The sequence below is a fragment of the Lepisosteus platostomus genome, chromosome 16 (assembly GCF_059453375.1).
Source record: "Lepisosteus platostomus isolate fLepPlt1 chromosome 16, fLepPlt1.hap1, whole genome shotgun sequence".
In the NCBI taxonomy this organism is placed as follows: domain Eukaryota; kingdom Metazoa; phylum Chordata; class Actinopteri; order Semionotiformes; family Lepisosteidae; genus Lepisosteus; species Lepisosteus platostomus.
The window spans coordinates 3,906,522-3,977,842 of NC_142626.1; the positions used below are offsets into that span (position 1 = coordinate 3,906,522).

Sequence of the window (71,321 nt, forward strand, 5' to 3'; positions counted from 1 at the left end):
CCACTGTTACTGCTGCTACTGACGCTGCTCCTACTGCTACTGACAGTGTTCCCACTGTTACTGCTGCTACTGACGCTGCTCCTACTGCTACTGACAGTGTTACTACTGTTACTGCTGCTACTGACACTGCTCCTACTGCTACTGACAGTGTTCCCACTGTTACTGCTGCTACTGACGCTGCTCCTACTGCTACTGACAGTGTTCCCACTGTTACTGCTGCTACTGACGCTGCTCCTACTGCTACTGACAGTGTTCCCACTGTTACTGCTGCTACTGACACTGTTACTGCTGCTACTGACAGTGTTCCCACTGTTACTGCTGCTACTGACGCTGCTCCTACTGCTACTGACAGTGTTCCCACTGTTACTGCTGCTACTGACGCTGCTCCTACTGCTACTGACAGTGTTACTACTGTTACTGCTGCTACTGACGCTGCTCCTACTGCTACTGACAGTGTTACTACTGTTACTGCTGCTACTGACACTGCTCCTACTGCTACTGACAGTGTTCCCACTGTTACTGCTGCTACTGACACTGCTCCTACTGCTACTGACAGTGTTCCCACTGTTACTGCTGCTACTGACGCTGCTCCTACTGCTACTGACAGTGTTCCCACTGTTACTGCTGCTACTGACGCTGCTCCTACTGCTACTGACAGTGTTACTACTGTTACTGCTGCTACTGACGCTGCTCCTACTGCTACTGACAGTGTTCCCACTGTTACTGCTGCTACTGACGCTGCTCCTACTGCTACTGACAGTGTTCCCACTGTTACTGCTGCTACTGACGCTGCTCCTACTGCTACTGACAGTGTTCCCGCTGTTACTGCTGCTACTGACGCTGCTCCTACTGCTACTGACAGTGTTCCCGCTGTTACTGCTGCTACTGACGCTGCTCCTACTGCTACTGACAGTGTTCCCGCTGTTACTGCTGCTACTGACGCTGCTCCTACTGCTACTGACAGTGTTCCCGCTGTTACTGCTGCTACTGACGCTGCTCCTACTGCTACTGACAGTGTTCCCGCTGTTACTGCTGCTACTGACGCTGCTCCTACTGCTACTGACAGTGTTCCCACTGTTACTGCTGCTACTGACGCTGCTCCTACTGCTACTGACAGTGTTACTACTGTTACTGCTGCTACTGACGCTGCTCCTACTGCTACTGACAGTGTTACTACTGTTACTGCTGCTACTGACACTGCTCCTACTGCTACTGACAGTGTTCCCACTGTTACTGCTGCTACTGACACTGCTCCTACTGCTACTGACAGTGTTCCCACTGTTACTGCTGCTACTGACGCTGCTCCTACTGCTACTGACAGTGTTACTACTGTTACTGCTGCTACTGACGCTGCTCCTACTGCTACTGACAGTGTTCCCACTGTTACTGCTGCTACTGACGCTGCTCCTACTGCTACTGACAGTGTTCCCGCTGTTACTGCTGCTACTGACGCTGCTCCTACTGCTACTGACAGTGTTCCCGCTGTTACTGCTGCTACTGACGCTGCTCCTACTGCTACTGACAGTGTTCCCGCTGTTACTGCTGCTACTGACGCTGCTCCTACTGCTACTGACAGTGTTCCCGCTGTTACTCCTGCTACTGACGCTGCTCCTACTGCTACTGACAGTGTTCCCGCTGTTACTGCTGCTACTGACGCTGCTCCTACTGCTACTGACAGTGTTCCCGCTGTTACTGCTGCTACTGACGCTGCTCCTACTGCTACTGCTGCTACTGACACTGCTACTGCTACTGACAGTGTTCCCACTGTTACTGCTGCTACTGACGCTGCTCCTGCTGCTACTGACAGTGTTCCCACTGTTACTGCTGCTACTGACGCTGCTCCTACTGCTACTGACAGTGTTCCCACTGTTACTGCTGCTACTGACGCTGCTCCTACTGCTACTGACAGTGTTCCCACTGTTACTGCTGCTACTGACGCTGCTCCTACTGCTACTGACAGTGTTCCCACTGTTACTGCTGCTACTGACGCTGCTCCTACTGCTACTGACAGTGTTCCCACTGTTACTGCTGCTACTGACGCTGCTCCTACTGCTACTGACAGTGTTACTACTGTTACTGCTGCTACTGACGCTGCTCCTACTGCTACTGACAGTGTTCCCACTGTTACTGCTGCTACTGACGCTGCTCCTACTGCTACTGACAGTGTTCCCACTGTTACTGCTGCTACTGACGCTGCTCCTACTGCTACTGACAGTGTTCCCACTGTTACTGCTGCTACTGACGCTGCTCCTACTGCTACTGACAGTGTTCCCGCTGTTACTGCTGCTACTGACGCTGCTCCTACTGCTACTGACAGTGTTCCCGCTGTTACTGCTGCTACTGACGCTGCTCCTACTGCTACTGACAGTGTTCCCGCTGTTACTGCTGCTACTGACGCTGCTCCTACTGCTACTGACAGTGTTCCCGCTGTTACTGCTGCTACTGACGCTGCTCCTACTGCTACTGACAGTGTTCCCGCTGTTACTGCTGCTACTGACGCTGCTCCTACTGCTACTGACAGTGTTCCCACTGTTACTGCTGCTACTGACACTGCTACTGCTACTGACAGTGTTCCCACTGTTACTGCTGCTACTGACGCTGCTCCTACTGCTACTGACAGTGTTCCCGCTGTTACTGCTGCTACTGACGCTGCTCCTACTGCTACTGACAGTGTTCCCACTGTTACTGCTGCTACTGACGCTGCTCCTACTGCTACTGACAGTGTTCCCACTGTTACTGCTGCTACTGACGCTGCTCCTACTGCTACTGACAGTGTTCCCACTGTTACTGCTGCTACTGACGCTGCTCCTACTGCTACTGACAGTGTTCCCACTGTTACTGCTGCTACTGACGCTGCTCCTACTGCTACTGACAGTGTTCCCACTGTTACTGCTGCTACTGACGCTGCTCCTACTGCTACTGACAGTGTTCCCACTGTTACTGCTGCTACTGACGCTGCTCCTACTGCTACTGACAGTGTTACTACTGTTACTGCTGCTACTGACACTGCTCCTACTGCTACTGACAGTGTTCCCACTGTTACTGCTGCTACTGACGCTGCTCCTACTGCTACTGACAGTGTTCCCACTGTTACTGCTGCTACTGACGCTGCTCCTACTGCTACTGACAGTGTTCCCACTGTTACTGCTGCTACTGACGCTGCTCCTACTGCTACTGACAGTGTTCCCGCTGTTACTGCTGCTACTGACGCTGCTCCTACTGCTACTGACAGTGTTCCCGCTGTTACTGCTGCTACTGACGCTGCTCCTACTGCTACTGACAGTGTTCCCGCTGTTACTGCTGCTACTGACGCTGCTCCTACTGCTACTGACAGTGTTCCCGCTGTTACTGCTGCTACTGACACTGCTACTGCTACTGACAGTGTTCCCACTGTTACTGCTGCTACTGACGCTGCTCCTACTGCTACTGACAGTGTTCCCGCTGTTACTGCTGCTACTGACGCTGCTCCTACTGCTACTGACAGTGTTCCCACTGTTACTGCTGCTACTGACGCTGCTCCTACTGCTACTGACAGTGTTCCCACTGTTACTGCTGCTACTGACACTGCTCCTACTGCTACTGACAGTGTTCCCACTGTTACTGCTGCTACTGACGCTGCTCCTACTGCTACTGACAGTGTTCCCACTGTTACTGCTGCTACTGACACTGCTCCTACTGCTACTGACAGTGTTCCCACTGTTACTGCTGCTACTGACGCTGCTCCTACTGCTACTGACAGTGTTACTACTGTTACTGCTGCTACTGACAGTGTTCCCACTGTTACTGCTGCTACTGACGCTGCTCCTACTGCTACTGACAGTGTTCCCACTGTTACTGCTGCTACTGACGCTGCTCCTACTGCTACTGACAGTGTTACTACTGTTACTGCTGCTACTGACGCTGCTCCTACTGCTACTGACAGTGTTCCCACTGTTACTGCTGCTACTGACGCTGCTCCTACTGCTACTGACAGTGTTCCCACTGTTACTGCTGCTACTGACGCTGCTCCTACTGCTACTGACAGTGTTCCCACTGTTACTGCTGCTACTGACGCTGCTCCTACTGCTACTGACAGTGTTACTACTGTTACTGCTGCTACTGACGCTGCTCCTACTGCTACTGACAGTGTTACTACTGTTACTGCTGCTACTGACACTGCTCCTACTGCTACTGACAGTGTTCCCACTGTTACTGCTGCTACTGACGCTGCCCCTACTGCTACTGACAGTGTTACTACTGTTACTGCTGCTACTGACACTGCTCCTACTGCTACTGACAGTGTTCCCACTGTTACTGCTGCTACTGACACTGCTCCTACTGCTACTGACAGTGTTCCCACTGTTACTGCTGCTACTGACGCTGCTCCTACTGCTACTGACAGTGTTACTACTGTTACTGCTGCTACTGACGCTGCTCCTACTGCTACTGACAGTGTTACTACTGTTACTGCTGCTACTGACGCTGCTCCTACTGCTACTGACAGTGTTCCTACTGTTACTGCTGCTACTGACAGTGTTCCCACTGCTACTGCTGCTACTGACGCTGCTCCTACTGCTACTGACAGTGTTACTACTGTTACTGCTGCTACTGACGCTGCTCCTACTGCTACTGACAGTGTTCCCACTGTTACTGCTGCTACTGACGCTGCTCCTACTGCTACTGACAGTGTTACTACTGTTACTGCTGCTACTGACACTGCTCCTACTGCTACTGACAGTGTTCCCACTGTTACTGCTGCTACTGACGCTGCTCCTACTGCTACTGACAGTGTTCCCACTGTTACTGCTGCTACTGACACTGCTCCTACTGCTACTGACAGTGTTCCCACTGTTACTGCTGCTACTGACGCTGCTCCTACTGCTACTGACAGTGTTACTACTGTTACTGCTGCTACTGACGCTGCTCCTACTGCTACTGACAGTGTTCCCGCTGTTACTGCTGCTACTGACGCTGCTCCTACTGCTACTGACAGTGTTCCCACTGTTACTGCTGCTACTGACGCTGCTCCTGCTGCTACTGACAGTGTTACTACTGTTACTGCTGCTACTGACGCTGCTCCTACTGCTACTGACAGTGTTACCACTGTTACTGCTGCTACTGACACTGCTCCTACTGCTACTGACAGTGTTCCCACTGTTACTGCTGCTACTGACGCTGCTCCTACTGCTACTGACAGTGTTACTACTGTTACTGCTGCTACTGACGCTGCTCCTACTGCTACTGACAGTGTTACTACTGTTACTGCTGCTACTGACGCTGCTCCTACTGCTACTGACAGTGTTCCTACTGTTACTGCTGCTACTGACAGTGTTCCCACTGCTACTGCTGCTACTGACGCTGCTCCTACTGCTACTGACAGTGTTACTACTGTTACTGCTGCTACTGACGCTGCTCCTACTGCTACTGACAGTGTTCCCACTGTTACTGCTGCTACTGACGCTGCTCCTACTGCTACTGACAGTGTTACTACTGTTACTGCTGCTACTGACACTGCTCCTACTGCTACTGACAGTGTTCCCACTGTTACTGCTGCTACTGACGCTGCTCCTACTGCTACTGACAGTGTTCCCACTGTTACTGCTGCTACTGACACTGCTCCTACTGCTACTGACAGTGTTCCCACTGTTACTGCTGCTACTGACGCTGCTCCTACTGCTACTGACAGTGTTACTACTGTTACTGCTGCTACTGACGCTGCTCCTACTGCTACTGACAGTGTTCCCGCTGTTACTGCTGCTACTGACGCTGCTCCTACTGCTACTGACAGTGTTCCCACTGTTACTGCTGCTACTGACGCTGCTCCTGCTGCTACTGACAGTGTTACTACTGTTACTGCTGCTACTGACGCTGCTCCTACTGCTACTGACAGTGTTACCACTGTTACTGCTGCTACTGACGCTGCTCCTACTGCTACTGACAGTGTTACCACTGTTACTGCTGCTACTGACGCTGCTCCTACTGCTACTGACAGTGTTACCACTGTTACTGCTGCTACTGACGCTGCTCCTACTGCTACTGACAGTGTTACTACTGTTACTGCTGCTACTGACGCTGCTCCTACTGCTACTGACAGTGTTCCCACTGTTACTGCTGCTACTGACGCTGCTCCTACTGCTACTGACAGTGTTCCCACTGTTACTGCTGCTACTGACGCTGCTCCTACTGCAACTGACAGTGTTCCCGCTGTTACTGCTGCTACTGACGCTGCTCCTACTGCTACTGACAGTGTTCCCGCTGTTACTGCTGCTACTGACGCTGCTCCTACTGCTACTGACAGTGTTCCCGCTGTTACTGCTGCTACTGACGCTGCTCCTACTGCTACTGACAGTGTTACTACTGTTACTGCTGCTACTGACACTGCTCCTACTGCTACTGACAGTGTTCCCACTGTTACTGCTGCTACTGACACTGCTCCTACTGCTACTGACAGTGTTCCCACTGTTACTGCTGCTACTGACGCTGCTCCTACTGCTACTGACAGTGTTACTACTGTTACTGCTGCTACTGACGCTGCTCCTACTGCTACTGACAGTGTTCCCACTGTTACTGCTGCTACTGACAGTGTTCCCACTGTTACTGCTGCTACTGACGCTGCTCCTACTGCTACTGACAGTGTTCCCACTGTTACTGCTGCTACTGACGCTGCTCCTACTGCTACTGACAGTGTTACTACTGTTACTGCTGCTACTGACACTGCTCCTACTGCTACTGACAGTGTTACTACTGTTACTGCTTCTACTGACGCTGCTCCTACTGCTACTGACAGTGTTCCCACTGTTACTGCTGCTACTGACGCTGCTCCTACTGCTACTGACAGTGTTACTACTGTTACTGCTGCTACTGACACTGCTCCTACTGCTACTGACAGTGTTCCCACTGTTACTGCTGCTACTGACGCTGCTCCTACTGCTACTGACAGTGTTCCCACTGTTACTGCTGCTACTGACACTGCTCCTACTGTTACTGACAGTGTTCCCACTGTTACTGCTGCTACTGACAGTGTTCCCACTGTTACTGCTGCTACTGACGCTGCTCCTACTGCTACTGACAGTGTTCCCACTGTTACTGCTGCTACTGACGCTGCTCCTACTGCTACTGACAGTGTTCCCACTGTTACTGCTGCTACTGACGCTGCTCCTACTGCTACTGACAGTGTTCCCACTGTTACTGCTGCTACTGACACTGCTCCTACTGCTACTGACAGTGTTCCTACTGTTACTGCTGCTACTGACGCTGCTCCTACTGCTACTGACAGTGTTACTGCTGCTACTGACGCTGCTCCTACTGCTACTGCTGAACTGGCTTCATCACGCTGCGGGGTCGCGGGGTCGGAGGGCAGAGGTCACGCACAGAACCGCCGTCCACACAGCAGCACAACAATGACAGTGAAGGCTGAAGTTAAAGACAGCAGATGTGACCCTTTAGCACTGGAGGCCCTGGGTTCAATTCTAGATCTGTGTGTGTGGAGTTTGCATGTGTGTGTGTCTCTGTGTGTGTGTGTGCCCTGTGATGGACTGGTGGCCCCTTCTAGGGTGTACCCTGCCTTGCACCCAGTGCCTGCTGGGATAGCCTCCAGCTCCCCCTCAACTCTGTGTTGGAAAAAGCATTTAGAAAATTAGTGGAAGGATGGGAAAAAAAAGCAGTTTTATTAATGAGGCCCGTCCGGGGACCACTCTCATGTTGAACGCGCACTGGACAGTTGAAAACTGACCTCCTCCTTCAGCTAACACGGGGCCGGGTGTGGATTCATCACACCAGACTGAAAGAGAGTCATTTGACCGGGTTTGGTCTCCTAGAAAGTGCAGGCGACTTGAAAACCGTCGCGGCGTTCAAAGACCGCTGGCTCTGGACGGGCCCCGCCCGTCAGTCACGTCTCCCTCGGGTCCGTCTCGTATCGTTTCCGAGCTTCACACTCAAACCCCGTGAAACGACGGAGTGTGGCCCGTGTGCCCTTGCGCTCACGGTTCTCCGCGATTCTCGGCTCGGGCGCTTGTCAGAAAGCCGCAGATCGCGGAGACGTTTGAGTGCAGGTCGTGGACGTTTCAAGAGCAATCTCACGCCGCCCCCTGCTGGACCCGTGGCGAAATAAACCCTAAAAGTAATCGCGGGCGGGGTAATTCCGACGCTGTTGTGGCGGCAAGGAAAGGGGACAGATCGATCACTTTATACAATGTCTTGCGTTAGGGATGTGTCTTTTCGCAGACCCCAGCTTGCTCTCCAGGAGACACACAGACAGGGAGAGAGAAGCTGGGGGTCAGAGCGCAGGGTCGGGCATTTATACGGCGCCCCTGGAGCAGCTGGGGGTGAAGGGCCTCGCTCAGGGGCCCAACGGAGTAGGCTTCCTCTGCCGGCCGCGGGATTCGAACCGGCAACCTCCCAGCCACAGGCGCAGATCCTGAGCCACAGTGCCGCCGCTCCGCCGAAGACGTCGCGCAAACGTCACACCTGAAGAAGGCTCCACAGCCGAAACGTCCCGTTTATTCTCTTCCCGACACGGAATAATGCACCTTTGCTTTTCCAGTTGAGCGCCGCCACCCCCCAAGAAAAAGGCGAGGTTACAACCCGAATAGTAAGTCGATTAAGTCGATCAGCTGGTCTGATCTTCATTCTAGGCGAACGGTATCCAAGCAGCCCTCTTTAAAGCGATCGGACTACCTGAGCATTTCCTCCTGGGAAAGCTGAGGCTGCTGCTGGAAGAGGTGTTAGTGAGGCCAGCAGGGGGCGCTCACCCTGCGGTCTGTGTGGGTCCTGATGCCCCAGTATAGTGACGGGGGACACTAGACTGTAAACAGGCGCCGTCCTTCAGATGAGACGTCAAACCGAGGTCCTGACTCTCTGTGCTCATTAAAAATCCCAGGGTGTCTCTCGAGAAGAGTAGGGGTGTTACCCCAGTGTCCTGGCCAAATTTCCCCCCTGGCCTTTACCCATCATGGCCTCCTAATAACCCCCCTCTCTGAACTGGCTCCATCACTCTGCTCTCCTCCCCACTGAGAGCTGGGGTGTGGGGAGCGGACTGGCGCCTCATCCAGGTGGGGGTACACACTGCTGGGGTGGAGAAGGATCCCCATGACCTGTACAGAGCTCCGAGGGGAGTGTCTAGAAAAGCGCTATATAAGTGTAAGCAATTATTATTATTATTATTATTATTATTATTATTATTATTATTATTATTACATACAAAAAAAACAACAACTTTTTTTTGTAAGCATTCTTTCAAGACAGAGTGCTTAAATCCTGCCTGGGTGTGAGTCTCCTAAGAAGGATGAGGCTCGAGAAGGAAACTCCTCGTTTCCTCTCCCAACCTGCGCCCGTTCGCCGATTTCCCAGCGGCCGAGACGCCGGGAGAGACGCGTTTCTCGCCGGGCTGAGTGTGGCGCTGCAGGGGATGGTGTCCACGCCGTACAGGACACCTCGGCCGCTCATTTATGAGGGTCCGCAGTTCTCCAGGAAACTGGGCTCGACAGATGCTTTAAGGGCTCTGGGGAGTTTTTTTATTTTGGGGGGGTGGGAGAGGCTGACAGAGGCTAACATCATCTCCGGCAGGTCAGGCGGTTTGCAGAAGGGGCTTGCCCCCGTAGCCCCCTCCCGGAGAGGCAGGGGGGCAGCCTGCAGTCAGGAAGGGCCGCCGGCCTGTCCAGCGGCCTTTCCGGTGACCGGTTCCGGCCGGAGCAGATGTGAGCCCAGCTGTCGGAGAGCGCAGATCGGGTTACCGGTGAGTGTTTTCGGGGGGCGCAGAGATAAAGTCTGTTTACCCTCCTTCAGACGGGATCTGTCACGTCCCCGAGGAACCCCGTCGCAGCGGGGAGTGGGGTAGGATTATATTTTCGGGGTGCCTCTCTGTCCCGCAACCTCTGACCCCGGCGCTGACGTCGCGGCGGGCCGAATTTGACCCCGCGGAGCGATTTTCGAGTTCGTTTCCGGCTCTTTATTGTCATCCACCCCTAGTAAATGGTCTAAAACCGCTTCATCGATTAATGCTTTTAAAGTAGAATTCCTTTTTTTTTAATTTAGATTCTATATAATTTGTATGTATAATGTTCAGCTTGTGTGGTTGTGAGTTCCTCTGGCTGTAAATGCGTGTCTCTTTGTGTATCTATCTGAATAGCCTGTCTCTTTTTTTTTTGTATTTCTGGTGTAAAATAAAAATACAATTATGTTGTTTTTCACCGGCCTGGGCTTTGTCCTTCAAACCAGTGCGTTTCGGGACTAAGCTACGACTTCTGAGAAGTAAAAATAAGAAATTTCAAATAATACCCGGTCGTTAGTTCAATTTATGCTCCAGTGAGGTAAGTTCAGCTCTACTGGAAGGAGGGCCGGCAGGTGTGTGTGTGTGTTTCAGGGCTCTCAGAACTATCTGTCTGACCGTGTATGTGTGTGTTTCAGGGCTCTCAGAACTATCGGACCGTGTGTGTGTGTGTTTCAGTGCTCTCAGAACTATCGGACCGTGTGTGTGTGTGTTTCAGTGCTCTCAGAACTATCGGACCGTGTGTGTGTGTTTCAGTGCTCTCAGAACTATCTGACCGTGTATGTGTATTTCAGGGCTCTCAGAACTATCGGACCGTGTGTGTGTGTGTTTCAGGGCTCTCAGAACTATCGGACCGTGTGTGTGTGTGTGTGTTTCAGGGCTCTCAGAACTATCGGACCGTGTGTGTGTGTGTTTCAGTGCTCTCAGAACTATCGGACCGTGTGTGTGTGTTTCAGGGCTCTCAGGACTATTGGACCGTGTGTGTGTGTTTCAGGGCTCTCAGAACTATCGGACCGTGTGTGTGTGTGTGTGTGTGTGTGTGTGTGTGTGTGTGTTTTAGGGCTCTCAGAACTATCTGACCGTGTGTGTGTGTGTGTGTGTGTTTCAGGGCTCTCAGAACTATTGGACCGTGTGTGTGTTTTAGGGCTCTCAGAACTATCTGACCGTGTGTGTGTGTGTTTGTTTCAGGGCTCTCAGAACTATCGGACCGTGTGTGTGTGTGTGTGTGTGTGTGTGTGTGTGTGTGTGTGTGTGTGTGTGTTTTAGGGCTCTCAGAACTATCTGACCGTGTGTGTGTGTGTGTGTGTGTGTTTCAGGGCTCTCAGAACTATTGGACCGTGTGTGTGTTTTAGGGCTCTCAGAACTATCTGACCGTGTGTGTGTGTGTGTGTTTCAGGGCTCTCAGAACTATTGGACCGTGTGTGTGTGTTTTAGGGCTCTCAGAACTATCTGACCGTGTGTGTGTGTGTGTTTCAGGGCTCTCAGAACTATCTGACCGTGTGTGTGTGTGTGTGTTTCAGGGCTCTCAGAACTATCTGACCGTGTGTGTGTGTGTGTTTCAGGGCTCTCAGAACCATCGGACCGTGTGTGTGTCTCCAGGTTTTGAAGAGGGGAGCATTGATTTAAGGACTACTAGGGACGGGAGGTGAGCAGACTCAGGGAGTCTTGAAGTCCTGATCTTCAAAAAGCGTAAAAGAAGAGCTAAAAAAAAAACCCGCTGTGAACGTTTTCAGTTCGGCGTATTCGGTGCAGCTCAATGACGCGCCCCCCACACATAGACACTGCAGGGATCGCCGATAACATGAACACCGGACAACACCAGGTTAAATAACGTCCAACTTTTTTCAAAAAAAAACTCCATCAGTGTAAGCCGGTGGTGGGGGTAGAGTTGAGCAACCTGACAGCTTGCGGGAAGGGACTGTCTCGAATTTCGTGCCTTTATGCTCCTATATCGCTTACAAAAATAAGACACCGGCATGGAGGTTATCCTTAGCGATATTCTCTCGGCCTTCCTGACACAGCGAGCCTTTTAATTGCTCTCTAACAATTCTCTTAATTGCTCCGGGAACAGTCAAGAGGCAGATCGATGGACGGATCGATTCCCCCCCCCAGCTTTTGAAAGAACCTTTTCATCGCGACAGTTAGCGCCTACATTTAGATTCGTTTTGACGATATTTTTTTGTGTGTGTGGCTGTGGTCGTTGGAGCTACAAGGACCTGGGCATTTTGAGATGAGCACAAAAGAGCCCCCCCACCACACACACACACCCACCCCTCTCTACCAACTGTCCAGATTTTAGCCGAGGGGGGGGAGGAAATGAGCCCCCGCGTGGATCATGGGGGACAATAGGGCGCGTGTGTATCGTCCTCGTCTCTTCTTTCAATTCAGCGCTCCACGGCACAAAGGCCGGCCATCGCGGGCTGCCCCTAGTTAAATACAGCCATATGGGCGGCTGTACACCGCGAGAGAGAGAGAGAGAAACCCAGAGAGCAGTGTGTGTGCTTCTAATGTAAACCCAGAGAGCAGTGTGTGTGTTTGTAATGTAAACCCAGAGAGCAGTGTGTGTGTGTGTGTTTCTAATGTAAACCCAGGGGGCACTGTGTGTGTTACTAATGTAAACCCAGAGAGCAGTGTGTGTGTTTCTAATGTAAACCCAGAGAGCAGTGTGTGTTACTAATGTAAACCGAGAGAACAGTGTGTGTGTTTTAATGTAAACCCAGGGAGCAGTGTGTGTGTTACTAATGTAAACCCAGAGAGCAGTGTGTGTGTTTCTAATGTAAACCCAGGGAGCAGTGTGTGTGTTACTAATGTAAACCCAGGGAGCAGATTGTAATAATAATAATAATAATAATAATAATAATAATAATAATAATTGCTTACACTTATATAGCGCTTTTCTGGACACTCCACTCAAAGCGCTTTACAGGTCATGGGGATCCCCTCCACCCCCAGCAGTGTGCAGCATCCACCTGGATGATGCGACGGCAGCCATAGTGCACATAGTGCACACATCAGCTCTCAGTGGGGAGGAGAGCAGAGTAATGAAGCCAATTTATAGAGGGGGATTGTTAGGAGGCCATGATAAAGACCGATGGGAAATTTGGCCAGGACACCGGGGTAACACCCCTACTCTTTTCAAGAAACACCCTGGGATTTTTAATGACCACAGAGAGTCAGGACCTTGGTTTGACGTCTCACCCGAAGGACGGCGCCTGTTTACAGTATAGTGTCCCAGTCACTATACTGGGGCATTAGGACCCACATAAGCCGCAGGGTGAGCGCCCCCTGCTGGCCCCACTAACACCTCTTCCAGCAGCAGCCTCAGCTTTCCCAGGAGTCTCCCCTCCAGGTACTGACCAGGCTCCCACCTGCTGAGCTCCAGTGGGGCTGCCAGTGGTGAGTCACAGAGTGATATGGCTGCTGTTGCAGGGTGATATGGCAGTGTGTTTCTAATGTAAACCCAGAGAGCAGTGTGTGTGTTTCTAATGTAAACCCAGAGAGCAGTGTGTGTTTCTAATGTAAACCCAGAGAGCAGTGTGTGTGTTTCTAATGCGAACCCAGATATTGATGGTTTGAAAGTATTTATTGAGAGCTCCGTCATTGAAAGATCTGGACTGCCTGGCTGAGGGCGTGGGACCCCGGGCACAGGGCATGGTAGTCATGTCCTGTAGAGCAAAGAGTTTTCCATGGTGGAGCAAGGCATGAAGGAGGGAATGTGGAGGGAAAGAGAAGGGAATGTGGAGAGAATGCACAGGGATGAAGGAGGGAATGTAGAGGGATGAAGAAAGGAAGGAAGAGGGATGAAGGATGGAGGAGGGAATGTGGAGGGAGGGAGGAGGGAATGTGGAGGGATGAGAAGGGAATGTGGAGGGATGCCCGTAATATTCAATGTAATAATAATGGCAACATGTCAGTACAGTTCAATCCCGGGAGAAGAGATCATGGATTTCATCTCTTTGGAAAGTCTCCCGGGAGAGCACTCCTTCTCCCTGAGCTGCCCGATCGGAAGAGATACAAGCACTGCACAGTGGGGAAACCCGAACTCCGAGGAACACCGCGCTGCGAGGGCTTCACCTGGACACATCCCAAGCAACCATCACAACTTCCCGAATTCCGGCCAGGCGCAATATCGACTGCCTCATCGCCAGACTGAAGCCCGAGAGCACCACCGACCCAGTCTACATCAGCGGGCACTACGATCCCGCGCGTCCTCGCCACGTCAGCCCACCCCCATCCGAACCATGGGATTGTCCCACTGTGTTGAGGCTTGTGGGATACAGCCGGAGACGGAGACGTGCAGGGAAAGGCCTTCTCCGATCTCTCTTCTTCCCAGTCTCTAATGTCCAACTCCTCCCTTCCCCCGGGTGGTGGGAGCTTAGCGCTACAGAGAGGTCCAAAACTCCCGGGTGGAAAACCCCAGGGAAGGGTCTGGCCGGTCCCGATCGGAAGCCCCTCGTCTTAAGGGGCGCTCCGGCCCCTCCTCGTTTGTCCCGAGTTTTGGCACCAGCCCTTTCCCTACAAAAGCCAGACGCCCTCGCCATTCCTGGCTCAGCTCTGGAAGATGGACGCCTGGAAGTGGGTCCGGGGCTGGGAGCACCTGGCCTCGTTATCCCGTTTTATTCCCCCCCGATCCTTCGCCGGATCCCGCTCCGGCTTTCAACTTCTGTCGTGTCTCTATCATGGATGGATCACCCGGCTCTGGACTCTCGCCTACTCTGGATTTCTCCTTTGGAGTCGTTTACCTTTACCTTGGATCACAGCCCCCCCCGAACACTAGCGCCTACCAGCCCCGATCCCAGTCTCCTCTCCCCCCATGTTTGTCTCACTCCCCTCCGGATTCTATCGCCTGCATAGGGTGGTCCATGACGTAGGTCAGCCTGCCCACTGACGACCTGCACAGCTCGGCGTGGGTTGCCCTGTTCCAGGATGTCCAGAATGCCGGAGAGCCTGATGGTAACCGCCCCCTCTGGTGGATGGGACTGGATCAGAGGAAGACAATCAGGCTCCTACGAGACCTCAGTTCCTCTGAACCATGGGCCTGCGAGTGAGAGTGTCCAGACAACGCTGGGGTACTTCCCTCTAAACCGAAGACGGCCTCGCTTGCCTGCGACTTTACATCCATAAGTAATAATATCAAGTTGCCCCACAACTTAACCATCTCTCCTCCTGGTGTAACAAGACCAGACCTGAACCTCTGGACCATCTCTCCTCCTGGTGGAACAGGACCGGACCTGAACCACTGGACCATCTCTCCTCCTGGTGTAACAAGACCAGACCTGAACCTCTGGACCATCTCTCCTCCTGGAGTAACAGGACTGGACCTGAACCACTAGACCATCTCTCCTCCTGGTGGAACAGGACCGGACCTGAACCACTGGACCAGCTGTCCTCCTGGTGTAACAGGACTGGACCTGAACCACTGGACCATCTCTCCTCCTGGTGTAACAGGACTGGACCTGAACCACTGGACCATCTCTCCTCTTGGTGTAACAGGACTGGACCTGAACCACTGGACCATCTCTCCTCCTGGTGTAACAAGATCAGACCTGAACCACTGGACCAGCTGTCCTCCAGGTGTAACAAGCCCTGCTCCTAGACCATTACGAATGGTGAGTCTCTCCTTGTTTATTGCCACTAAGTGTTGAAACCTTAGTGGCAATACATCAACACAATATGCCTGGAGTGTTATTTTATTTTCGTCTTCTTGAGAAAACCCAATTGTTTGAGCTCTGGCTCCAGCAGATGAGTGGGGGAGGTAGGGGGAGGGAGGAGTCACACCCTGTCCTGCGGCACTCCATCTGTGTGCCAGGAAATTCCAAAAGAAGGAAATTAAAACCGACTGACACTCACCCCAGAAGAATGCTGCGTGATCTCTTAACTGAGGCCTCGCTGCTTGATCGGCTGAGGCACTGCCAGCAGCCATATCACCCTGCAGCTCCCCACTGGCAGCCCCACTGGAGACTCAGCAGGTGGGAGCCTGGCCAGTACCTGGAGGGGGAGACAACTGGGAAAGCTGAGGCTGCTGCTGGAAGAGGTGTTAGTGGGGCCAGCAGGGGGCGCTCACCCAGCGGTCTGTGTGGGTCCTTATGCCCCAGTATAGTGACGGGGGACACTAGACTGTAAACAGGCGCCGTCCTTCGGATGAGACGTCAAACCGAGGTCCTGACTCTCTGTGGTCATTAAAAATCCCAGGGTGTTTCTCGAGAAGAGTAGGGGTGTTACCCCAGTGTCCTGGCCAAATCTCCCCCCCTGGCCTTTACCCATCATGGCCTCCTAATAACCCCCCTCTCTGAACTGGCTCCATCACTCTGCTCTCCTCCCCACTGAGAGCTGGGGTGTGGGGAGCGGACTGGCGCCTCATCCAGGTGGGGGTACACACTGCTGGGGGTGGAGGGGGATCCCCATGACCTGGAAAGAGCTCGGAGTGGCGCTATAGAAGTGTAAGCAGTTATTATTATTAGACTTTCCAGCACTGAGACCTCACAAGGGCAGAGCGATTGGAAAGAGCCCTCTTTCACCCCAGAGAAAGTAGGAAAGCCTTTAAGAAATGAAACATCTCAGATTCAGAAAGCATTTCACCGTTTTCGGGAATGGGTGTTGAACACAAATAAGATCAGACCACTTTATCGGCCCTATTCAGTTTCTTGCATCAGGAATGTGTCTTTTCACAGACCCCAGCTTGGCTCTCCAGGAGACACACAGACAGGGAGAGAGAAGCTGGGGGTCAGAGCACAAGGTACAGCGCCCCCTGTAGCAGCTGAGGTGAAGGGCCTTGCTCAGGGGCCCAACAGGGTAGGATCCCTCTGCCAGCCACGGGATTTGAACTGGCAACCTCCCAGCTACAGGCACAGCTCCTCAGCCACAGATCCACCACACCGCCCGCCCTTCACTCCCAAATAAGACTGATTCTCCTGTAACTCGAGGCTAAGCTCATCGACAGGACCCTTGTGTTGTGACAGAACCAGTTTCTCTGCCTGTGTGCACATGACATCTTTTCGCTTTCTTTCATAAATGTATGTCTTTCTCTTTCCTACAAGACATTCCACATTCCCTTCCGAACACAGTGATTTCAATGAGCGGGCGTCAGATCTGTTTCAGTGTTTCAATGTCATGGTCTGTGACCACGATCATAATCTCCGTTGGGGCCGTGCTGGAAATTGTCCTCATGCATGACGCAGCCCTGCAGAAAAGATCGAACTCTGTCTCTGTTCAGTCCTTAGAGATGGTGAGAGGCACAGACAGGGTCAGAGCAACTGTGGGGAACGCGCATGACCCCATGCTCTAGGAAAAAAACAACTCTTCTTGCCCGTGACCTCTGACCTCAAGTTCATGAAGTGCAGAATAAGGTCCACAGCAAAAAATGTTAGTTCACGTAGGTTTCAGTGTTTCAGCGTCAGCGTGCGTAGGCTGCAAAGGAACAAGTAAAGGTTTATTCAACTCTGAAAAGAGAAGAAAAGAGACAAAACATTGCAGCAAAAAAGGTATATATGTGAACTCCTTAAAGAGTGCCAATATAGTCATGGATCCATCTATTTTATACCTGTTTTATCCAGTACAGGGGCGTAGGTGAGCCGGAGTCTGTCCCAACGAGCAACAGGCACAAGGCAGGATACATCCTGGATGGGACGCCAGTCCATAGCAGGACACACACAGACACACATTCACAACAGGACCAGTTTTCCCAGCAACCAAATTAACCCACCAGCCTGTCTTTAGAGGAAACCGACGCACCTGGAGGGAACCTCAGTAAACCCATGGAGGGGAACATGCAAACTCCACCCAGACAGCAGCCCACAAACTGTGCCCAGGGCCCCAGTGCTAAACACAGTCGCATTGCTCACCACTGTGGCACCCAGCGGGGTTATCACAGAACGCATATTGCGACTCGTGTGCGCTTGATGAGAAACTATTTGTGCCCGTGTCTCACAGAGGGCCAAGGTGGATTCGAACCAGGAATCTTCTGACATAGCAGGCTCAGCGCTGCAGCTTCACCAGCTGTGCTTGGCTCTTAGCTGGCATACGCTGCTAGGAAAAAAAAGAAAGAAAAACTTGTTTGCATTGTTTTGAAGTATGCACTCACTCAATTTGCCCCAGGTGCTGTGTTCGTTTCCTTATTCTGCAGAATTGTTCGATCAGGCAGGCGAGGAGCGAGCACAAAGCTCTCACCCTTCTCCTGCTCATGTCTGCCTCCTCCTGACCAAAATCCCCAGCATGTCTCAGTTATCGTATGCCAGCAGCCATATCACCCTGCAGCTCCCCTCTGGCAGCCCCCACTGGAGATTCAGCAGATGGGAGCCTGGCCAGTACCTGGAGGGGAGACTCCTGGGAAAGCTGAGGCTGCTGCTGGAAGAGGTGTTAGTAGGGCCAGTAGGGGGCGCTTGTATTTACGAAAAAATTGCCTCCTAATTAGGCGATATAGTAAAATGCCTCGTAATTAGCCGATAGCATCGATCGATTTGAGTGTACGAACACCCTATAAAGCTACCGAGAGCTCAGCTCAGCTCAGACCATGCGTTTAGTGTTGCGGCAGTGTCTGTTCAGCGCTACACAAATAAACGCCGGGTTTATTCACAACGCAATGTTAATATTCGGGCTTAAACATGAACGCGATCGACCGTGGGGACACGCGTATCCTTAAACGAGAGAGACTGTGCCGTGCAGTCGGTTCCGCTGCTGAAAACTAACGGTGCATAATGATACTGTAGGTGTTCTAAGACAATTCTGCCATCTTGATACATATCATCTAAAATAATGTACTATCCCGTAATTTCGCGTTAACATGAACAATTTTTTCCCCCCTTGATAGCAACTGTACGTGTTTCAGTATGGCTCTTGCTTGCTGCTGTTTGCCGCTCCGTAACATCTTTGTTTCAACCTTCTCAAGTTCAGCATCAAGTTCTTATCGCGCAGTAAGAGCAAATGAGCAATTAATGACATTCTGATCAACACATTTGTGTTCTCTCAAATTGACTACTACAATGCTCTACTCGCTAGGGGATCTAAATCTAGTCTGAACAAACTGCAGTATGGCCAAAATTCAGCTGCCAGAATCCTGACCAGGTCTAGTGCGAGCGATCACATTACTCCTGTCCTGGAGTCCTTGCACTGGCTTCCGGTCAAATTCCGCGTAGACTTTAAAATCCTCATGCTCACCTATAAGGCTCTACATGGCTTGGCACCTCAGTACCTGTCTGAGCTATTATCGCCCTGCTCCCCACCTCGCAACCTTCGCTCTTCGAATTCTGCTCTCCTTACTGTCTCCCCAAGCCCTGTCTACATTGTAGGGGTGACAGGGCCTTCTCCTGTCATGCCCCCAAGCTCTGGAACTCTCTCCCCAGGGATATCAGAGAGTCACCTTCTCTAAACTCCTTCAAATCCAGACTCCAAACCCTCTTCTTCAGAAGAGCCTTTACTGAACTGGTTCCATTCTTCACCCCTCTGTTTTTCTTAGTACCTCCATCCACGGTCTCCTCTGTGTATTGTCATTGTGTTTTATCTGGTGTGTTCTTCTTATTTATTGTTGTTGTCATTCTGTAAAGCGCTTTGAGAAGCCACCTTTAAAGGCGCTATATAAAATAAAGTTTATTATTATTATTATTATTATTATTATTCTATGACTCGTCTCTCTTTCTCCCATTTGAACTACCCAAATACCTTGTTTGTTTTTGTCTGTGGGCGGGCATGTCTTGTATTAAGGAGGCGAGACCTGTTGGGGTGCGGGGCTCCCCGAGTGTGGAGGACCCCGGAGCTCGGGTTCGAGAGAGGGAGAGACCCTGGGCCCGGAAAGATGGGTTAAGTGACAGGGAAGGCGAAACTCAGGAAAGCGTTCCAGCCATCAAGGGGGACCCCCCCTGAGTTAACTCGCAAAAACGAGATAGCGGATGATCTCGTAATTCGGAGAGCCGATTATCTCGTAATAACGAGGTAGTGCATTCCCATGGAGTGTATGTGATCATCGCATCGATAGCACAATTGCCATACAACACCATATTGTAACGCATACGGCCGATATTGCAGGTGGTGCGAGCCGGGTGACGTCACCGCACTTCCCTGTGGATAGCAGGGACTCCAGCCTCTGGCCTGAGAGAGATCTCCGGCCTGAGTGGAACCGGCAGCCCAGTATGTGATCTCCTGTCCCAGCCTGAGGAACAGTGAGGCTGTCTCTCAATAATAATAATACAGTGTGTGATCTCCTGTCCCAGCCTGAGGAACAGACAGTGAGCCTGTCTCTCAATAATAATAATAATACAGTGTGTGATCTCCTGTCCCAGCCTGAGGAACAGACAGTGAGCCTGTCTCTCAATAATAATAATACAGTGTGTGATCTCCTGTCCCAGCCTGAGGAACAGTGAGCCTGTCTCTCAATAAAAATAATACAGTGTGTGATCTCCTGTCCCAGCCTGAGGAACAGACAGTGAGCCTGTCTCTCAATAATAATAATACAGTGTGTGATCTCCTGTCCCAGCCTGAGGAACAGTGAGCCTGTCTCTCAATAATAATAATACAGTGTGTGATCTCCTGTCCCAGCCTGAGGAACAGACAGTGAGCCTGCCTCTCAATAATAATAATACAGTGTGTGATCTCCTGTCCCAGCCTGAGGAACAGACAGTGAGCCTGTCTCCCAATAATAATAATACAGTGTGTGATCTCCTGTCCCAGCCTGAGGAACAGACAGTGAGCCTGTCTCTCAATAATAATAATACAGTGTGTGATCTCCTGTCCCAGCCTGAGGAACAGACAGTGAGCCTGTCTCTCAATAATAATAATACAGTGTGTGATCTCCTGTCCCAGCCTGAGGAACAGTGAGCCTGTCTCTCAATAATAATAATACAGTGTGTGATCTCCTGTCCCAGCCTGAGGAACAGTGAGCCTGTCTCTCAATAATAATAATACAGTGTGTGATCTCCTGTCCCAGCCTGAGGAACAGACAGTGAGCCTGTCTCTCAATAATAATAATACAGTGTGTGATCTCCTGTCCCAGCCTGAGGAACAGTGAGCCTGTCTCCCAATAATAATAATACAGTGTGTGATCTCCTGTACCAGCCTGAGGAACAGACAGTGAGCCTGTCTCTCAATAATAATAATACAGTGTGTGATCTCCTGTCCCAACCTGAGGAACAGTGAGCCTGTCTCTCAATAATGCTCCATCTGTCTACAGTACATGTAAATATTTTATTATATGTCTCTGTTGTAAACGTCTGTAGATTTTAGTTTACTTTTATTTGTTATTTTGTTCCATGTGAATTTCATTATTTTTATTTGCTTTGGCAACACTGATTGTACCCATCGGTCATGCTAATAAAGCACCTTGAATTGAATTGAAAACTCGATCTCCCTTCAGCTCAACTGGCCGGGTCCCTGTTGAGGGAGGCCCGGGGGCGGCGAGGGCGCTACAAAATTTCCACTTTCCATTTTTTAAAGCCAACTAGTCACTATCTTATACACTTAAAAAAAAGGTAAATGCTAAAATTCTTCCTCAACTATAAGACCCCTCCCTGCAAACATTTTTTTTTTCATTGTTCAACTCCTGAATGCTTTTTGGTATAAAGGAAGTTTTTGGTAAAAGAGTCTTTACACAGGGGATCTGGTACTTTCACCCAGAGGGCATTTCTAACATGTTGTTTTTCTGCAAGAACAAATCCCCAGATCTGAATGCAAAAGGTTGGAATGTTCCCCACTAAAATTCTTATAAAAAGTGCCACCATTATGCTATTACACAAAACCTCTTTAACCTTCTTAAAAAATACAACCTGCGTTGCACCCTTGCCTTTGTATTGTGCTAGGTATTTATATTCATTTACTCGTGCAATATCAGTTCCATTCACAGCTCCAGGGTTCATAGGAATATAACATTTCTTTCTAAATTCAATGATCATTGCTTATCAGACTTCTTATGTTGGCGTTTAAAGACAGCGAATTATCCTGACACCAGCTATTAAAAAAAAAGAGATGCATCTCCTGTCTGTAATTGATTTTTTGTCCTCACTCAAAAGTCCAATCAAGGCAACATGCAGCCACAAACTTGACAATCGAACAGTTGTCAGCGTTTACACAATAATTAGTGTACAATGTGAGGACAACAGTTACTCAGGCTGGTTCTTTTGAGCTGCGTCAGCAGGCGTAGGCTGCAAAGGAACAAGTAAAGGTTTATTCTAGGCTGAAAAGAAAAGGGACACAATATTTCGGGTCTGGAGCCTTCTTTGGGTGTGTGAATTAACCTTTACCTGTTCCTTTATAGCTTACGCAAGCTGATGCATTTCTGAGATATACTGAGCTTTTGTCCACGCCCCTCTCGGTCAATCGGATCATACTATGGTCTTTCTTGTCCCAAACTACAGACAGAGATTTAAAGCATGTCAACCGAGTCTAGGAACTGTAAAACAGTGATCATCTGAGACTAAGAATGTGCTCAGTGATTGTGTTGAGATCACTGACTGCAGCATCTTTTAAGGAGGCTGGTTGTGATCTGAATGAGTTCGCTGATGCAGTGACATCATATACTCACAATGACACCTGAGTAAGGCTCCACAGCCGAAACGTTGTGCCTCTTTTCCTTTAATTAATAATCATTAATTGCTTACACTTATATAGCACTTTTATGGCCAGCAGCCATATCACCCTGCAACTCACACCTGGCAGCCCCACTGAAGCTCAGCAGGTGGGAGCCTGGTCAGTACCTGGATGGGAGACCTCCTGGGAAAAACTAAGGTTGCTGCTGGAAGAGGTGTTAGTAGGGGCCAGCAGGGGGCGCTCACCCTGCGGTCTGTGTGGGTCCTAATGCCCCAGTATAGTGATGGGAACACTAGACTGTAAACAGGCGCCGTCCTTCAGATGAGACGTAAAACCGAGATCCTGACTTTCTGGGGTCATTAAAAATCCCAGGGTGTTTCTCGAAAAGAGTAGGGGTGTACCCCGGCGTCCTGGCCAAATTTCCCTTCGGCCTTTACCAATCATGGCCTCCTAATAATCCCCCTCTATGAATTGGCTTCATTACCCTGCTCTCCTCCCCACTGAGAGCTGGGCTGTGGGGAGCGTTCTGGCGCACTATGGCTGCCGTCGCATCATCCAGGTGGGGCTGCACATTGGTGGTGGTGGAGGGGATCCCCATTACCTGTAAAGCGCTTTAAGTGGATCGTCCAGAAAAGCGCTATATAAGTGTAAGCAATTATTATTATTACTCCACTCAAAGCGCTTTACAGGTAATGGGGATCCCCTCCACCACCACCAATGTGCAGCCCCACCTGGATGATGCAACTGCAGCCATAGTGCGCCAGAACGCTCCCCACACCCCAGCTCTCAGTGGGGAGAAGAGCAGAGTAATGAAGCCAGTTCATAGATGCATGGAATAAACCTTTACCTGGTTCTTTCGAGTATAGTCCTTTCCGATTGCAGTACAGGAAAGGAGGGTTATCTCATTCGAAGGCTGGCCAATCTGGAGTCCCACAGACTCGGTGTGTCTGAACTGGAGGTTTCCCAGGTCTCTTTACAGCAGCCAACGCAGAACTGAGTTGCTCAAACGGTCAGCGATGCTAATCAGCCACCGAGCGCCTTCAGATTACCCTGCCTCTGCACGTCACGCCCACCCGCATCAAGATGAAACCAGCCCCACTCAGGAATGGAAGATTTTTTTTTTAACACTGCCTCGCCCTTCCTTACAAACTCTTGAACCGGCCACGCCCACACACAGCTACCATCTGTCTAAGCACATGACTGAAGGGCAGTCCTGGACGTTATTACACAGGAAATGGTGGCAGAGTACAATGCAATGGGAATCCGCAGGACTGAAAATAAATAAAAAATCCAAAGCATCTCAATTCTAAATCGCCCGCTGTCGCCAGAGCTAGCCGTTCGCCACATGGCACAGTGGGTTGTATTTGCCCTGGTCCTGTATCTTACCTTTGTGGCCCCCCAACAGCAGCAAGGCCGATCGCTGGGAGTGAACCCTCAAACAAAAGCGCACAGAGGAAATCAGTTTCGTTCACACGACCTGAGCTCGCAAGCAAAAGTAGAAAGCTGAGATCTCCTAGGATGTCTGAGTGCCCGGGGCTAGTGGATTGTCTGTCAAACTCACAGAGACAAGTATTTGTGTAATAATTGCAAAGGTGATTCCAACTTATTATATTATTATAATTTATTATTCTATGTATAATCCCAGGTTAATATTTTATTAGTTATTATTTTATCATATTTTATATTATTATTATTATTATTATTATTATTATTATTATTATAACTCCTTTGTCCTGTATGGCACATGTTAGTCCTTCTGTGTCGCTTGCCTAAATGAAGATCGAGTCTGTTTTTGCTTCTTCTCTCCCCAGTCACCCTGCTGGGCTGCGTCCTGGCGCTGTTGGCGCAGGGGCAAGCGTACAGCAGCGCCATCCAGAGGTGCTTCCACGACAAGGATTCCGAGTTCCTGCTGGACATCGCAAAGCACGGCCTGATCCGGAAAGGCCCGGCGAAGAAATTCCTGATCGTCGGGGCGGGGATCTCCGGATTGATCGCGGCGAAGCTCCTGGAGGACGCCGGACACGACGTACGGTATCCCAACACTCTCTCGGGCTCGGGCTCAGCTCCTGGGGGGGAGGGGTGGCGTTGTTCCAAGCTTATGCTTTTCATAATTAGGTTCCTCCTGAACCGCTGATCCGTGGAAACACTCAAAATAATTCCTTTTGTTTGTGCTCAGGCCTCACCAATCAGCAGCTAAGTGCTGTAACTGCTCTCCTCTGATGCCACAGTGGTGCGTTTTCCTACAGGTGCAGATCCTGGAAGCCAGTGACCGAGTCGGGGGGCGCATTCTCACCCACAGGAACAAGACCAGGGGCTGGTACGCGGAGCTGGGCGCCATGAGAATTCCCTCGACTCACGAGTGAGTGTTTCCCTGCAGTGCTCGTTTCAGGGTGTGATGAGGCGTGAGATGAACCAGCTGAAGAAGCTCTAGTCCTTCACTATTTTTTAACAATTTAACACATTGGCAGAACAAGGTAACTGTGATTCCTGCAGCAGCTGCAAAATTTCCCAGCCAGTGAAGGGTGAATTGTCATTGCCTTGTCATTGTCATCCCTAATGTGCACGAGCCCAGAGGCATTACACTTTGCCTGCCAACACCTTTATAGGCAGACGGCATTTTTCTGGCCCTCCTGCCAAAAAGGGATGCCAACCTCTGGCGTCTACACTGCATTCAAGGTGTACTTGGAGTTAATGAACAGTGGTTGGCATTTCTGCGTTAATGAACAGTGATTTAAAAAAAAAAAAACAGCAGTGGATTAAAAACCCTGAAAGTTCCTGTTCCACCAGAATTCCACAATGTTCCCAAACACATTCGAAAGCATTATGTCGAATTCTTTTTACATTCATTTACTCGTCTGACAAGCTACTAGGCAGGTTGGATTGACTTCTGACAAATGTGACAAGGTGGTCAAACTGTAAATATTTACCATGAGGGAAAAGAGGTATGCAAATTTAAACACTGCATTCCTACCCCTGCCTAACAGCAGGAGGAGGAGGGGGATGAAGTGACAGAGCAGTGCAGACAGGGGGCAGTGTTGCAATTACACCCATTAAAAGGCTAGAATGATCCTGGGATTGAAACGTAGCTCTGGGCAAAATATCTAAAGTCATATTCCTTTTACACCGTGTCACTCTGTTCCTCTGTGCAGATCCGTATTCCTTAGTCATCTGTGACTTCTTCCCAGTACCCACACCCCCAAGTTCCTAAATATCTGCAGCAAACAACACCCTCAGCACATCTGGTTGGTACCGCTGTTGGATTTGAGCACAAAACTCTGCTGGAGCTATATCAGACTGCAATATTACCACGCGATCGCGTCTCGCCTCCGCGTTTAGACGTTCTGCGTCTCCTGTGACCTTTCCAGACTCGTCCATCACTACGTTCAACACTACGGGCTCAAATTATCCGAGTTCATCCAAGCCGACGACAGCGCCTGGTACTTCACCAACGGCGGGCTCCACAGGGCGTTCGACATTAACAAGAACCCCGACCTTCTGGGCTACCCGCTGGAGAAATCGGAAAAGGGGAGGTCTCCTGAGCAGCTGTACTCTGAGGCCATACAAAAGGTGACGATCAATAAACCCCGACAGGGGTATTTGATAACAAAACCCTCTGTCACACAATGGCCAAAGCAGGTCCGTTTTATAACAGAATGGCTCCGCCACAAAAACACTCAAGTAAAATAGGTGCAGTTTATTTACAGTGCTCCCAGTCCTCCCTCACCAGAAAACAAAACCCCCAAAAAGAAACAAAACTAAGTCTTCAAATGCAGATAAATCCTCCTTATTGCTTTCTCCCTGTTTTCAGTCGCACTACCTGATATAACAACCAACCCCCTCCTAGGCTGAAGAGCCAGCTTAAATAGCTTGTAAGCCCCTCCCCCCTCTGGAACAAACCATTTCTCCAATTCGATGCAGGGTTTTTCCCATCCCCTTAAATAATTAATAAGTGCTTACACTTCTAGAGCGCTTTTCTGGACACTCCACGCAAAGCGCTTTACAGGTAATGGGGATCCCCTCCACCCCCAGCAGTGTGTACCCCCACCTGGATGAGGCGCCAGTCCGCTCCCCACACCCCAGCTCTCAGTGGGGAGGAGAGCAGAGTGATGGAGCCAGTTCAGAGAGGGGGGTAATTAGGAGGCCATGATTGGTAAGGGCCAATGGGAAATTTCGCCAGGACACTGGGGTAACACCCCTACTCTTTTCGAGAAACACCCTGGGATTTTTAATGACCACAGAGAGTCAGGACCTCAGTTTTACAGTACGTCTCATCCGAAGGACGGCGCCTGTTTACAGTCTAGTGTCCTTGTCACTATACTGGGGCATTAGGACCCACACGGACCGCAGGGTGAGCGCCCCCTGCTGGCCCCACTAACACCTCTTCCAGCAGCAACCTTAGTTTTTCCCAGGAGGTCTCCCCTCCAGGTACTGACCAGGCTCCCACCTGCTGAGCTTCAGTGGGGTTGCCAGTGGGGAGCTGCAGGGTGATATGGCTGCTGGCTGAGTAGGGGTAGAGGGGTAAAGACTGGAACCAGTTCAGTAAAGGCTCTTCTACAGAAGAAGGTTTGGAGTCTGGATTTGAAGGAGTTTAGAGAAGGTGAATGGATATGAAATTAAGTAATAGCAGTTACTAGTCAAGCCCTGAGTGTGCACCCTCAGGAACTTATGTAGTAACCGCTCAATGGAAGATGTCTGAATGTTGTATTTTCCATGCTACCTGTACCTTGTGACAGGCTCCTCTGTCACCCCCTCGTTAGTGCGAAAACATGGCCAATTTAGAGAAAGACAGGGGAGGTATCAGATGGATGCCCAGTTCTGCAATAAAACTGGGGTTTTGCCTGATAGGGACGCTGGTACCTCTTTAGGAAAAAAGTGAGGGTTGGAAATGTGAACTCAGAACAAGATCTCATCCAACACTGGCCTCATGAGTCCAGTTTGGTCTCCCCAAGTTCCACAGTGAGACATGGGTTTCCCCAACTGCTTGACTCCATCTAGCTGAGAACACTTGATATGGTTGGATGAGTACGCGTGTATCAGCCCCTCTGTGGAGAACTGGAGAACTGAAATGCTTCAGTTCTATTTTAGAGCTGTTTTGCTCCCTCTGGGCCAGGTGTCCTAGCTAGAACTGAACAACAGGTGAATTCTAAAGCGTACCAGGAAATTTTACCCCTCCCAAAAACAAACAGTCTTCTGCCTGAAGCTCAAGGCTCAAGTCTCGAACTTCAGACTTTGCAACAGGAGAGCGATAGGAGGCTTGTATCAGTCTCCATGTCCAGAAGGGTAAGCTCGAGATCAGTGTGCTTGATTGATCATTGCAATCTCTGGTGGCTCATGCCTGCTGTGAGCTGAGGAGAGTAGGTCTCCAGTGCAGCTCTCACAATCTGGAGGATTGGTCTAATATAGCCAGCAGCCCTGCACTGGAGACTCAGCAGGTGGGAGCCTGGCCAGTACCTGGAGGGGAGACTCCTGGGAAAGCTGAGGCTGCTGCTGGAAGAGGTGTTAGTGAGGCCAGCAGGGGGCGCTCACCCTGCGGTCTGTGTGGGTCCTAATGCCCCAGTATAGTGACGGGGCACAGGCACTGTCCTTCGGATGAGACATAAAACCGAGGTCCTGACTCTCTGTGGTCATTAAAAATCCCAGGGCGTTTCTCGAGAAGAGTAGGGGTGTTACCCCGGTGTCCTGGCCAAATTTCCCCCCTGGCCTTTACCCATCATGGCCTCCTAATAACCCCCCTCTCTGAACTGGCTCCATCACTCTGCTCTCCTCCCCACTGAGAGCTGGGGTGTGGGGAGCGGAGTGGAGCCTCATCCAGGTGGGGGTACACACTGCTGGGGGTGGAGGGGATCCCCATGACCTGTAAAGCGCTTTGAGTGGAGGGTCCAGAAATTTGCTATTGCTATACTAATACTAATGCTAAGGAAGTAGTATTAATATCCCTCAAGAATATTTAAGATCCTAATAAAAAAACTCTATAGAATACACCTGCTAATCGGAGGTGTCAATACATTTGGAGGCTGATGTCTTTCACCACTTTAATAAGCATTCTGGGAAAGTGCGAAATGGTGCATGCAGTAAAAATTGACATTGCTTTACTTTGCTAGCTGATCGGTTTGATTCCACGACGAATCTAAAATATTATGTCATCAAATATCCCTCCACCTTTAGATCAGGAGTGTTTGGAGCTTGAAGCTTCTGAGCGATTTCATGAAACCACAGCCTGACTCTAAACTCACTGATCAGCCCTGCCAGTGTGGCTGGTAGCTTTTCCCCACATTTTCGCAACATGCCAGTGGGATCATTATTCCTCCATACTTGTTTAATGTCTTCATTGGAAAACGCTATTTTTTACACAAGTGAAGATTTGAACAAGAAGTGATTTTGTCTCGTTCTCAACGTAAAATACCTCTGAACGCTTATCTCCCGAAACACGGCTGGAATGAATTCTTTATTGGTGGTCTCTGTGGTACTGTTGTGGTGGACTCTGCTGTCGAACTCACCTTCCCCCGCAGAAGTTGATAAAGCTCGAATGGAAGAGCTCGGCTGCGAGTTCAGTACCCTTTCTGATGTGATCTCTGAAATCGTGAGATTTCCACGGCCTCTGATCTGTGAGACATTTTTTTTTTCTTCTAGGTCATCGATGAAATCGAGAGGGATCCATCCCAGTGCCAGTGTATCCTCAAGAAATACGATGTCTATTCCGTAAAGGTGCTGCTCGGTTTGGGTTCTGATCCTGATCATTTCTAGTATTAATTATCCCCAGGGGGTAATGAGCTGTAGATGTGGTTGATTATCATAGTTCAGTGGAGATCATAGGCCAGCAGCCATATCACCCTGCAGCTCCCCACTGGCAGCCCCACTGGAGACTCAGCAGGTGGGAGCCTGGCCAGTACCTGGAGGGGGAGACTCCTGGGAAAGCTGAGGCTGCTGCTAGAAGAGGTGTTAGTGGGGCCAGCAGGGGGCGCTCACCCTGCGGTCTGTGTGGGTCCTAATGCCCCAGTATAGTGACGGGGGACACTGGACTGTAAACAGGCACCGTCCTTCGGATGAGACGTCAAACCAAGGTCCTGACTCTCTGTGGTCATTAAGAATCCCAGGGCGTTTCTCGAGAAGAGTAGGGGTGTCACCCCGGTGTCCTGGCCAAATTTCCCCTCTGGCCTTTACCCATCATGGCCTCCTAATAACCCCCCTCTCTGAACTGGCTCCATCACTCTGCTCTCCTCCCCACTGAGAGCTGGGGTGTGGGGAGCGGACTGGTGCCTCACCCAGGTGGGGCTGCACACTGCTGGGGGTGGAGGGGATCCCCATGACCTGTAAAGCGCTTTGAGTGGAGGGTCCAGAAAAGCGCTATATAAGTGTGAGCAATTATTATTATTATTCTACACATAAGTGCATAAAGCAAAATACAGCTGCTTCGGAAACTGCTGTAGATTAAGCCGGCCCAGGGACGCCAAATAATGTAGGGGAAAACCGGTTCAGGGAGCTAAATATGTAATCATAGTGGCTCTCTGAAGGCACCAGTTCTGTAGGGTTTGGGCATTTACTGAGACAATTATTAATTGTAGCAGTAAATCACAAAGTTGATTCTTTTGATGGCTTTAGAATCCAACCATGTGACATAACTCAAACAACGCGCACACACAGGTACTAATACACGAGGATACATTTATTAATACATAGAATATGCATGTAAAACTAACAGATCTTATCGAGAGGGTTATCAGAGTACAAAAGGTATATATTCAGTCAGTTACAAAGTGTTACACATATCAAGAGGACATACGTTCAGTATATCATTCATTAAGACCGTTTCGTAAAGTGAACTTGGTTACAACTTCTACATTAGATACTCGAAACAAGTACATAACTCTTAGGAATTAAATTGATTTCAACTGGTTGGGATAACAATTGAATTCTCGAGCTGTAATGCAGTGAAGTTGAATACTCATCCAATCTCTGGGGATTCAGATCTCCTGCGGGCACAAAGAAACAGTTGCAGGCTGTTGCTGTCCAATCCGCGCTCTCTGGCTCCGTGCCAGGCTGTGCTGTGCGGCTTGCGACGGTGCGCTGCTGATGCTCACTGTTGGCATTAACTAGCAAAGTTTGTGCACAGGAGAAAAGATGACTGTGGGTCCCAGCAAGTCAGGAAGAGGACCGGTTCGTTCCTGATGAAGAGCTAGTTCTGAATAGTGATTCAGCTTTCCACAGTTCCGACCTGTTCACGAGGCCTGCTGCTGGTTACTCTCTGGCAACCTCCACTCTAGACTCTTAGAACAAAGGAAAGTTCTGGCACTCGGACACACTGGCCGTTCCGTGGTTGTCCGGGCTGAGTCTCAGGATGGTCAGGAGGTGCGCTGCGAGAATGTCCTGCCCTTGGGATTCTCCTTTGAATTCCCTTTAGAATTGTTGAATCTGAATCTGAATCTTGTTGAATCTGAATCTCTCAGGCTCTCTGTGTTGCCTGTTTTTACCTGGAGGAACTTCAGCTCATTGATTGGCTGAAAGTTCCATGGGCATCAGAGTCCCACGTGGGTTACTCGGCCCTACCAGTCCCTGATTGGTTGATCAGGGTGAGATATGAGTCACTTAGTCCTGACACTTAGTAATGCAGTCCAGATGTCCAACTGGCACTCCCTAGACAGATAGGCGCCAATGGATGACCATTGATCATGATAGCCAGGCTTAGCTAAGTGCATCCCCCTTTGGGAGCTGTCCTTATCAAAAGAAAACATCTTGCATGAATGGTTTCTCTGTGGCTGCACCACAGAGATGAACAGAGAAATGGGGCCTCATTTGGGAAGCTCAGAAACACTTAATTCTGCATTATTATTAAGCCTCGCCACTACACTGCAGTTGAACAAACAACTAGGTAAGTTACTTCAGAGTTTGGTTACAGATCCAGACAGGCACAGTGGTGAGCATTGTGTTTTTGACGCTTCGCGGTTGTGACCCCACAGGAATACCTCAAGAGAGAAAGTAACCTCAGCAGACACGCTATCCAGATGATCGGAGACATTCTGAACAGCCAGTCCCTGTTTTACACCGCCTTCAGCGAGAACCTGCGAGATGAGGCTGACATCAGCGATGACGTCAAGTGAGATTTTCAAATCGGCTGCGTTTTCGTGGAAAAAAGACAGATTATCAACCTCAACAACATGGCTGGGCGGCTTGTCCCACACTCCCACCACCCTTGGTGTAAAGAAGCGTCACCTACTGTACATAGATCTGTGAAACAGACCTCATTCTTTCTTAAAGTCATCCCACACCCTCGATTTCCTGTTCAGTTTTGATAAGCAGTCCCTTACCCACGCAGCCTCTAACATGATGTGATATAACCAGTACGATCCCCGAGAGAATATTTCAGGGGGAATTCCTGCTACTCCGAATTTTGAATTCGAATTCGTGGCTGATCCCTAAAACAAAGGGAATTGTGATCGCAAAGTGTGGCAATAAATTGAATTGTAGAGTCTTCAGCTATGAAGTTATTCTAATACGGAACCCACACTCATGTTTCGGGTGTTTTCATTTTGACAGGGCTGGAAAAAAAAAAAAACAACCCCAAAATGACCTGTCCGTTTGATCTGTTTCCCGTCAGGTTTTACAAAATCGATGGAGGCACGGATCTGCTGCCGCAGGCTCTGAGACAAGACCTGCGGCGCAGCCGTATGCAGCTGGAGTCACGAGTTTTGGAAATAAATCAGACCGGCGAGGGTGTCCGGGTGGCCTACAGACACAAACCGGACAACGCGGTCCAAACGGCGGCGGCGGACTACCTCCTGTTCACCGGCACGGCCAAGGCGACTCTGAACGTCAGATTTAACCCCTCTCTCCCCCTGCAGAAGAGAGAGGCCCTGCGCAGCGTCCACTACGACAGCGCGACTAAAATCTTCCTGGTCTTCAAGGAGCGGTTCTGGGAGAAGGAAGGCATCCGCGGGGGGAAGTCCGTCACGGATCGCCCGTCGCGCTTCATCTACTACGGGAGCGAAGCGTTCGAGAGCGGGGTCGGGCTGGTGCTGGCGTCCTACACCTGGGCGGACGAGTCCCTGTTCTTCCTGGGCATGAGCGACGAGGCCTGTCGGGAGGCGGCGCTGAGCGACCTGGCGGCCCTCCACGGCGAGGGCGTCCGCGCTCTGTACGAGGGCGGGGTGGTGAAGAAGTGGAGCCTGGACGAGTACAGCCTGGGCGCCTTCGCCCTCTTCACGCCCTTCCAGCTGACGGATTATCACCGGGACCTGTCCGCGCCCTCTCAGCGGGTCTACTTCGCCGGAGAGCACACCGCCCTGCCCCACGCGTGGATCGAGACGTCGGTGAAGTCCGCCCTGAGGGCGGCCCGGCGTATGAACCACGACGCGGCCGCCGAAGCCGTTCATCACTTAAAGACCGAGCTTTAAACAACAGCCAGGCCAAAATATGAAAAAAAACGTATTTTCATATGTAGGTGTAGGGTCATTACAGTGCGTTGTGCTTGCTGTTTATTTCTTCTGTTTTATACTACGATTTGTTTCATACCGGGTGTCCTGTATTATTATACTAGAAACGATATGTGGAAATCTGCAAAGTTTATAGAGAGAGACTGAAGACGTGCTCTTTCTAGGCAGTTGAAGTCACGAATGCTGTAGTCAGTTATAAATGTTCGATGAGCTGCAGTACTGTATCTTTTTTTTAAAATATGATTGTATCTTTTACAAGAAGACAGAAGGATACTTTATTTGTCATTTCAGGCCAGCCACAGAGCATGTAGTCCTATTCAAGGGGGTGGGGGATTTCTAGAAAAAAGTCAAAAAAATCCCATTGAAAGCATGAAACGCAACTGGTGCTACAAGGGGTGTTTGGGTCTCAGACGTTTTTTTAGGGTTTGTATAAGGTCAGTGAGTTCCGAAGATGGATAGACGTCTGGGTTTAGAAATGTACATTCAATGTATGCGATGTACATTTGCTAAAAAATAAAAAACGTTTCAAAGCAGATTCTCTGGTGCTTTATTTTCTGTTAGCCAGCCCTGTCAGTCTTTAAGGACACCATCCCCTTGTCCTGTGTGTGACAGGAAAGTAGCTTCTGGTGAAATATTGTCCAAAACATGTTGCATGAACCCTAATGCACTGCAGACATTATTCACAGTGAAAACAGAGAACACAGGGAACTGACTGAAAATCCACAAAACCGAAAGTGTCTCAGTTTATCAAGATCAACACCTGGATCAAGGCTGCATCTAGGGAAAGTAATGGGAGTGGAAAGATCTTTTATAGCATCAAGGACAGAAGGCAACTCTTTACACGCAGAAGTGTAGGTGCGTGGAGCAAGCTGTCACAGCTGATCATTACTGCTGGCCCCACTAACACCTCTTCCAGCAGCAGCCTCAGCTTTCCCAGGAGTCTCCCCCTCCAGGTACTGGCCAGGCTCCCACCTGCTGAGTTTCCAGTGGGGGCTGCCAGTGGGGAGCTGCAGGTTATCAGGTTAGATGTGTGCAACTGGGTCCTGTTACTCTCAAACCTCCAGCCCTGAGCTATGGAGACCTCACCCAACACCGATGGGAGGTGATATTGCACCGGTCTGGGCCTCCAGAGCAGAAGCATTCAATGCTCCGAATAGGAAAAGGAGATTAAAATAACTTTCGTGTTGTAGTGGCCAGTAATAGTTTAGTTGTGGCTTCAGGTGTAAAGTATCCTGGTCTGTGTGCTACTGTAAATTTGCTCTCTCCAGAGCATCAGATTTGAAAATATGGGGACCGAACGCTCTGAAAAGCTACAGGTTCGGTGGATTTCTTTTGCCTTTTGTTTTGTGTCTTTTGCAAATAGTCTTCCGCACTGAAGCCCTTTCTGAAATAGATGCTGTTGCTCCCTTGTCTTCCAGCAAGACCTGTTTGTCCCTGTAGTGTCACAATCTTGATTCTTATGAAAGAGATTCTTATGTGCTCCTTAACAAGTACTCCACATAAGTCTTTGGAGGGGAACCAGAGCCTATCCCAGCAGGCAACAGGCACAGGGCAGGTTACACCCTGGACCAGTCCATCCCAGGACACACCCACTCGCACCAGAGCCCGTTCTCCCAGAAGCCAGTTCACCTCCCGGAATGTTTTTGGGACTGTGGGAGGAAACAAAGGAAAGCCATGTGAACACAGGGGGAACATGCAAGCTCCACACAGACAGCACCCCGAGTCAGGAGTCTAACCCAGGGCCCTTAGCACAGCGCGAGAGCAGTGTTAACGACTGCGTCGCGCGGTTTCAGGCAGAAATGTCTGTTAAGAAATGGAAAATGATTGTGAACCTTGACATCGCCCCCTGTGTTTCAGCCATTTGCTCCCCACCTGTCCAACAGTCATGATCACAGGCGTTTAATGGCAAAGATCACACACAACTGAAGAGTGACTGGATCATCTTTTAATTGTACAAAACGGCAAACAGCATTGTATACCTTCATACTGTATGTTGATTAAATGGAGGGAGAACGTTAGACATCATTTTTAATTCAATAAAACCGGACTGGGAGATTCCTGGGGATGCCAGGGTTATAAGAAACAGAATTGGAGGACCCTGCTGTGGTCTGTCGTGGGACCCGGTTTTTGCTCTCTGTCTCCACCTTGTGGTAGCCTGTTGTCATGGCAGGCGGTGAGCTCTCTGATGTCCAGCTGTTAGAAATGGCGGTGCGGCCCCTCACAATCGCACAGAGCTTCGCTCACAGACCCAGCGGAGCTCTGTGCTGCAGGAATCGGAATGAAACGTGCTTATGGTCCCTCTTAAGTATCCACAGCTTCTGTGGCTGTCATCACCATCTGTGACCCTTCAAGAGGAGGAGTAGAGTCACTGTGAGAGTCTGGTCACCTCAACACACCCTCAACTGACCGTGACACACTAGACACACACCTCAACTCAACACAACATCACCTCAACACACCCTCAACTGACTGTGACACACTAGACACACACCTCAACTCAACACAACATCATCGCAACACACCCTCAACTGACCGTGACACACTAGACACACACCTCAACCCAACACAACATCACCTCAACACACCCTCAATGCACCTTAACATACTGGACACACACCTCAACTCAACACAAACATGACCTCAACGCACACTGAACTGAACATCCTGTACTTAACAGACTTGAAATCCCATTCGAATAGCCGAAAATAACCAGACAGTAGTTCAAAGTAAAATGTCAACTGAAAATTGTTTATTTATTCAGCACTGGGAGGAACCTGTGTGACATGAAACAGTCACCAGCACCCCTCAACAGGCAGGAAGGTCCAGAGCACTCGTTTATGGGCTGGTGTCTGATTAAACAGAGAGAAGAAAACCCTTATATGCCATAGTGGGAAATCTTTCAATCTCTTTTGCCTGTTGCTAGGCTACCACCCTGAGCTGACCCAGGGTCCCATGTCTTTATATTATTTCCTTTGTGGTTAAACTGCTTGATGCCGATTTAAAAGAAGCCACTAGAAAGTGGACAATGTCTAGCGCAAAGCCCAATTTGGATCTCACATATGACAAAACAAAGCAAAAACACAAACCAACCTATGATAACTTTTGCTGATGAACATTCACGCTTATAAAAGTAATTCGCTATTGTTTTGCGAATGCATAGATACGTTTCCATTCCTTAACACCTCAGCAGAGCATCACCTCAACACGCCTTCATCCGACCTTAACACACGTCATACACATACCTCAACACAGCCCCATCTGATCTTTACATATCTCACACACTTTCAAGTGACCTCAGCATCACCTCAACACGCCTTCATCTGACCTTAACACATGTCACACACACACACCTCAACACAGCCCAATCTGATCTTAACATATCTCCCACGGCTCAACATGTCACATCTCCACACACTTTCAACTGACCTCAGCATCGCCTCAACACGCCCTCATCCGACCTTAACACACGTCACACGCACACACCTCAACACAGCCCCATCTGATCTTAACATATCTCCCACGGCTCAACACGTCACATCTCCACACACTTTCAACTGACCTCAGCATCGCCTCAACACGCCCTCATCCGACCTTAACACATGTCAAACACACATACACACACCTCAACACAGCCCAATCTGATCTTAACATATCTCCCACGGCTCAACACGTCACATCTCCACATACTTTCAACTGACCTCAGCATCGCCTCAACACGCCCTCATCTGACCTTAACACACGTCACACACACACACCTCAACACAGCCCCATCTGATCTTAACATATCTCCCACGGCTCAACACGTCACATCTCCACACACTTTCAACTGACCTCAGCATCGCCTCAACACGCCCTCATCCGACCTTAACACATGTCAAACACACATACACACACCTCAACACAGCCCAATCTGATCTTAACATATCTCCCACGGCTCAACACGTCACATCTCCACATACTTTCAACTGACCTCAGCATCGCCTCAACACGCCCTCATCTGACCTTAACACACGTCACACACACACACCTCAACACAGCCCCATCTGATCTTAACATATCTCCCACGGCTCAACACGTCACATCTCCACACACTTTCAACTGACCTCAACGCACCTTCATCTTCAACATAAGTTAACATGCATCTTTATAGAACCTATCCATGCTCCTGATACAGTTTTTCAATAGTATTGACATCACCAATAAGACCATGAAGAATGTCAGTGCTCGATAGAAAATATCTCTGCACACAACCCCACAGCTGGGAGGGTTAAGTGAACATGGTCACAGTCTGTGGAGCATCAGATGTTTAAAGGGTGATTATGTCAATAGTGCTGTGCATTCTCAACCACAGCTCTTCTCCCTTCATCCAGTTTCTAACCATTTTATCCAGTGAAGAATCATGGGAGAGCTGGAGCCTATCCCAGCAAGCAATGGGCACAAGGTGGGATACACCCTAGGCAGGACACCAGTCCATTAACAGGGCATACAGACTCTCACACCAGGGCAACTCTACCCAGAAGCCATTTAAACCATCAGCATGTCTCTGGACTGCGGGAGGAAACCCACACACCCATGGGGAGAACATGCAAACTCCACACAGACAGCACCCTAGGAATTGAATCCAGGGCCCCAATACTGCAAGGTAGCAATGCTGACCACTTCACCACTGTGCCACCCTATTCTTCTTCTCAAATATTAATAACAAGACAATTAAAAGCTGGTGATTAAGAAGTAGCAGAATTAGGATACGAATAACAGGATTCAAAACAAGATCAGGGGAAATGATAACAATTCCTTATAGGGGAAACTGCAAGAGTGGCAGTGATTTTACCTCCTAATAGTGTGAACATACTCATCTTTCACACATGCCTGCACAGGCACTTACACATTAGTGAGTAGCTGTGTCCCATCAAGCCAGCGCCACCTAGCACTGCCGTTACTGCTCAGCCCAATCCAGTACCGAAAACCAGTCACCGTTACCTCACGGAGCATCTCCTGCAAAGCCAATAGAGAAACAGTTCTCCTCATCTGCCAGAACAGAAAAAAGACATTTTCTTAGCTGGGAAGATTGGAGCGAGTGAGAGCTCAGGAGGTGCAGTGTGAGAGTTCAGGAGGTTCAGTATGAGATCTCAGGAGGAGCAGAGTGAGAGCGCAGGAGGTTCAATATGAGAGCTCAGGAGGAGCAGAGTGAGAGCTCAGGAGGTTCAGTGTGAGATTTCAGGAGGAGCAGAGTGAGCTCAGGAGGTTCAGTATGAGAGCTCAGGAGGAGCAGAGTGAGAGCTCAGGAGGTTCAGTGTGAGATTTCAGGAGGAGCAGAGTGAGCTCAGGAGGTTCAGTATGAGAGCTCAGGAGGAGCAGAGTGAGAGCTCAGGAGGTTCAGTGTGAGATTTCAGGAGGAGCAGAGTGAGCTCAGGAGGTTCAGTATGAGAGCTCAGGAGGAGCAGAGTGAGAGCTCAGGAGGTTCAGTGTGAGATTTCAGGAGGAGCAGAGTGAGCTCAGGAGGTTCAGTATGAGAGCTCAGGAGGAGCAGAGTGAGAGCTCAGGAGGTTCAGTATGAGATTTCAGGAGGAGCAGAGTGAGCTCAGGAGGTTCAGTATGAGAGCTCAGGAGGAGCAGAGTGAGAGCTCAGGAGGTTCAGTACGAGATCTTAGGAGGAGCTGAGTGAGAGCTCAGGAGGTTCAGAGTAAGAGCTCAGGAGGAGCAGAGTGAGAGCTCAGGAGGTTCAGTATGAGATCTTAGGAGGAGCTGAGTGAGAGCTCAGGAGGTTCAGAGTAAGAGCTCAGGAGGAGCAGAGTGAGAGCTCAGGAGGTTCAGTATGAGAGCTCAGGAGGAGCCGAGTGAGAGCTCAGGAGGTTCAGAGTGAGAGTTCAGGAGGAGGCAGAGTGAGAGTTCAGGAGGTTCAGTATGAGAGCTCAGGAGGAGCAGAGAGCCCAGGAGGAGTAAAGTGAGAGCTCGGGAGGAGCAGAGTGAGAGCTCAGGAGTAGCAGAGTGAGAGCTCCGTTTCACTGAATAAAGCTAACTGGATAAAGCTCTTAGAAAATTAATGGATTGTTGTTCACATTCACACATTTTAATTTGTGGTCTTTCAAGTATTAAAAGGGTTAGTGTTTTTTTTTCCATGCATATCAATATGGATCCCCAATGCAGAGTCGGCTCTGTATGAATGCGTCTGTGTGTCCTCACCAGCTCCTCTCTGTCCTGGATCACAGCGAGATGAGCCCCCAGGACAGAACACGCATTATGGGAAAAATCCCAGGATTTCCCTTCGGATGAGACAAAGTAACAGGTCCCATTGGGACCCCTGTGCCAACTGGAGGGACAGATTTCACACACTTCTCCTAGAGAGACACACAGGAAGACGGGCATCAGAATAAAACCGCTCTTTAAAAATATGAACAGATTCAGACACAGAGGTTTAGCAATAAGAATATTATGTTTAAATAACAGCACTTCATACATTTCCCAATATAACATGCATATTTAGCTATAAAAAGGTTGACAATACTATATAGTTTTGCTGAACTATAAGCCAGAATTATTAACACTATTAAGTGTTGGAAAAGAGCTAAGGAATTTATTCCACATTCCACGTTTTCGACAGAGATGTGGACGTCTGGTGTACCTAAAAGACAAAGAAATTGACATGGTCCAGAGTCTATCCCAGCACGAAGCGGGCACAATGGCGGGCTACACACTGGACAGGACGCCAGTCCATCACAGGGCACGCACACCAACACACTCCAGGACCTTTTTTCCCAGGAGCCAACTAACCTCCCAGCATGCCTATGGACTGCGGGAGAGAAAGTTAAGCACCTGGAGGACACCCACGCAAGCACAGGGGAGAACATGCAAACTCCACCCAGACAGCCCTCCACCCATCTGGGGGTAGAAATATACTAAGCTTAAATGGAAATGTCTCCCTCTTTCACAGCTTATCTGATAATTATCTTATAAAAATAAAAGGGGCAGAGTGCCTGTGGCTGGGAGGTTGCCGGTTCGAATCCCACAGCCGGCAGAGGAATCCTACTCCGTTGGGCCCCTGAGCGAGGCCCTTCACCCCAGCTGCTCCAGGGGCGCCGTATAAATGGCTGACCCTGTGCTCTGACCCCCAGCTTCTCTCCCTGTCTGTGTGTCTCATGGAGAGCAAGCTGGGGTCTGTGAAAAGACACATTCCTAATGCAAGAAACTATATATGGCCAATAAAGTGATCTGATCTTATCACAGCCCCCTTTGTTAGCAGGGTCACACAAGTTTTCCCACAATGCCCTGTGCACAGAATACACAACTTTGCACAGAAGTATCCGATGACGGAGAGCTCTGTACGTTCCGGAATTTACTGGATCTGTACATTTCAGGGTTTGCTTGTTTTAGTTATTTCTGACTGAGAACGGTTATATACATTTAGGGGGTTCCCTGCGATGCCGAACTTATTTCCCAACCCGCTATATAAGATATTGTATAGAATCAAATCCATCTGGGTGTAATAATAATAATAATGATAATTGCTTACATTTATATAGCGCTTTTCTGGACACTCCACTCAAAGCGCTTTACAGGTAATGGGGATCCCCTCCACCCCCACCAGTGTGTACCAACACCTGGGTGAGGTGCCAGTCCGCTCCCCACACCCCAGCTCTCAGTGGGGAGGAGAGCAGAGTGATGGAGCCAGTTCAGAGAAGGGGGTTATTAGGAGGCCATGATGGGTAAAGGCCAGGGGGGAAATTTGGCCAGGACACTGGGGTAACACCCCTACTCTTTTCGAGAAATGCCCTGGGTTTTTTAATGAGAGTCAGGACCTCAGTTTTACATGAGACGGCACCAAAGGACGGCACCTGTTTACAGTCTAGTGTCCCCCGTCACTATACTGGGGCATCAGGACCCACACAGACCGCAGGGTGAGCGCCCCCTGCTGGCCTCACTAACACCTCTTCCAGCAGCAGCCTCAGCTTTCCCAGGAGTCTCCCCTCCAGGTACTGGCCAGGCTCCCACCTGCTGAGTCTCCTGTGGGGCTGCCAGGTGTGAGTTGCAGGGTGATATGGCTGCTGGCTTATGGCTAGTGTAGTTTCTTCTCTTTATGTATTTCTGCTACAATCAATTTCCATTTCAGACGGAATCCACCCTAACTTTAGTGCAAAAAGTAGTATTTAGCATGCGTTGTGTGCACTGTATATCCTCAGAATGACCAATGAAACACACCCCGCAGGGCACAGGTGGAAACCTTAGGGAAGTGCATTTAAAACGTCGAAAAAAAGGAGGCACTTCCTCTGTACACAAAGGGTGGTGGGAGTGGGGAACAAGCCGTCCAGCTATGTGGGGGAAGGCAGTAAACTGGCTTCTGGTCAAGAAACAGTTAGAAGGGATCCTGCAGTCGGGCCAGGAGACACTACTTTACACAAAGGGGGGGCGGGAGCGTGGAACGAGCCGCCCAGCCATGGGGATGACGCTGACCCTTAGATCAATTAACTACCGAAAACGGAGCCTCCACTCAACTGGGACTGTTCTTCTGATCTCCGTGTCTGGGTTTTAGGGCGCAGTATCTGCTGGGGTCCCGCGGAGCTCCCCATTTCCCTCTGCTGGCGATGTTACCTGTCGTTCCGGTGACCGGATCCATGCAGAGGAACCTCCTGAGATCATTCAGCAACTCGGGCTCCTTCTCGGTCGGATCCGCACATCTTTCCCGTTCCTGATCCTTGTTCACGGGGGGCTGCTCCGGCTCTCCCGGTCTGTGCTCCAGGTGCACCTTCCCGCCCGGTTGGCGGCACTTGTGCCCCCCTGCAGATCACACCCAGTCAGCCTCTCCTCTCGCGATCTGCACTAACGAATACCCTGGCAGAGGACCTGCAGCAGGACCTCCTTAACAGTGCTCTTTCGCTATAAATTGAACCGAGGTGACGAGGGTGACGCAGTGGTTAGGCTTTGCTGTCTCCCACCCATGGGATCTGGGGTGCTGTCTGTGTGGAGTTTGCATGTTCTCCCTGTGTTTACGTGGGTGTTTCCACCCACTGACGGGCTGGTGGGTTCATTTGCCCTAGTGTGTGTGTGTGTGTTCTGTGATGGACTGGCGTCCCATCCGGGGTGTACCCTGCCTTGCGCCCGTTGCTTGCTGGGATAGACTCCCCCGCTTCCTTCAATTGGAAGATGCCGTTCCAGAATTGCTGGGGATGGACTCAGGAGGCTCTCATATAAAGCCAAGCTACAGTCCGTTATACTGAGGTGGCGCAAAAAAAATGGCTTCTGTTCGACAATGTGGCCCAAGTTTAAATCCTGCCAGAGAGAGAAGGCAGAGGGACTGTGAGACTCGAACAGACAGCACAGGACAGCAGTCCTGGGCGTTGGGACAGGAGTTCAGGAGGCAGACCGTCCCCATAGAAGGGTTGTCATTTCCACAGTCCTGCCACTAGAGGCCGCCAAAACTAAAACAGGGGATTCGTTCGCGTGGGTTAAACTTAAATTAGAATAATTGATAATAATAATAAAAAACTTTATTTATATAGCGCCTTTAAAGGTGGGTTCTCAAATCGCTCTACAGAATGACAACACCAATAAATAAAAGGAATACACAAGATAAAACAACATGACAATACACAGATGGGTAGCTGAGTCAGCATGTGAAGTCTGCAAAGGGACAAGTAATAGGATTATTCCTAAAGAGAAGAGAAAAAATGCAACGTTTCGGCTGTGAAGCCCTCACACCTGAAGAAGGCTGAAACGTTGTGTTTTCTCTCTTCTCTTTTCAGCCTGGAATAGACCTATTACTTGTTCCTTTACAATACACAGAGGAGACCGTGGATGGTGGTACTGAGAAAAGCAGAGGGGTGAAGAATGGAACCAGTTCAGTAAAGGCTCTTCTGAAGAAGAGGGTTTGGAGTCTGGATTTGAAGGAGTTTAGAGAAGGTGACTCTCTGATATCCTTGGGGAGAGAGTTCCAGAGCTTGGGGGCATAACAGGAGAAGGCCCTGTCGCCCATACAATGTAGACGGGCTTGGGGAGACAGTAAGGAGGGCAGAATTAGAGGAGTTGTTAATTATTAATGACATTCTGAGTGGTGGTGGCACATAATCTTCCTAACACAGTTTCGGACTTCTTATGAAGAAGGAGTGGGCTTTTTCTGAGCAGTCTCTCACATTTAAATAAAAACGTAAAAAGTTTATGTGTGTTTCTGGACCCACGCAGGGATCTTACTCTCTTAAGACTCCAGGAACAGAGACGTTTGAAAGTGACCAAATATGGGATTCCTCTTTTTGAGTGCCCTAAGAATCGTAGCTTTAAATGGGCTGGTGTTCGTAAAGTGCAGAACTTTCGCTAGAACATACTGTAAAACCTCCAGGCTCAGAGGTAGTTTGCTGGGCTAGCTTTAACTCTCCACCATGTCTCTGCAACACCTGGAGTGAAGACAATTAATAAAAATAATAATAATAATTGCTTACACTTACATAGCGCTTTTCTGGACACTCCACTCAAAGCGCTTTACAGGTAATGGGGATCCCCTCCACCCCCAGCAGTGTGTACCCCCACCTGGATGAGGCGCCAGTCCGCTCCCCACACCCCAGCTCTCAGTGGGGAGGAGAGCAGAGTGATGGAGCCAGTTCAGAGAGGGGGGTTATTAAGAGGCCATGATGGGTAAAGGCCAGGGGGGAAATTTGGCCAGGACACCGGGGTAACACCCCTACTCTTCTCGAGAAACACCCTGGGATTTTTAATGACCACAGAGAGTCAGGACCTCGGTTTTACGTCTCATCCGAAGGACGGCGCCTGTTTACAGTCTAGTGTCCCCCGTCACTATACTGGGGCATCAGGACCCACACAGACCGCAGGGTGAGCGCCCCCTGCTGGCCCCACTAACACCTCTTCCAGCAGCAGCCTCAGCTTTCCCAGGGGTCTCCCCTCCAGGTACTGACCAGGCTCCCACCTGCTGAGTCTCCAGTGGGGCTGCCAGTTGTGAGTTGCAGGGTGACAGGGCTGCTGGCAATCGAAGACCTAACACGTTTCTGTGTCCCAGCAGTGACTCTGACCCCTACAAACCCAAATCAAGCAGCCCAAAATGTGTCAATAAAAGGTACAATAATATAAGTAGAAAACACTGACAAATGATCATCGTAAAATGTTTTGCTCGAGACTAGCATAAATATTGTGCACAAGTTGCTGGTGTCTTGTCCACGAACCTAGACTTGTTCATAGCTGGGGGTGACTATGGGGTTGCTCGATTTGTAGCTGAGCTTCTACCCCTCAAGATTACATTAAATCCTTTCAAGAAAAAAACAGTCCTGGTGTGTTTGTGTGTAGTCTTTGTCATCAAGAACAGTTCTACTCATGAAGCTGTGGCCAAATCCATTTTCTAAGCCAGTCGGACTCAGTAACATTCCTCTGAAGGTGCCCAAGTCCATTTGTGATTCTGTGAATGAGGACCTTCACAAAACTCCTTTAACTAAAGTTTTTAATGGGCAATATCAAGTTCAAGTTCAAGTTTATTGTCATTATACTCATAAACAGGTATAAGGTATAACGAAATGCTATTTAGCTAGCTCTCGGACGATAAGTAGTACAAAAAAACAACAATACAATTGTATAAGAAAAGAAAGACAGAGACAACAGGCAGTGTGCAAAACAGCAACAGGTAATGTGCAAAAACAACAACAGGCAGTGTGCAAAACGACAACAGGCAGTGTGCAAAATGACAACAGGCAGTGTGCAAAACGACAACAGGCAGTGTGCAAAACGACAACAGGCAATACGACAACAGGCAATGTGCAAAACGACAACAGGCAGTGTTCAAAACGACAACAGGCAGTGTGCAAAAACGACAACAACAGGCGGTATGCAAAACGAAAACAACAGGCAGTGTGCAAAACAACAACAGGCAGTGTGCAAAAAACAACAGGCAGTGTGCAAAAACAACAACAGGTAATGTGCAAAACAACATCAGATGTGCAAAAACACGCATCAACAGGATGAGATAAAGGATAGAAATTATGGGGAGTTAGCTTTTTGACAAGTGAGGTGGAGGTAGATTTCTGTGTGTGTTTGAGTTTTTGAGCATATAGTTTTGCTCTTGGGTTGGTGGAGATCAATTTGCAAGCCTTTTCTTTGTGCTCATCTTGGGTGATGGCTTTTGAACATGATCAACAAATAAACTTAAATCGAATTGCATTCTAATCGCATTGCCAAAGTACAGAAGGACCAAAAAATGAAATGATTGAGCCCAAATGTTACATAGACAAAGACCGCAGACATACTGGGCTAAATTCCCCTGAACTGTAGATTAGAAAGCATTACATAACACAGCGACACAAGCGGCAATGTTTTATTTAGAGCTGTGAACGAGTTTCTTTAAATAAGCATTCAGCTTCCGAAGCTGATGTGCTTTCTGTCAGCTCGCATCGTCAGGTTTCTCGCCATCTACACAATGCAGGGAGGTGTCTATATCGCCCGATTGCAAGAGATGCGTAAATCTTCATACCAGATCATTTTGGAACCCCAAATTACAAATGCAAATTGTCTGCTGTTCTTCATAGCTACGATGCGCACTGTTACTTTTCTAGCTTAAATCTTCAAGTGGGTACCAGCTGTTGTTTTCCCCCACAAATTGTAAAAAACGTCAAATACTCTGTGAGTGACCAATATTTTTTACAATTTGTCATTCTTCCTCCTCTCTGTTATGAATGTAACTGTTATAATAACAATTAATAATAATTGCTTACACTTATATAGTGCTTTTCTGGACACTCCACTCAGAGCTCTGTACAGGTAATGGGGATCCCCTCCACCCCCAGCAGTGTGCAGCCCCACCTGGATGAGGCGCCAGTCCGCTCCCCACACCCCAGCTCTCAGTGGGGAGGAGAGCAGTGTGATGGAGCCAGTTCAGAGAGGGGGGTTATTAGGAGGCCATGATGGGTAAAGGCCAGGGGGAAATTTGGCCAGGACACCAGGGTAACACCCCTACTCTTCTCGAGAAACGCCCTGGGGTTTTTAATGACCACAGAGAGTCAGGACCTCGGTTTTACATCTCATCCAAAGGACGGCGCCTGTTTACAGTCTAGTGTCCCCCGTCACTATACCGGGGCATCAGGACCCTCACAGACCGCAGGGTGAGCGCCCCCTGCTGGCCCCACTAACACTTCTTCCAGCAGCAGCCTCAGCTTTCCCAGGAGTCTCCCCTCCAGGTACTGACCAGGCTCCCACCTGCTGAGTCTCTAGTGGTGAGCTGCAGGGTGATATGGCTGCTGGCTCATGTTCTTAGGGTTACAAACAGTCCCATGAAAGGCTCCATGCAGAATAAAGTTTATCGTTACACCAATAAAAGCCAAATAGAAACACGTTCAAGTCATGCAAATGACGATTTAATAGAATTTCGTAGCTTTGATGAAAGAAATCGAATTGAAATGTCTTCCTTAAACCATTGAAATTTTGGGCCGTTTTGGCGACGTTAAAACAGCAGTATGAAAGAAAAAATGTGTTAAGAACTTCGGTTCACACCTGTTTTACATTGAAATTCAATTTTGAATTGATGCGCCCTGTCCACAAGACCACAGATAGGAGGGCAAACACAACTACAGAGTAACCTAAAAAAAACTACATTTCCCATGATGCAATTGCACTATGATTTCACTGGAGTCCCTGTGTTGGCCGGCTACTGAGACAGCGTCATCAGGCCAGAATGTTGCAGCAAAGTCAGTTGCATGAGAACCGAAATGCTGCCATGTATAATCTGTGATAGTGCCAGCAGCCATATCACCCTGCAACTCACACCTGGCAGCCCCACTGGAGCTCAGCAGGTGGGAGCCTGGTCAGTACCTGGAGGGGAGATTCCTGGGAAAAACTAAGAATGCTGCTGGAAGAGGTGTTAGTGGGGCCAGCAGGGGGCGCTCACCCTGCGGTCTGTGTGGGTCCTAATGCCCCAGTATAGTGACGGGGGACACTATATTGTAAAAAGGCAACGTCCTTCGGATGAGATGTAAAACCGAGGTCCTGACTCTCTGTGGTCATTAAAAATCCCAGGGTGTTTCTCGAGAAGAGTAGGGGTGTTACCCCGGTGTCCTGGCCAAATTCCCCCCCTGGCCTTTACCCATCATGGCCTCCTAATAACCCCCCTCTCTGAACTGGCTCCATCACTCTGCTCTCCTCCCCACTGAGAGCTGGTGTGTGGGGAGCGGACTGGCGCCTCATCCAGGTGGGGGTACACACTGCTTGGGGTGGTGGGGATCCCCAGGACCTGTACAGAGCTCTGAGTGGAGGATCCAGAAAAGCGCTATATAAGTGTAAGCAATTATTATTATTATTATTATTAGTGGCGATCGACTTACAGACTGCCCCCATGGCGATGACGATGATCAGTAAGACACATACTACAATGCCCAGAGCAATGTGGATCGGTGCTCCAGAGCTGGACCCTGCGGGAGAGAGTGAGAGAGAGAAAGATTCTCGTTCACACACACTGGCTGTGCAAAGCACCAACGCCGCACCTAAGCTAAAACAGAGAGACAGACAGAGATGGAGACCAAAGCAGTCGATCACCGAATTGCGACTGGAGCTGAAAAGAGCACAATCGACCGGGAGCACACGCTCCCAGTGATCTTGAACGATTATTAAGACTGCACGCCATCGTTTCGGCAAACGCGAGCCTTCCATTGCGACAAACCTTTTTGTCTAGACAAGAGTGTAGCTGGTGGAGGCACCTTGGAGGTTATTTTTTGTGTTCAGGGAAAGAGATCGGGGCAAACGGGCATGCATCAGCACGTACGAGTTAGACCCTGCTGCAACGGATGTTCCTTAGTGGTCTCTCTTACAATCTCCATTTCAGAGCAACAGCCCTGGGCAGGACTACAGGACTACAGGACTACATTCCCCAGAATCCTCTGGGAGGAATGAGCGGCAGCTCTCCGTCAGCTGACCAGTTGCAGGAAGACAATTGGTCGGGAGACTGCTTAAAAAACAGGAAGAAGGCGACGCCCTGTGCTGGTTAGCCAGTGGATATCTGCTGTTGGAAGGTCAGGGAGGGGAACCCAGGATTGAAGCCGATCAAAAACAGCAGAAACTGTGATCTTGTGAACTGGACATTTTGTAAAGTTTCTCAGGGGGAATTTTTGGAATTGTTTATTTGAGTCCAGTAGGCAGTTTAGCTGCTCGGCTGTGATCGATTATCATGATAAACTACTTTTGTACAGCACCTTTAAGAAGTGGCTTCTTCTTTTAGGAGTTTTGAGATGAGGCAGTTGAGGCAGAAGTTCACAGATGAGCTCAGATTTTCGTCTTGCTGTTTGCTTGTGATGGCTTTTAGATTTTTCAAATTTTATTGAAAGTAACATTTTTTATTTCATTTTGCACTGTGAAATAAGGCACGCTGGTGTTTTTGTAACCCTCCAGTCGTGTGTTCGGTGTGTCTGTTGGCCCGATCCCACCTATTTCAAAGATCCAAAGGCCCGGAGACTCTTTGAGAGGAAAGCAGAGAGAATATGATCATCATGAATATCATCAATTGTGACTCCTGAGACCAACCTCTAGCTGAGTCTCCCAGCTCAAAAGATTAACAGCCATCTGTCCATTATGAAGGGTTAGGACATATACACCGTCCCGGAAGCAATCTGAGTTGTCAAGGAGCACAGCTTAGCCCTACCCATAGTGTAGCTCCAAAGGCAAGGAGCTGCCCTCTGGATAATAAGGAGTAGTTGCTCTCTGGAGGAAGCCTTAGCTGCAGGATTGGGCATAATAGTTCTGTCCAGTGACCTAGAGCACCTAGGGAAAGTAGTAGCAAACCCAGCTAAGGTTTTGGTTAATGTCCCTGGCCAAACAGGATAAGCTGTGTAAACTTTTTTTTTCCTTCCAGGCTAGGTTTATATAGCTAATACAGACTACATGGACCCATGCTTATAGATCAGGTTATATGGTTACAGGAGAAGGCTGTGGTGTGATCACGCAGGGGCTATGGTCTTAACCCAACTCCCCTTAGGACCCAGCAATGCTGAGGGTGTCAGGGAAGGCTGGGAGTCTGGACCTGGAGGTAACCTGCTCTGGATCAGACCAAGAGCACATAAAAACAATAGTGAAAAACGGATGTAGAGCTTGTTTATACCTGTGTCCATAATCATTACTCAAGCACGCGTATGAGCAGCACAGCCTCTAAAATAAGCATTAAAACAAGAGCACCTAAACACCACCCCTCTGGCACGAAGACAGTTTAGAAGCGAAGCCACAGGTTTATTATACAAAATAAGCCCTATTAAAAAAAAAAAAGGTTCATACATGAAAGCCCAAGCAGTCCAACTAGCTTATTTGGTTGCTAGAACCTTGTTGATCACAGGTTCTTATCCAGCTGTTGCCTGCGAATCTGCCTCAATAATATGGCTAGGGTGGATCTGTTCCAGACACCCACCACCCTTCCTGTAAAGGGTTCACCGTTGTAAATGTAAAGGGTTCAAGGTTTCAACGTTGATTCTGACGTATTCCTCCCCCTGGATGTCTTTGTCTAGCCCTTTTCGGTTTAGTGCCCTGAGGGGGACCTAATATTTACCCGTTCGAGACTAAAGAGATTAAGTTCCTCTCCGTTGTCCGTGCCCGGCTCGCCTTTTAAAGCCAGAAGTGAGCCGTGCCTCCTTCGTGAGACCGGAGTCCAGAAATATCCCAGTTTCACAACGTGCAGGCGGGCGTGTGCGTGGGGGAGACTGAAGAGACGTCCCCGTGCAATTCAGACTTGAAACAGAAACGAGAGTTACGAAGACCCGGGCTCGTTGGGGAACTAGGCAGCAGAACTGAGCCTCGCTGCCTGACTGCGGCGGACAGGGGAAGGGAAACCGAAGGGGGAAGAGAGCCGGACAGGAGCTGAGTCTTTACCTGCGACGCAAAGCGATAGAGAAGGAAAGGGATCTTCACTTACTGGTTGTCTCCTCTCCTGCCTCTGCGTTCGGCCTCTTGCCCACGACTTCGTACTGGTCCTGCGTCGGCCTCTGCAGATCGGAGTAGAGGCCCTGTTGCGCTATTGGTCCTTCTGGGAGGAGCAGGGACCCAGAGAGAGAGAGAGAGAGAGATCCACGCTGTGAGTCTCTCTCAGAGCAGAGAGCCGACGAGAGCTGTGCGCGGGGGGGACAACGAGCCTCCGCCCGCCCCCTCCCTCACTTGAGAGAGAAGCGAAGAGGTTTCTGTTCGAGGAAGAGAGAGAGAGAAAGGCCAAAGCAGTCCAACTAGTTTATTTTAGTTGCTAGAACCTTATTGATCACAGGCTCTTACCCAGCTGTTCCCGGACATCTGCCTCAATAATATGGCTAGCGTGGATTTGTTCCAGACACCCACCACCCTTTGTGTAAAGAAGTGCCGCCTGGCCACTCTTCGATGTTCTTACGTGTGCCCTTGTTTCAATGTTGATTCTGATGTATTCCTCCCCTGGATGTCTTTGTCTAGGCCTTTTCGGGTTACTGAGGGGGACTTAATATTTACCCGTTCAAGACTAAAGAGATTAAGTTCCTCTCCGTTGTCCGTGCCCGGCTCGCCTTTTAAAGCCAGAAGTGAACCGTGCCTCCTTCGTGAGACCGGAGTCCAGAAATATCCCAGTTTCACAACGCGCAGGCGGACGTGTGCGTGGGGGAGACTGAAGAGACGTCCCCGTGCAATTCAGACTTGAAACAGAAACGAGAGTTACGAAGACCCGAGCTCGTTGGGGAACAAGCCAGCAGGACTGAGCCTCGCTGCCTGACTGCGGCGGACAGGGGAAGGGAAACCGAAAGGGGGAAGAGAGCCGGACAGGAGCCGAGTCTTTACCTGCGACGCAAAGCGATAGAGAAGGAAAGGGATCTTCACTTACTGGTTGTCTCCTCTCCTGCCTCTGCGTTCGGCCTCTTGCCCACGACTTCGTACTGGTCCTGCGTCGGCCTCTGCAGATCGGAGTAGAGGCCCTGTTGCGCTATTGGTCCTTCGGGGAGGAGCAGGGACCCAGAGAGAGAGAGAGAGAGAGAGAGAGAGAGAGAGAGAGATCTGCGACTCAGGTACTGTGACATGGAAAACTTTACAAACACACGCTGAAAAAGAAAAGAAACACATACATAGACAAACAACTTGCAGAAATTGAGGAGTCACTAAATCAGAACTGTCTCTGGGAGAAGTGGAACAACTTAAACAAATCAAAACCAGAAGAATTGGCCATCCAAAATGGAACAATCTGGCAAACATACTTTGAAAATCTCTATGAAAAGCTCCCGAATACAAATCAATCAGACCAAAACACCATTTATGAAAAACTCAAAATTTTAGAATTGGCTATCAAAGACAACCAAAACCCCTTAGACTCCCCAATCACTGAGCAGGAGCTACTGGACAAACTCCAGGCCCTCAGACCACGCAAAGCCTGTGGCCATGATGGAGTCATAAATGAGATGCTGAGACACAGCAGCCCAAAGTTGCAACAAGCCCTGCTCAAACTCCTCAATCTCATCATGACAGCTGGATGTTTCCCCGAGGCCTGGAACCAAGGACTGATCACGCCCATCTATAAGAGTGGAGATAAACTCGATCCCAACAACTACCGGGGCATCTGTGTGAACAGTAACCTGGGGAAGGTATTCTGCAGTATCCTAAATACACGAATACTGGCCTTCCTTACCGAACACAATGTCCTGAGTAAAAGTCAGATTGGCTTCTTGCCAGATCACCGCACATCTGATCACATTTACACCCTACACACACTGATAGACAAACACGTCCACCAAAAACACAAAGGAAAAATTTTTGCCTGCTTTGTCGATTTCAAAAAAGCATTTGACTCGATTTGGCATGAGAGATTGTTTTATAAACTACTCCAAAGTGGCATAGGGGGCAAAGTGTACGACATCATTAAATCAATGTATTCAGAGAGCAAATGTGCAGTGAAAATTGGAAACAAAAGGACTAAATTCTTCACCCAAGGCCGCGGAGTGAGACAGGGCTGCAGCCTGAGCCCAACACTGTTCAATATCTATATCAATGAATTAGCAGGAATGTTGGAGCAGTCTGCAGCTCCTGGTCTTACACTACATGACACAGAAATCAAGTTCCTGCTCTACGCAGATGACCTGGTCCTGCTGTCGCCCACAGAACAGGGGCTGCAGCAGAACCTGGCACTGCTGGAGCAGTACTGTCAGACCTGGGCACTGACAGTCAATCTGGACAAGACCAGAGTTATGGTTTTCCAGAAGAAAGCCAGACCTCAGGGAAACAGGTACAAATTCACACTGAACAACAACACATTGGAGCACACATCCAGCTACACATATCTCGGTCTCACCATCAGCTCTTCCGGGAGTTTTGACCTGGCAGTGAAGGCACTGAGGGAGAAGGCACTCAGGGCTTTCTACGCAATAAGAAGGAGGCTCTTCAACATCAACCCACCAACAAGAATCTGGCTCCAAATATTTGAAAGTGTAATCCAACCCATTGCCCTATACGGCAGTGAAGTGTGGGGTCCCCTCACAGACCAGGATTACACCCAATGGGACAAACACCCCACAGAAACTCTGCACATGGAGATCTGTAGAATCATACTCCGTGTGCAGAGAAAAACTCCTAACAACGGGTGCAGGGCCGAATTAGGCCAGTACCCACTATTGATAAACATACAGAAAAGAATATTAAAGTATTGGTTATACCTAAAAAACAGCGACCAAAATTCCTACCACCACAAAGCCCTGCTGAGCCAAGAGCTGAGCCCAAAACAGAGCCCCCTGAGCCAGCTGGTCCTGAGGCTCACCGACCTGAGCCACACCAACACTAACCAGCCTCAGGACAACACTGCTAGAGCACCACAACCAAGACTCAACCACATCACAGCACAGATCAAACAGCAATATCTCACACACTGGGACACACACACACAAACACAACATAAACTGGAATGCTACAGAACCTTAAACAGACAATACACACTAGCTGAATATTTGACCAAAATAAAAAATAACAAACAGAAACAGACCCTGACGAAGTACAGGCTCAGTGACCACAACCTGGCCATAGAAACTGGGCGACACAGGCAGACCTGGCTGCCCAGAGAGGACAGGCTGTGCTCCCACTGCCAGCGGGGAGAAATAGAGACAGAGGTGCACTTCCTACTGCACTGTGACAGATACTCTGGGATTAGAGAAACATTCTTCCCGAAATTCAGAAATCTAATCCCAGAGTTCCCACACCTGCCAAAACCACAACAGGTCCCAATCCTACTGGGAGAGGGAGGAGGGAACTCAGTTGATCTGGCAGCCCAGTATGTGATCTCCTGTCACAGCCTGAGGAACAGTGAGTCCGTCTCCCAATAATGCTCCAGCCGCCTACAGTATATGTCAGTATTTTATAATATGTCTTTGTTGTAAATGTCTGTAACGTCTGTAGATTTTATTTTACTTCTATTTTTGTTTTGTTCTATGTTAATTTTATTATTTTTATTTGCTTTGGCAACACTGATTGTACCCATCGGTCATGCTAATAAAGCACCTTGAATTGAATTGAATTGAATTGAATTGAGAGAGAGAGAGAGAGAGAGAGAGAGAGAGAGAGAGAGAGAGAGAGAGAGAGAGAGAGAGAGGTCCCCTCACAGACCAGGATTACACCCAATGGGACAAACACCCCACAGAAACTCTGCACATGGAGATCTGTAGAATCATCCTCCGTGTGCAGAGAAAAACTCCTAACAACGGGTGCAGGGCCGAATTAGGCCAGTACCCACTATTGATAAACATACAGAAAAGAATATTAAAGTATTGGCTACACCTAAAAAACAGTGACCAAAATTCCTACCACCACAAAGCCCTGCTGAGCCAAGAGCTGAGCCCAAAACAGAGCCCCCTGAGCCAGCTGGTCCTGAGGCTCACCGACCTGAGCCACACCAACACTAACCAGCCTCAGGACAGTACTGCTAGAGCACCACAACCCAGACTCAACCACATCACAGCACAGATCAAACAGCAATATCTCACACACTGGGACACACACACACAAACACAACATAAACTGGAATGCTACAGAACCTTAAACAGACAATACACACTAGCTGAATATTTGACCAAAATAAAAAATAATAAACAGAAACAGACCCTGACGAAGTACAGGCTCAGTGACCTGGCCATAGAAACTGGGCGACACAGGCAGACCTGGCTGCCCAGAGAGGACAGGCTGTGCTCCCACTGCCAGCAGGGTGAAATAGAGACAGAGGTGCACTTCCTACTGCACTGTGACAGATACTCTGGGATTAGAGAAACATTCTTCCCGAAATTCAGAAATCTAATCCCAGAGTTCCCACACCTCCCAAAACCACAACAGGTCCCAATCCTACTCGGAGAGGGAAGAGGGAACTCAGTTGATCTGGCAGCCCAGTATGTGATCTCCTGTCACAGCCTGAGGAACAGTGAGTCCGTCTCCCAATAATGCTCCAGCCGCCTACAGTAGATGTCAATATTATATAATATGTCTTTGCTGTAAATGTCTGTAACATGTCTGTAGATTTTATTTTACTTCTATTTTTTGTTTTGTTCTATGTTAATTTTATTATTTGTATTTGCTTTGGCAACACTGATTGTACCCATCGGTCATGCTAATAAAGCACCTTGAATTGAATTGAATTGAATTGAGAGAGAGAGAGATCCGCGCTGTGAGTCTCTCTCAGAGCAGAGAGCCGACGAGAGCTGTGCGCGGGGGGGACAACGAGCCTCCGCCCGCCCCCTCCTTCACTTGAGAGAGAAGCGAAGAGGTTTCTGTTCGAGGAAGAGAGAGAGAGAGAGAGAAAGGCCAAAGCAGTCCAACTAGTTTATTTTAGTTGCTAGAACCTTATTGATCACAGGCTCTTACCCAGCTGTTCCCGGACATCTGCCTCAATAATATGGCTAGCGTGGATTTGTTCCAGACACCCACCACCCTTTGTGTAAAGAAGTGCCGCCTGGCCACTCTTCGATGTTCTTACGTGTGCCCTTGTTTCAATGTTGATTCCGATGTATTCCTCCCCTGGATGTCTTTGTCTAGGCCTTTTCGGGTTAGTGCCCTGAGGGGGACTTAATATTTACCCGTTCAAGACTAAAGAGATTAAGTTCCTCTCCGTTGTCCGTGCCCGGCTCGCCTTTTAAAGCCAGAAGTGAGCCGTGCCTCCTTCGTGAGACCGGAGTCCAGAAATATCCCAGTTTCACAACGCGCAGGCGGACGTGTGCGTGGGGGAGACTGAAGAGACGTCCCCGTGCAATTCAGACTTGAAACAGAAACGAGAGTTACGGAGACCCGGGCTCGTTGGGGAACTAGGCAGCAGAACTGAGCCTCGCTGCTTGACTGCGAAGGACAGGGGAAGGGAAACCGAAAGGGGGAAGAGAGCCGGACAGGAGCTGAGTCTTTACCTGCGACGCAAAGCGATTGAGAAGGAAAGGGATCTTCACTTACTGGTTGTCTCCTCTCCTGCCTCTGCGTTCGGCCTCTTGCCCACGACATCGTACTGGTCCTGCGTCGGCCTCTGCAGATCGGAGTAGAGGCCCTGTTGCGCCATTGGTCCTTCGGGGAGGAGCAGGGACCCAGAGAGAGAGAGAGAGAGAGAGAGAGAGAGAGAGAGATCCGCGCTGTGAGTCTCTCTCAGAGCAGAGAGCCGACGAGAGCTGTGCGCGGGGGGGACAACGAGCCTCCGCCCGCCCCCTCCCTCACTTGAGAGAGAAGCGAAGAGGTTTCTGTTCGAGGAAGAGAGAGAGAGAGAGAAAGGCCAAAGCAGTCCAACTAGTTTATTTTAGTTGCTAGAACCTTATTGATCACAGGCTCTTACCCAGCTGTTCCCGGACATCTGCCTCAATAATATGGCTAGCGTGGATTTGTTCCAGACACCCACCACCCTTTGTGTAAAGAAGTGCCGCCTGGCCACTCTTCGATGTTCTACGTGTGCCCTTGTTTCAATGTTGATTCTGATGTAGTCCTCCTGGATGTCTTTGTCTAGGCCTTTTTTGGTTTAGTGCCCTGAGGGGGACTTAATACTTAAGTGCCCCTCATAGTACCCCCCCCCCCCAGTTCAAGACTAAAGAGATTAAGTTCTGTTCCACGCCCCCACCACCTTGTGTAAAGAAGTGACTCCTGTCCCCCCCAACCGGAGCATCTCATCCAGCTCTGGGAAGGAGCCAGAGTGTGGGCTTCCACAAGATGGCAAGGGGGGCTTGTTCCCCCCTCCCACCACCCTTTGTGTAAAGAAGTGCCTCCTGTTCTCAAGTTTAAGAAAACACTTCCACATCGTTTCCACGTGTGTCCTCTGACCAGTGTTTGACAGTGAATCAGACAGTGAACGAGCAGTGTTTCACTATTCATTCTGAAGACCACTGCTAGTCGACTTTCTGTCTTTGAAGATTTTGAATACCTGGTCCCTTGTGGTCTTCTTCAAGATTATGAATGCTCAGCTCTTATGAGCAGGATATATTGCTTCTAGCCCCAGAATGCGTCTATACTGCTACCAGAGCAACAGTATCTTTTTTCGTCACAGGGCAGCCAAAATTGCACAGTATCCTCAATCTGCTACAGGTGTCGCTGAAATGTTTTACTCGTCGTCGGCTGTCATACAGTATGAATCGGGTGCTGCAGCACGTACTTAGGGCAGAGCAATTTTCGGAGCTGAATTCGCGCAAAAAAAAAACACACAACAGCCGGTGTCACGGGAGACGAGGGCCTTCCAGAAATAAAACGTGTAAAAAAAGTTTTTCATCTCTGGGCAGTTGCTCTCGCAGATGTGTGTTTCTCAGAAAAGCTCTATAACCGTCTACAATCAGTCGTCGGCGCCCACCATGCCTGCTCGCGGTGAGACCCCATGCGCTCATTAACCATTAACCACTTAACTACGTCTTTGTTTACTGTCCTTTTTTTTTCTACGATCATGAGCTGTGCAGCGTTTTCAACGAAGAAGAGCTTCTTCGTTTGAACCTCCTGTCCCAAAATCATTCGTTTTATTAATTAGGAGATAACCTCACTTCTAAGAGCCTTTTCAAACATTTGCTTCAGCCCTGGTTCAGAGACGAGAGGGTCTTTATTATCCCCAATAACGCAATTTGTTTTACAACAGCAGGCTAGAGGGAAAACACACATACGATACATATAACTGTGTGGGACTGCAGAGCAAGGGCGTAGCCGCGGGTAGAAATGAGAATTTAAAGCTGTTTTGTTTTTAGATCGGTTATGGGTATCTGTGCTCTGAGGGCAATACTTGGAATTGGATAAATAAAGGAACAAGTAAATGTTTACTCCATTTGATGAAAAGAGAAGGAAACACAAGGTTTTGGCCGTGGAGCCGTCTTGAGGTCTGAGGGGATCTGAGGAGGTCAGTTATAAAGGGGGAAATGATGTGGAGCCGTTAGCCGTAAAATTATTTCGGCTTCTTTGATGTTGTTGTCAGAAAGGGTCGTCTGTTGAAGGAGAAAATGGAAGAAAGCGTCAAGTTTCCTCACATAATTGTTGTAGAGGTCTCCCGAGTGGTGTCAGAGTCAAAGAAAAAACGTGTTTAACCGTTAAATTTCTTTCCATTTCCGGCTCACACCGGAAGCTTCTAGATTAAGATTCGTTGCTATGCGAATCTAGACATCACTCTGCTCTCCTCCCCACTGAGAGCTGGGGTGTGGGGAGCGGACTGGCGCCTCATCCAGGTGGGGGTACACACTGCTGGGGGTGGAGGGGGATCCCCATGACCTGTAGAGCACTTTGAGTGGAGTGTCCAGAAAAGTGCTATATATTGTTGTTGTTGTTATTATTATTATTATTATTATTATTATTATTATTATTTATATCCTGTAGGAGAAAACAGAAGCACTCGGGAGGAAACCCACACAAACCGGTGGAGAACACGCAAACTCCACACAGACAGCACCCCAGGAATTGGAACGCAGGGCCCCAGCACTATGAGGCAGCAAGGCTGACCACTTTTTTTAAACCGGTTTAAAAACTTTTTTTTAAAAAAAACTTGTTCTTTAAAGCCTGTAAAACAATCTTTCTGGCCCAACAAAAACTGTGTGCATCCTCCAAACGGGGTGGAATGCGATCTAGAGACCCACGGCTGATAGTAAATGACTTTTGTTCATTCACTCGTCCGTCCTGGCCAATGTCTTTGATGTATTTGTGTCACTTGCTCTTGCCTGATTGACGCAACGGCGCTGGATAGGGAAAAGTCTCGTGCCAGACCAAACAAAAAAATGTGGGTTGCCAAAAGTGGATGAAGTGTAATCTGTAGACCCATTATTACTGTTCAAATAATTAACAAATCACCTTGATTTGATCAGACTTGCATCTTCGCTAAAGCTGCTGCTGTTTGCAGACACCTCCCTGTTTCCAGACTGGCACGTGCAGTGAATGGTAAATCTGCACTAATATTTAAATAAAACACAGAAAACACAATTATTTCTTCAAATAAATCAGATTTATTGCGATGTCTGTTGAAGTACTCATTGCCACTCATTTGTTGTCTACAGAAACATGCCGCACAGCACTGGACGGAGGAAAAACCTCCTTTAACTGTAAGGAAACCTCCGGGGAGTTACCCCTTCCTCCAGCGTGATCCAATACACGTTATCTTAAATCCCTCCGTATGTGCAGATTCCCAAGCGAGACGAATTTTCAATTAACACAATTTTCAGGAAATGCAATTTGACAAAAAGACAAGGCATACAATTTCGAGGAAAAACAGTTCTATAAAATCTAAATATTCTGAACACCACTGATGGCCAGCTCGTAATCAACAATCTGTCTCCTAGTTAGCATTTCGCATACAAGGCAATTACACCCGAATATATATATATTTTTTGTGTGAGGCAGACAAACAGCGCACAGCTACCACAATTATTCTGTCTGGGAAAATATCTTCGGTAAAGTTAGCTCGAAGTCCAATATTCATTCTGGAACGTCAGTAACGTTTGCTTGAAACGCCTTTGAGATTTTTCCATTTTTGCGCCATTTTCCAGACACAAAGATTCTAATGTCAAAACCTCTGCAAGGGAAACACTTCCGCACCAACTGGAATACTGCGGAACATGAAATTCACAACGCGAGAAATACTGCTCAACACGTATCCCTGTGAACCACCTGCATATGAGCACAGGATGTAAAATGTAACACCTGTCCCTGTCGCGATACTGGGGCATTAGGACCCACACAGACCGCAGGGTGAGCGCCCCCTGCTGGCCCCACTGACACCTCTTCCAGCAGTAGCCTCAGCTTTCCCAGGAGTCTCCCCTCCAGGTACTGGCCAGGCTCCTACCTGCTGAGCTCCAGTGGGGCTGCCAGCGGTGAGCTGCAGGGCGATACGGCTACTGACAGGGGTTGCTGCTGTCCCCCGCTGTTCTTGCATGCAGTTGCTCTCGGGCCCCTTGTTTCAATGTTTAAAATCGACGTCTCCTTCTACCTTATCTCTCTTCTTCTGGCCGGGTGGGGGATGATGGGAATTGCGAGCGGTGCGCTGTCGAATGTCGGCGTGCTACCTCCGATACCCTTGTTGCCCACTGATCATTTTCAAAGTTCCAGATTTTCTTCGGGTGCCGGAGTGAGTCCGCTGAAAGGGGGCCCCCTCAAGGCCTCCTCTGGGAGGGCATTCCGAAGCACGTGTTCCCTGTACAGGCCCTGGAGGGCCTTCCTCATTGTCTGGATAAACTCTGCTGGACTCCGTTTCTTCCTGGGCCGAAGGATCGAATGCTTGACGATTGTCGACCAGGTCCCCCACCGACACTCCGCGGAGCCTCCTGCCTGCGCCTCCCTCTCCTCTGGGACGTCCTCTTCGCGGTCTGAAGCGTACCTTCCCAAGTCCCCCAGCAAAATTCCGCTCCAGAGGGGAAATAATCCCATGTAGTTGTCCAACAGGAAAGGAATGATCTCGTCAAAGAAATAGGGGTTTGCACTGGTGGCGGTTCCAGCGTCTTCGTCTCTTTCACCCGATGTGCTATCCTTGTATATAGCTTGAAATTCGGCAGTGAAAGGGGAGCGGCCCATGATGGTTCTCTTCGTTGTGGGCGCTTTCCCGACCTCGCCCTCCGTCTCCGCAAGCTCCGGCGTCCGTGTCTGGGAAGCGTGGGCGTTCAGGAAGGCGAGGCTGGCCTCGACTGGGCCGGTGGACCGCCGGGCGGAGAAGACGATGCACATGTGCCGGAAGACGGTCTTGGCCACGTCCAGAGAGGCGCTGTTCTGCAGGAGGGCGAAGCACGATCGGGCCAGGTCTCGGGGCCCGGCGTCGGCGGTCCTCTCCCGCACCGCGCGGGCGACGGCCTTCAGCAGGTGGGCGGGGCACAGGTGCAGGACGGTGAAGGTCCGCAGCTCTGCGCTCATCAGTTGCCCGCGGCAGACTTTCATGGCGCGGGCCAGGTATGCCGGGACGGTGTCGCCGTTGAAGGCGTCGAGCACGCTGTGGATCAGGACCCAGCGGTAGTCGGTTTCGACTTGCTGCACCCTCTCGGCGGCGCAGGTGTCCATGTCGAACAGGAATTTTTGCAGCCAGTTCTTCACAGGGACCACGGTGTGGTCTTCCGTCAACATTTCCGACACCGGCAACGGGGGCTTGTTTTTCCCCCTTCCTGGTAACGTGAGGCCGTAGTACAGAATCCTTTGTTCCTGCAGGGGAAGTGGTCTGGCTACTCCTCCCATCACCCCCAGGTGAAGGCACACCTTTTCCTCCTTCTTAAGATGGGCAGCCAGAATCCCCATTCCCTGTGCGGTGTAAAGATAGGTGGTAAACGGGTTGATCAGCAAAACCTGGATGTATCCCGGCCACCGGACGTGATCTAGGTCGTAGTCCCTCATGATCTCCCGAGTCAAAATCAATTCCAGAGCCAGATCATATTGGAGCCATGCGGCGCTCCGGAACTCCGATAAGGCGGCATTCAGGGTATCCCGTGTTGGTGGCTCAGGCGGAGAGCCGGTCCCAGTGTCGGCAGCCGGACCTGTGCCACGGGGGGTCCTCCCCCAACGTTGGCGGGCTTGTTGGGATTTCTCCCCCCCACTGGGTCTGTGCTGGGTCTGCCCGATTCGGACAACATCGAGCGCGAGGTCGTCCCCGCCCGCTGGCTTCTCTCTCATTGTCAGGACGTATTTGGCCTTACAAGCCCGGGAGGTACAGATGGCTCTAACCACGAGGAAGGCCGTCCTTCCCCTGCTGTGCGGTGTCCTGACGTGTTGGTGCCTGAAGGCTATTGGGCAGCCGGTGTTAATCTTCTGGAACTCGCGATACAAGACCTGGGTCCAGGGCGGTCGCAGCTGAGTCGTGCCTTTCCCAGGCGCGATTTGTCTCCACTGTTCGGCCTTCAGGTACATTTGGAATGTTTTCCGCCCCCGGATTGTCTCTCCCGACTCCCTGTTTCCTTGCGGTGACTCCCCAGCCACGCCCGCGCTCCCGGAATTTTCTCCGTGCGCCGCGTGCTTCCCTCCTGGTGCTACACCCGTATTCTCTGCCTCGGTCGGTCCACTGCTGTCAGTGCCTTCCGGGCTCACGCCTGCCTGTGGATCGTCCGTATCCGCCGATGATCTCTGGAGCTCCGCTTGTGCGTTACCCTCCGGTCCGGAATCCTTACTGATCCTCCTCCTCTGCTCCCAGGCCCTGAGCACTTGGGTTCTGACCTGTTTCCTGTCCTCGTGCCAGACCACCGACAACCACTTCTTGTGGTTGAGACTGACCTCTCCAAAGACTCGCTGTGCCAGTGCGGACCACATACTCTCCTGCCAGTGCATTCTTTTTTCCAGCTTGGAGCACTTCAGGAATTCGCGGATCAGATTCCGAACTCCACCGGCCTGGGCCCAGCGGTCTGGTCTCCCTGACCCCCGTCCTCTGCCAACATGTGGCATCGCGGCCGACCTGCAAAATCCCAAAAGCACATGGGAGAGCGAAGCCGAGACATCGTTGACTTTCAACACCACATGGATGTGAAAAAGTGCGACAGCCGTTCATATAATTATCTTGTTTCTGTCTTTCCCTATTGCGGGACCCTACCCTTTTATTATGGGAGTTATTACAGAATTGCTGTTTCAGTGGCCTAGGATGAAAACATCTCGGACCAGAATTTTGAATTCCATTCAACAAGGTATTTATTCGGCCAGGCTGTGACCTGCCTATCCTCCAGGACCTTTACATCTCCAGGACTAAGAAGTGTGCTGGCAGGATCGTCGCAGACGCCTCTCAGCCTGGCCATCATCGTTTTCAATATGTAATATAATAATAGTATAATATTATATTATAACGTTTCTCCCCCCAGGCAGCGACTCGTATTAATCACTCCTCTTAATCACTGAACAGTACTTAAATGTGCATGATTAAAACTGAATACTGATTACTTAGTTTACAACTACGGTATTCCGTGCATTAATAACATTATTATCTGGTATATGGATATTTATTATGGACAGCTTATTTATCATTTACAGATATGTATGTATGGGGTTATCACATGTAGGCAGCAGCAAACCAATATATCTGTTTTTCCTAGCTAGTTTTGTATTATTACTGTTTATACTCATTAATATACAGAAATAAAGATTGCTATAATAAACATCGTAGTATGATCTTCTAATTTATCCCTAGCTTGTTTTATAGACTTAACAGTTCCCTACCATTTGTAATCAAATAATAGTGGACAGAAATCAACATTTCTATAATAGACATCACAGTATCATCTTTGTTGTGTTGGGACAGGCCACATTTAATAATAATAATATTAATTGCTTTCACTTCTGTTGCTCTTTTCTGGACACTCCACTCAAAGCGCTTTACAGGTCATGGGGATCCCCTCCACCCCCAGCAGTGTGTACCCCTACCTGGATAATGGCGCCAGTCTGCTCCCCACACACCAGCTCTCAGTGGGGAGGAGAGCAGAGTGATGGAGCCAGTTCAGAGATGGGGGCTATTAGGAGGCCATGATTGGTAAGGGCCAATGGGAAATTTGGCCAGGACACAAAGGTTACACCCCTACTCTTTTCAAAGAAACACCCTGGGATTTTTAATGACCACAGAGAGTCAGGACCTCAGTTTTACATCTCATCCAAAGGACGGCACCTGTTTACAGTCTAGTGTCCCCGTCACTATACTGGGGCATTAGGACCCACACAGACTGCAGGGTGAGCGCCCCCTGCTGGAGCAACTAACACCTCTTCCAGCAGCAACCTTAGTTTTTCCCAGGAGGTCTCCCTTCCAGGTACTGACCAGACTCACACCTGCTTACAAATTACAAGATTTACGCAAATAAGTAACACAAGGAGATATGGTAGGAATAAGAGGTTAGAAATGTCTCTTCTGAAACTCACAACTGGCGGTGTATTTAAAAATGACACACACTCTTCTGCAAATCCTGCTTCTATCCCAAGCCCTTAAAAATTGAGGCCGTTGAATGATTTAATCAAGACGATGGCTTACAAATAAAGGTATTCAAAGGAATAATTTTGTGACGGAGCTCAGCACGTCAGTATATTTAGCCAGCAGCCATATCACCCTGCAGCTCCCCACTGGCAGCCCCACTGGAGACTCAGCAGGTGTGAGCCTGGCCAGTACCTGGAGGGGGAGACTCCTGGGAGAGCTGAGGCTGCTGCTGGAAGAGGTGTTAGTGGGGCCAGCAGGGGGCGCTCACCCTGCGGTCTGTGTGGGTCCTAATGCCCCAGTATAGTGACGGGGGACACTAGACTGTAAACAGGCGCCGTCCTTCGGATGAGACGTCAAACCGAGGTCCTGACTCTCTGTGGTCATTAAAAATCCCAGGGTGTTTCTCTAGAAGAGTAGGGGTGTTACCCCAGTGTCCTGGCCAAATTTCCCCCCTGGCCTTTACCCATCATGGCCTCCTAATAACCCCCCTCTCTGAACTGGCTCCATCACTCTGCTCTCCTCCCCACTGAGAGCTGGGGTGTGGGGAGCAGACTGGCGCCTCATCCAGGTGGGGGTACACACTGCTGGGGGTGGAGGGGATCCCATGACCTGGAAAGAGCTCTGAGTGGAGCGTCCAGAAAAGCGCTATATAAGTGTAAGCAATAATAATAATTTGGCAATTGCAATTTGTTGTATCCGACTCTGTAACCTTAATTCTAATCAGCTTCTGTCCTGTCTCTCGAGGCGAGCTTGCAGGAAAGGCATTTCATTACCGACAACCACCGCTGTAGGCTGTATTGTTGTGCATCGATCAATAAACCTTGATTGATTGATTAATTGGAGAACATTTCTTGTGAGATGTCTCCATGATTGAAAGCCTGCTATGGTTCATTGTGGTTTAAAAGGATTTTCTCAAAGACCAGATAAGTAAATATTATATACTCCATATTTTATAATATATGTACATATACTGGATGTATTATATACTCTTTATAATATATGTACATATAATATACTGTATATAATATTTTTTTTCACCTCAGAAATATCGCTAGACTACGCCCTGTTATCACTAACTGTGGCTGAAAAGCTGATCAACACATTTGTGTTCTCTCGAATTGACTACTGTAATGCTCAACTCGCTGGGGTATCTAAATCTACTCTGAACAAACTGCAGTATGTCCAAAATTCAGCAGCCAGAATCCTGACCAGGTCTAGTGCAAGTGATCACATTACTCCTGTCCTGGAGTCCTTGCACTGGCTTCCGGTCAAATTCCAAGTAGACTTTAAAATCCTCATGCTCACCTATAAGGCTCTGCTTGGCTTGGCACCTCAGTACCTGTCTGAGCTAATATCACCCTACTCCCCACCTCGCAACCTTCGCTCTTCAAATTTTGCTCTCCTTACTGTCCCTCAAAGCCCGTCTACACTCTGGGGGTAACCTCAGTGCCGTCTCCTGTTATGCCCCCAAGCTCTGGAACTCTCTGCCCAAGGATATCAGAGAGTCACCTTCTCTAAACTCCTTCAAATCCAGACTCCAAACCCTCTTCTTCAGAAGAGCCTTTACTGAACTGGTTCCATTCTTCACCCCTCTGCTCTTCCTAGTACCACCATCCACGGTCTCCTCTGTGTATTGTCATTGTGTTTTATCTGGTGTGTTCTTCTTATTTATTGTTGTTGTCATCCTGTGAAGCGCTTTGAGAAGACCTTTAAAGGTGCTATATAAAATAAAGTGTATTATTATATTATTTATTTATATTATTATTATTATACTGGATGTATTATATACTTCATATAATATGTTATAATATTCACTAGTTATATTGTAATATATCAGTAGTGTAGATTTAGAAACACTTGCAAACAGGTAGATGGTACAATGGAGAACTGGATTATTATTCAGAGAAACTGGTATTTTTATCTCTCTTTTGATGGTTGGGTGGAATATCAAAGTCAGCGTTTGACCTCATTTTAATACATGTTGAAGTCTTGAAGCATTTAGTGATTTCAAACTGGCTGCAGCCCATGAACAACCAGTTTCAGAACTGGGAGAAATTTAGAAACAGAATAATCTCCAACAGCCACAGTAAAATACAGACGAACACAGAGACGAGTATATGCAATTGGAAAGGGTACTTACAGTTCTGGGAAGAGCAATGTTTTGCTGTTGTCCTTGACTTAATCGGTGAAAAAAACGTTAATTGTGTCCCAGAGAGCTGGAAAAGCAGATGTGGTGATAATCCTTCGGCCTTTTAGAGGTTACTTATGGATTGGGCATCAGTGGTATAATTGAGAAAAAAGTACTTTTTTTCCCCCAGCTTTTGGGATGTGAGATTGTGTCCACAGCAGCAGATCAGAAGCAGCAAAAGACACAGACACTGCCTACAGCTCATTTATCACCCTCCTAATGCAAACAACAACTTCAAACAACTTGACTACTATGGAAAGGGTTGTGCTCACAATGGGCTCAACCCACCTGAAGCAGGTTTTCCTGGGAACATGAAGTTTTTATACAGTTGAATGCTATTTAAAACCCCCAAAAATATATTATGTTTAACCTCACCTAATAAACACAACCCCTTTAAACCAGAGGCAGATACTCTACACTGTCACACTGTCGGAAAAGACACCTATTACAATAATTCGGGGGAGATACGTTTATCATTAATTCAACTATTTTAAGTTTTGTCATTCCCAAGTCTTTAAAACTTCAGACATGTACAGTAACTCCCATATAAGAAGTTTTCAAGATTCAAGAGTCACCACTATTATCTGTATTTTTGTATGTTTGCATGGAAATATTGCTGGGTATACAGTACATTCCATGTGTTAATATGAAGAGCCTTTGACATTATGTGGTGTTTTTACAGAACAAAACTTCTACTGTGCTGTTCCTTTGTATTGAAGTTCTGAGCCATGTTGTGTGTGTGTGTCCCTGTGGGTGAGGCAGTGTTGTCCAGTGTGTTGTGTGTGTCCCAGTGGGTGAGGCAGTGTTGTCCAGTGTGTTGTGTGTTGTGTGTGTCCCAGTGGGTGAGGCAGTGCTGTCCAGTGTGTTGTGTGTTGTGTGTGTCTCAGTGGGTGAGGCAGTGCTGTTCAGTGTGTGTTGTGTGTGTGTCCCAGTGGGTGAGGCAGTGTTGTCCAGTGTGTGTGTCTCAGTGGGTGAGGCAGTGCTGTTCAGTGTGTGTTGTTTGTGTGTCCCAGTGGGTGAGGCAGTGTTATCCAGTGTGTGTGTCCCAGTGGGAGAGGCACTGTTGTCCAGTGTGTTGTGTGTTGTGTGTGTCCCAGTGGGTGAGGCAGTGTTGTCCAGAGTGTTGTGTGTTGTGTGTGTCCCAGTGGGTGAGGCAGTGTTGTCCAGTGTGTGTGTCTCAGTGGGTGAGGCACTGCTGTTCAGTGTGTGTTGTGTGTGTGTCCCAGTGGGTGAGGCAGTGTTGTCCAGTGTGTGTGTGCCAGTGGGAGAGGCAGTGTTGTCCAGTGTGTTGTGTGTTGTGTGTGTCCCAGTGGGTGAGGCAGTGTTGTCCAGTGTGTTGTGTGTTGTGTGTGTCTCAGTGGGTGAGGCAGTGCTGTTCAGTGTGTGTTGTGTGTGTGTCCCAGTGGGTGAGGCAGTGTTGTCCAGTGTGTGTGTCCCAGTGGGTGAGGCAGTGTTGTCCAGTGTGTTGTGTGTTGTGTGTGTGTCCCAGTGGCTGAAACAGTGTTGTGTGTCTTGTGCTATGCTGTGTGTTGCTGTAGCTGTGCTGTCCTGAGGCTGGTTGGTGTCAGTGAGCCTCGGACCAGCTGACTCAGAGGCCTCTTCTCTGGGCTCAGCTCTGGGCTCAGCAGGGCCTTGTGGTGGTTGGAGTTCTGGTGAGTGTTTCTCTGGTGGAACCTGATTGCTCTCTTCTGCATGTTGATTAGTTATGGCTATTGGCCTAATTCAGCCCTACACAAAGGAGTTTATCTCTGCACATGGGGGACGTTTTTACAGAACGCCATGCGCACAGTTTCTATGGGATGTTTGTCCTATTTAGTATAAGCCTGATCTGTGAGTGTGCCCCACACTGCCACATAGGGCAATGGGTTGGATGAGACTTTCATATATTCACAACCAGAATTTTATGGGGGATTGTCAGTCTGAGGTGTGTTTAGTAAGTTGTGTGTTCCAATGTGTTGTTCTTCAGGGTGAAGTTGCACCAGGTCTGACAGTACTGCTCCAGCAGTGCCAGGCTCTGCTGCAGTTCCTGTTCTGGGTCCAGATTGACTGTCAGTGCCCAGGTCTGGCAGTACTGCTCCAGCAGTGCCAGGCTCTGCTGCAGTTCCTGTTCTGGGTCCAGATGGGCTGGCAGTGCCCAGGTCTGACAGTACTGCTCCAGCAGTGCCAGGCTCTGCTGCAGCTCCTGTTCTGGGTCCAGATGGGCTGGCAGTGCCCAGGTCTGACAGTACTGCTCCAGTAGTGCCAGGCTCTGCTCCTGACCCTGTTCTGGGTCCAGGTGGGCTGTCAGTGCCCAGGTCTGACAGTACTGCTCCAGTAGTGCCAGGCTCTGCTCCTGACCCTGTTCTGGGTCCAGATGGGCTGGCAGTGCCCAGGTCTGACAGTACTGCTCCAGTAGTGCCAGGCTCTGCTCCTGACCCTGTTCTGGGTCCAGATGGGCTGGCAGTGCCCAGGTCTGACAGTACTGCTCCAGCAGTGCCAGGCTCTGCTGCATCCCCTGTTCTGGGTCCAGATGGGCTGGCAGTGCCCAGGTCTGACAGTACTGCTCCAGCAGTGCCAGGCTCTGCTGCAGCCCCTGTTCTGGGTCCAGATGGGCTGTCAGTGCCCAGGTCTGACAGTACTGCTCCAGCAGTGCCAGGCTCTGCTGCAGCCCCTGTTCTGCGGGCAACAGCTGGACCAGGTCATCTGCGTAGACCAGGAACGTGATCTCTGTGTCGTGTAGTGTGAACACAGCTGCTACAGACTGTTCCAGGCTGTGCTGTAGACAGCTTTCCGGTAACTCATTTATACAGGCATTGGGCAGTGTCTGACTGCAGCCCTGTCTCACCTGAATGAAGAATTCTGTCCTTTTGCTAACGGTTTCCTCCCAAAACACTGACTTAATTACCCGGTAGACTTGAGCCCCGACACCATTTTGAAGGAGTTTGTAAAACAATCCCAGGGTTTTAAGGCCAGAATTTAGAGGCGGCATAAAAGTTGAAACTGGTTCATGACAGTAACTGGGGGCGGGGAGATGAGCACCTAATTTTGTTTCAAGATTTCCGTGTATTTTCTGGAATGTGAGCACTTGAGGGCAGCTCCTTACCGGCTGTGAGCTACCAGACATCCAGGGGATCTAATCAGCTAGATCTCTGAAGAAAGCCAGGTCCATTCTCAAGGACCCCAGTCATCCCAGTCACAAACTGTTTTCTCTCCTACAGACTGGTAAACAGTAATGGCTCTATGGACACACAGTTTTCACTGTATTCAGCATAACTGCACTACTTGGATATATATTGCACACACCATGGACACATAACAGCCCTATTCATATTGAGTTTGATTCCATTTCTATTACATCTATTATGTAACTTTATCTTCGTAACCTCGTTTTTGTGTTTTTGTGAATTTTGTGATTTTTGTGAGCTCGCAGAACAGATGTCTCATCGCCAGCGACTCCTGCTGCACGCCGTATCGTTGTGCGTTGGACACATCAACTTTGATTGGATTTGATTTGGATTCGGTGATGGGGGAAATAAAATGCCAGAATTCATCACCAGACAGCTCGAGAACTGAAGGCACGGTCTGACGCCACCCGATAAAGACGTTTGAGGAGAAACTGCAAGAGACTCACGGGCCAAGACAGGCGTTGCTGTGGCACTGTGGTTCAGGATCTGCGCCTGTGGCTGGGAGGTTGCCGGTTCGAATCCCGCGGCCAGCAGAGGAATCCTACTCTATTGGGCCCCTGAGCACCCCAACTGCTCCAGGGGTGCTGTATAAATGGCCGACCCTGCGCTCTGACCCCCAGCTTCTCTCTCCCTGTCTGTGTGTCTCATGGAAAACAAGCTGGGGTCTGTGAAAAGACACGTTAGCCAGCAGCCATATCACCCTGCAACTCACAACTGGCAGCCCCACTGAAGCTCAGCAGGTGTGAGTCTGGTCAGTACCTGGAGGGGAGACTCCTGGGAAAGCTGAGGCTTCTGCTGGAAGAGGTGTTAGTGGGGCCAGCAGGGGGCGCTCACCCTGCGGTCTGTGTGGGTCCTGATGCCCCAGTATAGTGACGGGGGACACTAGACTGTAAACAGGCGCTGTCCTTCGGATGAGACGTCAAACCGAGGTCCTGACTCTCTGTGGTCATTAAAAATCCCAGGGCGTTTCTCGAGAAGAGTAGGGGTGTTACCCCAGTGTCCTGGCCAAATTTCCCCCCTGGCCTTTACCCATCATGGCCTCCTAATAACCCACCTCTCTGAACTGGCTCCATCACTCTGCTCTCCTCCCCACTGAGAGCTGGGGTGTGGGGAGCGGACTGGCGCCTCATCCAGGTGGGGGTAGGCACTGCTGGGGGTGGAGGGGATCCCCATGACCTGTAAAGCGCTTTGAGTGGAGTGTCCAGAAAAGCGCTATAGAATTGTAAGCAATTATTATTATTATTACGTTCCTAATACAAGAAATTGTATAGGGCCAATAAAGAGATCTGATCTTAAAAAAACAACAGCTGAGGGATACAAAAAATAGTAACGTAGGAAAAATATGACAGGGAATATGAAACCATAGAGGTAATGGAAAAACAAGAAGAAGCCCACAGAAATTTGAGGAGGCCAACAGCACCAAAATTCTGTAACTACTGTATTCTCTAAAGTGCTTTGAGAAGCCAACTTTAAAGGCGCTATCTAAAATAAAGTTCTGTTTTATTATTATAAAAAGGAACAAAACAGGAGGAATACAAAACTAATAACAAAAGAAAGAAAAGGAAGGATAAATTGCTTTCCTTCAGAAAAACCATCAATAGGAAAGATTTCTCCCTTTTTTATTTCCCTTGTTTTTGAAAGGGTGATGGTATTCAAAACGTTTATGCCAGAGAGCCTGTTTAGATATCCCCTGACTTCCTGCCTGGGCTGATGGCACTCAAACACAAGATAAGAGCTGAATCCAGCTGGTCTCGTCCTCAACCAGCCCTGACCTGCCTCAAGCACAGCTCCAGATTGCTTGTAAAATCAGTGTCAATACAATTACCATAAAACTAAAATCTACAGACCTTTACAACAGACAGAGAGAGAGAGATAGAGCAAGGAGACTTTATGGATCCCAAATGATGAGAAATTGAACTGTTGCAGCAGCCCAGCCCAAGATGAGCAAAAGCAGACATCAGAATAGACTCAAAATTAAAATCAATTAAGTAATAATAATAATAACTGCTTACACTTATATAGCGCTTTTCTGGACACTCCACTCAAAGCGCTTTACAGGTAATGGGGATCCCCTCCACCACCACCAATGTGCAGCCCCACCTGGATGATGTGACGGCAGCCATAGTGCGCCAGAACGCTCACCACACACCAGCTATTAGTGGGGAGGAGAGCAGAGAGTAATGAAGCCAATTCATAGAGGGGGATTATTAGGAGGCCATGATTGGTAAGGGCCAATGGGAAATTTGGCCAGGACACTGGGGTAACACCCCTACTCTTTTCGAGAAACACCCTGGGATTTTTAATGACCACAGAGAGTCAGGACCTCGGTTTTACATCTCATCCGAAGGACGGCACCTGTTTACAGTATAGTGTCCCCCGTCACTATACTGGGGCATTAGGACCCACACAGACCGCAGGGTGAGCGCCCCCTGCTGGCCCCACTAACACCTCTTCCAGCACCAGCCTCAGCTTTCCCAGGAGTCTCCCCTCCAGGTACTGACCAGGCTCCCACCTGCTGAGTCTCCAGTGGGTTACCAGTTGTGAATTGCAGGGTGATATGGCTGCTGGCATATGAGAAAAATCTCATAGTACAGCAATGAAATTTGATGAATCTCAATGAAATACTGCAATGAAATACTTCAGCAGTGAAGTGCAGCAATACAAAATGAAATATATAGACTTAGGTGTGTGCAGAATATGCTCATAGTCACCGGAAAGCAATAAAATATGGGCAAAATGCACATAGGTATATACAGATTGAAAGTACCACAGTATAAATAGGATATTAATGCAGTGTCCAACATGTACAATAGTGCAACAGGCTGTCCATAGATGAGCAGATGAGGGGCTAAAAGTCCTAGCCTAGTCCTAGGGCAGCGTTATACACCCTCACCCTCACCCTGCGGTCTGTGTGGGTCCTAATGCCCCAGTATAGTGGTGGGGACGCTAGACTGTAGTGGTCATTAAAGATCCCTGGGCATTTCTCCAGAAGAGTAGGGTCCGGAGTCTGGACCAAATTTCCCCC

General features: G+C 49.2%; 2 protein-coding genes and 1 long non-coding RNA gene across 3 annotated transcripts; 1 reads left to right on the forward strand and 2 right to left on the reverse strand.

Annotated features, from left to right (window-relative positions):
* Positions 1–9,488: 9,488 nt before the first annotated feature.
* On the forward strand, positions 9,489–33,217 carry LOC148646730 (L-amino-acid oxidase-like). Its single transcript, XM_088609232.1, has 7 exons — positions 9,489–9,712; positions 24,067–24,281; positions 24,502–24,614; positions 25,621–25,822; positions 28,886–28,960; positions 31,210–31,346; positions 31,848–33,217. The coding sequence occupies exons 3-7, from the start codon at positions 24,592–24,594 to the stop codon at positions 32,641–32,643; spliced, it is 1,233 nt and encodes a 410-aa protein (XP_088465358.1). The 5' UTR covers positions 9,489–9,712; positions 24,067–24,281; positions 24,502–24,591; the 3' UTR covers positions 32,644–33,217.
* On the reverse strand, positions 16,354–17,978 carry LOC148646731 (uncharacterized). The gene is made up of 2 exons (XR_015927776.1): positions 17,286–17,978; positions 16,354–17,152 (listed from the first exon to the last, which is right to left on the reverse strand). It is a non-coding gene; the product is annotated as an uncharacterized LOC148646731 (long non-coding RNA).
* Positions 33,218–34,612: 1,395 nt separating the features above from the next.
* Positions 34,613–55,310, reverse strand: LOC148646732 (uncharacterized). Its single transcript, XM_088608842.1, has 8 exons — positions 55,048–55,310; positions 50,471–50,578; positions 49,550–49,660; positions 46,983–47,069; positions 41,269–41,454; positions 38,866–39,020; positions 37,568–37,677; positions 34,613–35,019 (listed from the first exon to the last, which is right to left on the reverse strand). Exons 1-8 carry the CDS (start codon positions 55,148–55,150, stop codon positions 35,013–35,015), a joined length of 867 nt encoding a protein of 288 aa, XP_088464968.1. The 5' UTR covers positions 55,151–55,310; the 3' UTR covers positions 34,613–35,012.
* Positions 55,311–71,321: the final 16,011 nt, after the last annotated feature.

Bases quoted from the DNA above. Each gene is read 5' to 3' on its own strand.
- LOC148646730 (XM_088609232.1), top strand. From the start codon at position 24,592: ATGAGAATTCCCTCGACTCACGA. The intron at 24,615-25,620 runs GTGAGTGTTTCC...TGACCTTTCCAG, and splicing joins AGAATTCCCTCGACTCACGA to ACTCGTCCATCACTACGTTC. The intron at 28,961-31,209 runs GTGCTGCTCGGT...GTGACCCCACAG, and splicing joins ACGATGTCTATTCCGTAAAG to GAATACCTCAAGAGAGAAAG.
- LOC148646732 (XM_088608842.1), bottom strand. From the start codon at position 55,150: ATGGCGCAACAGGGCCTCTACTCCGATCTGCAGAGGCCGACGCAGGAC. The intron at 49,661-50,470 runs GTAAGTGAAGAT...TGCTCCTCCCAG, and splicing joins GGCAGGAGAGGAGACAACCA to AAGGACCAATAGCGCAACAG. The intron at 39,021-41,268 runs GTAACATCGCCA...GTGTCTCTCTAG, and splicing joins TCCGGTCACCGGAACGACAG to GAGAAGTGTGTGAAATCTGT.